Source organism: Vicia villosa, linkage group LG1 (assembly GCF_029867415.1).
Source record: "Vicia villosa cultivar HV-30 ecotype Madison, WI linkage group LG1, Vvil1.0, whole genome shotgun sequence".
NCBI classification, from domain to species: domain Eukaryota; kingdom Viridiplantae; phylum Streptophyta; class Magnoliopsida; order Fabales; family Fabaceae; genus Vicia; species Vicia villosa.
The window spans coordinates 29,061,201-29,133,289 of record NC_081180.1 but is presented as its reverse complement, the minus strand read 5'-3'; the positions used below and the strand labels follow the sequence as shown (position 1 = coordinate 29,133,289).

Sequence of the window (72,089 nt, the reverse complement as noted above, 5' to 3'; positions counted from 1 at the left end):
ATCTAACAGCTTTATAACCTCCTATCAGAATTACTAACAACCAATAACAGAAAACAGATAACTCAAAAAACTGAAAGAGGAGAAGAACTTGACAGTTATAACTAACCTCATTTTTCAGACTCAATCTCCACCCTCAGTTTGGTAACTAACTCCCTCCAATCTAACAGCCAGGAACTCCTTTCTCCAACCGAATTTACCTTCAAATTCATCTATATATCAGCATCGCCACTCATACACCAGGGGTTCACACCATAACAATCTTCACCATCTTCAATCTTTCTCTCCCAATTCAAGAATCAATTCACCGCTCCGACAATCTTCAATACCCCGGAAAATCATCACCAATAATCACCTTCTATTTTCCCTTCTTCAATCCTGAAAAGAAGACGAAACAGAATTATCAGAGGAGGAGAAAATTTCGGTTGTAACAGAAAGAACACTTTCAATATCACCACCGTGGATTCATCAGGCTTCAACGCGTCACCGTCACGATCTCCTTCATCGAAGTAACCTTCAGGTCACGACTCCATCATCATTGATCCACGCATCAAGCTTCAACCGAAAAATCATCAGCTTCGTATCATCGAACCTCCGTCACGCAACCAACGGCATCGATCTCCATCTTCATCCAACGCGTCAAACCTCAACAAACCTGCAATAATCTTTCATCAATGTTCATCACCACACGCATCAACAACAACAAAAACACAGAGAATCGGAGAAGATGAAAGAGATCGAGCGAGAGATTCGTAAGAATTCGCGGTGACATCAGAAAGGGAACGAGAGTGAGACGAAGTAGTGAGAGTGGTGCTGTGGTGGCGCGGTGAACTCTTGATCGGAGGAAGAGGTGTTTTGCTTCCGATTAAGATGACAAATTGAAGGATCTCGCCGGAAAAGGAGGTCCGGCCGCCGCTTGCATTTCGTGAGAGAGGGAAGAGAATAAATTTGTTCAGCTCAAAGGTCATACTCTAACCCTAATTTCCTCTTTCACTTGTTTTTAATTAACGCTAGTATTAGCCAGATTTATCTAGGGATAACTGAGTTTAGTTAGGATTAGTGGATGTATTAATCATGATGATTAGTATTAATTAAAATTCAAAGAATAAATTCTGAGATAATAGATTTGGGTCCATAGTAATGTGGGCTTACGAATTCCGTGCTTATTCACACCCTATCGGGCCCAGCATCACCCCCACCTGTTAGGATCTCAAATCAAAACAATCTCATGGGCCTGCACCCGAATTCAGTATCACACCCCCCCTGACCCGTGGATTTCTTTCACAAAAGAAACTGACAATAAAAACTTTGTTTGGGCCAATGTATCTGGGCCTGTGTATCTGCTGTGTACACCATTATTTTCATACTGAACCCCCCCTGTTTTCATGTTTTTGTAATTAGATTTGATACTCCTTTTAGTATTTTTCTTTCTAGATTTTTTAGATAAAAGGGACACATAAAAATACTAGTTTAGGCTCATTAGAATGTAGGTTCTTTAAGTGCAATTTAGACTTGAATTAGGAATCCCCCATAAAAAGCTTATAAAAAATAGTAGATTTTCTTAGGTTAATTTTTGACATTTGAGTTCCTTCATAAAATCCCATAAAAAATAGTAGTATTTTAGTGTAATTTTGCATTAACACTTGAATCGTTTTTGCACTATTTCCATGTTCGTTTTGTATGATTTTTGTGTGACTTTGTTACTTGACTTTGGCCATATTCTTGGCCTATTTTAGACTCCATTAGAACAATAGGAATTAGAATAACTTAGAATAGAATTTAGGATTAGTTCCCTATTGCATTCTTTTTTTTTCTTTTTCTTTTCAACTTTTAAAACATTAATAAACGGAAGATGCGAATCACATTAAGAAAGTGATAGAGAAATGAGTGGGATTCATTCCCTAATCTATTTCTCAATCACTTAGTGGCATAGAAACGAGTGGGATTCATTCCCTAATCTGTTTCTCGGTCACTACTTAATGGGAGAGAAACGAGTGGGATTCATTCCCTAATCTGTTTCTCAAACATTAATTAATGGGAGAGAAATGAGTGAGATTCATTCTCTAATCTGTTTCTCAAACATTACATAATGGGATGGAAGTGAGTGGGATTCATTCCCTAATCTGCTTCTCGATCATTATACATTTTATGTGATTCGAATCGCAGATTAATTTCCCTTAAAAAATACACAACCAAAAACGCTTTAAAACACCTAACAATGGTTCAGACTAAAGCAAAGTAGAGAAAGTGGTGAGTGGCCCGGTATTGGGTACTGTTCATCACTCATCTACCCTAAAAGACACAAACCAATCTCTTTCTTCTTCTTAAGGGCATCGTTATCTCCGTTCCATTGCATCCTAGGCTGTCCCCTTGTGCAAGAACGTGAGCGTTAACGCCGTCCAACTAAAAAACATAAAAACAAACAGAAAATCGTGAGCCGAGCTACGGTAACTCTGATTCCTGAAAAGGATACGTAGGCAGCGGGGTAGGGCCCGTGCGAGTACAATTCTTTCTTTTCCCTACATTTTGCATTCATTTCGCATTTAGACATAGACATAGTTAGACACCCATTAGATAGAAACAAACATAGGTGGATACCATCGAGTACGATGGGCGCGAGGGGTGCTAATACCTTCCCCTTGCGTAACCGACTCCCGTACCTTGATTCTCTGGTCGCAAGACCTTGTTCTTACCCTTTGTTAGGTTTTCTGATATTCCTTTCCCTTATGGGATAAATATATTGGTGGCGACTCTGTTCATTTTTCGCGAGCGTGCGACAGCTGGCGACTCTGCTGGGGATGTTGCTAGACCTGTTGCTGGTCCATCCTTAGTGAGTCGATCCTAGCCTGCGTTTGTTTGTTTATTTACGGGGTGTTTATTTGTTTTTATGTCTATACCTTGTATATATGTTTGCATGTTTACTTTTCTGCTTGCATATCATGTTTATTTCTGTTTGCACATCATGCATACGGATTATATTCTGTGTTCCTTGGGGTCTTCTGTTCTGTTTTGCAGGTTGGGTGGGATGTTTTATGAGGTAAAAGGCCCAATACCCAGGCCAGAGTGACACATAGGATACCTAGGATAGAGTGGATAGTCATGACGCCAACAGAATGTCAGGTTCTGTTGATTGCGATCATGAGACCCACGACCAGTCGAGGTTCAAATGAGATACCGTTGTTGGCATGTATTTGCGACAATGATGGTGTTTCAGGAGAACTGATAACGCTGGAAGCCGTTGACCTACCTTGACCTAGATTCACCTGTGAGTGGGGTGGGATATACATGACAGGTACCGTTGGTGACTATTCTGTTCTGTTGGTGACTATTGGTTTTCCTGGTATTCAAAGAGGTGTCGGACCTTTGATCCTGTGACATTTGACCTGTATCAGTTATTCAGAGGATTGTACAGTGGTTACTAAGATTATATGGACCGTGGATCCCATGCTTTTGCATTGCATAACATCATTGCTTTGTCCACTCCATTTATGAAAGATCCTAAAGTCTATTTCCAAAACAAAAAGAGAAAAGAAAAGAAAAGAAAAGATATGTAAAAGAAAAGGAAATAGAAAAGCAAAAAAGAAAAGAAAAGATATTCTATACAAAAAAAAAGAAGAAGCTTTAATTCCAAAAAGAAGAATGAAAGTGTGTGAAAAGACTTTAGGATCTCTCATAAATGAAACATGCATTCATACTATCATGCATTTCATGGTTCTTTCAAAGACTTATGGGACCATTTCTATTCAGATTTCAAGATCAACAACAGATTTGACTTCTCACCGCCACAACTCCAAGATCAACTATGGAACAACTCCGTGAGGAAATGGATGAGATGAGGGAACAAATGGGTCATCTTATGTTGGAGATGCAAGACTTGGCCCATAATCAGGATGCACTAAAGGAGGAAAATAGTCAGTTGAAGACTCAATTGAGCTTGGTCATGGAAGTTCTGAAGACGGTATTAAGGAAGGAAGGTGATGTTGTTCCTGTTGCTGCAACAGAAGTTGTTGATCCCTTCTCCCCAATAGGATCTCTTTTCACTCATGGGATGCCTCAGGGAGCTCTCCCTCAATTTCAAATGCCATTGCCTTCACGTCAAAATGTTCATGCCCCTAGAATGAATCAAGGAGACCAAATGTGTGGGAAAAAGCCCAAGATACCTCAGAGGCTTATCAATCCGGTCCCGATGCCTTATGCTCAGTTACTTCCTCGCCTGCTAGAACTTCAGTTGATTGAGCTACGAGAGTCGGCTACGCCTGAAAAGCTTCCCCCCAACTTTGATGCCAACGCTCGATGCGAGTTCCATTCCGGGGCACCTGGCCATGATGTTGAGAATTGTAGGGCGATGAAACACAAAGTCCAAGATCTCATTGACTCCAAAGCAATATCATTCACTCCAAATGGCCTGCGCATAAAACGAAGAGTTCATGCATAAGTGAATGCCCGTATTCCAGAAAGTATCACAAAAAAAAAAAAAGAAGAATAAGCCCAAATGGAGTTAAGGCTCCTCAACATTGGCAATCATCATTTCATTTCCGTATTCTCACTTCAGTATTCCCTATTTTGTTGAAAACTACTTCCTTGTCTGAGTTGGTTGGTATGATAATAATAAAAGCACCACAAATTCTCGAGCAACTTTGTCATAATCTTTTCCAAAAAAAGAAATCAATAATGTTTTGTAGAAGCGTCTCAAGGTTCTTATGCTCAGTTGTATCCGTGGAGGTTGGTGTTTCAGTTGGTGTTTGAGTTCTCTTTGCAACAAATAGCTTCTCTAAGTTTGGTGACTACACAAGGTTCCTCCACTTTTGATAATGAATACTTCTACAACATCTATGCTTGGGGCTCCCGCACGAGGGATAAGCAAGACGCACTCTTATCTTGAACATTGCGCCATTTGCATTGCTCGAATCCCTAAAAGCATTACGAATTCCTATGTGACTTCGTCAGAATCTTCTTCCGTGTGGTAATCAAGAGTGTTCTTCATAATGCTTCTCATCCTCAAGGTTCTACTTCATATCTCAGTTGCCTTTTCTCATGATTTTCTTCTCAGTGGCCCTTGCTTGTTAACAGAGAGGAAAATATAAGAAACAAATTGATGGCCTTATGCCCAGATGCTTCCTCGTTTGTCAGAATTTCAGTGGTTAAGATTCGTGTTTTGGGTCTTCTTCACCACAAGTAGCTCTCTTGAGTTTGATGACCATACCAGATTCTTTCCATTTATGAAGGCGAATACTTCTTCAACATCTATGCTTGGGGCTCCCGCACGAGGGATAAGCAAGACGTACTCTTATCTTGAGCATTGCATCATTCGCATTGCTCGAATCCCTAAAGCAAGGCAAAAGTTTACAACTCATGGGTGACTTGTTGAGTTTTCCTTTTGAAGTAATCTGAAGAGTTTGGAAGGAACTGCAGAAAGTATTTGAGAGCAATAAGTCCAGACGGAGTCAAGTCTCCTCAACAACGGCGGCCATTTAGTTTCTTTATTGCATTCTCATTTGTAACATTTCATTGTTTGCTTAAGCACTGATCGCATGTAAAAACTTGTTAATTTCTGAATGAAAATCATAATACATTGTTTATGTTTGTCTTGAAGCAATCCATTCGTTTTCACTCATAAAAATGTTTTTGGCATTACGATACCAACTTTACTAATTGTTTGCTTAGACAAAAAACTGAGGGAGAATGATGAAAAATAAAATGAAAAATCTCCAATCATGTGTTTTCGAATAAAACCCTACTGAGGATGTACAGGCATTGTTTCAAATCCCCAAACACCGGAGATATAAGGGAGATAGACCCTCGTTAACCCCTTTGAGCCTTGGAGAAGGAGTTTCTTTTCTAATCATAAAAACCCTTATTTTAACCTTGGGGCAGGGTAGTGTTCATTTAACTTGATCGAGTGTTCAGAACTCACCAAAAGGTATGAATCTAAGGATACAACAAGGGTTATCCTTCAAAGGGCTGAGGAATGTCAAAACCGCAATGATTATCCTTATTCCATCAAGAGGTCAAAGATGATAATACCGCAATGGTTACCCCTCATCAATCAAAGAATGAGGCAGTCACAATATTTCAAACAAATCGAGAGCAACGCAAGATCACGCGACTTGTTCAAAAAAGAAGAATTAAAAAAAAAAAAAGAGCCCGCTAAGTCAAAAACTCGAAATAAGTGACTTAGGCAAAAGTTAGGGCATCCCGCTGGACTCCAAAATAAAATTCAAGAGAATTTGTCCAGGAAAAAGTTAGGGAAAGCAGAAGCGAAAAATAAGGATTACAAAATAAAAATCCCTATCAAAAGAACAAAGTCGTGTGATCAGACACCAAAAATGCAAGATGAAGTGACTGCCATGTCCAAAGAACCTCATTGACTCCTCAACCATTTCAAATTCCTTATGAGGGATGAACACTCGTGTCGAGTTAACTGAACATAGGAATGAAGAACATCACGAAGGGGGTGGGTACAAATAATTTTGAGCCTAAAAATCCTTTGTTTTCTAAAAACCGTGAACCCGGCCAAATTACAACCCTTAAAAGTCCTAATTGAAGTAGGGTTTATTTTGAAAGCGCACTCCGACGAGATAGCGTTTAACTGACTCCCAATGAAGCGTAACACATCTCCATGTTGGTATCGTATGCTTGCCTTATCTTCCATATGCAAAAATCGAGGTTGTGTCAACTAGTGATTCAGTCACAAGAGGTCGCAACCTCATTTCATAAAAAGTTTTACAACTTCAAGACTAACATAGGCTTTGCATTGGAATTATCATTCTTAGAATTAACATCCTTTTGCATACAAAATATGTGCTTAACATCAAGGAAATTACCATGAGGAGAATCAGTGAGTAGCTTGATCATGTCAAAGTACAAGAGACTTGAGAACTCCGAGGAGTAAAAGCTAATCATCTCAAATGTTGACCATCAAGGGGCAAGTTATCCAAAGAACTTCGTTGGGCATGAACAGTTGATGTGTTCTTTGATTACTCTGAGGGGAAGAGTTTGAAGACTCCGTTGAGCGTGGTAAAGTTGTTTCCACGTTTGTTTGACTTCAAAACAAAGAAAGCTTGAGGATTCTAGTAAGATGTACCTAATCAGGGGCAATTGAATCGAGGTTTGACCTCTCAAACTCAGCATATCTGGGGGCAATCATGTCAATAAATCTCTTCAAGCTTTGATCAATCTGGGGCAATCACGTCGAGGAATCTCTCAAATTCAACCAATCTGGGGCAGTTACGTCGAGATTTGGCAAATCTCTCCAAGGATCCACTGGGGGCAAATTCCTCCATAAGTCACGAAGCTTGGGGCACAATTCTGAGTTTTATTGTCAATCCCCCAATCATAGGAGTTTATTTCTCCTGGAACCTTGGCCTCTCCCCAAGCATGGAGTTTATTTCTCCCGAGAGTTTGTGCCATTCCTCAAGCATAGGAGTTTATTTCTCCCAGGAGAGGTTCTACTTCGCTACTCAAGGCTCCTTACTTGAATTTCTCATCCCCAACGTGGTGAATCGAGGGAATCTCCTCAAGTTGAAAATCCTCCAAGCAGTGGCACACGGTGAGAAGTCAGAAATTATTCTTCAAGTCAAAGAAGGTGCATCTTACAAATCAAAGTCCAATATCTATTGGCACCTCCACATGGTCCTTAACACTAAGGGGATTTTCCCTGGTGTTTACCTCACTAATGCCTTTATTTGGCACTCTTTGCATATAGAATCCATTGCATATAGCATTTGCATCCTCAAAAGCGTAGCATATCCGTCAAAAGCGGATCATTACGCCATAGAAAAAGTCAAACATGCATACAAAGCATAAGCCAGATAATACGAATCCACACCCAGTCAAGACAATAATACATCCCCACACAAAAGGTTGTCCTTACAAATTCCGATTGATATCTGCTACTACATTTCAAATCTCCTTAAACCATGGTGCCAATACCTGGTATCCTCAATCCCCAAAAGAAGTCTCATATTATCTCCACAGTGTAAATCGGGCACAATGTCTTTCTCCGTCAGAATCGTTGTCTCCGAGGTTATTGCCCGTGTGCTGCGTGCAATTTAGAGTGCGAATGAGGGTGGGCATTCAACCCATCTCATTTTTCAATCGTTTGAATGACCATACTTGGTGTGTGGCAATTCGAACGATTGCCACTCTAGAGGAGTTACACCCCGCCTTTGGCCTGAGGGATTATTGTAATTCTTATGCTTCGCAAGCATCAAAATCTTCGTCTTCTTGTCAAGTCTAGTCGTCACTAGTCTTGTCGTGGTTATTTCCCGTGTGCTACGCGCATATTAGAGTGCGAATGAGGGTGGGCATTCAACCCATCTCATTTTTTTATCGTTTGAGTAACCATACTTGGTGTGTGGCAATTCGAACGATTGCCACTCTTGAGGAGTTACACCCCGCCTTTGGCCTGAGGGATTAATGTAATTCTTATGCCTCGCAAGCATCAACGTCTTCGTGATTATGTCTTTTTGATCGAGTCTAGTCGTCACTAGTCTCCGTGGTCCGTTCCCCCGTATGGGAAAACATTTTAAGCCCAGTTTCCGACCTGGCAAACCCTTTCAAAGCCCAACTCCTACCTGGCAAGCCCTTTTAAAACCAATTTTCAGCCTGGCAAACCATGTCAAAACAAATTCCTCTTTTGTCCCTTGATGTCGAGTCGATGTTGAGTCTTAGATCGCCACGAGATCTTATTCCTCCTAAAGTGTGGGAGATCGCACGAGATCTTCTTTCGATGTTGAGTCATAGATCGCCACGAGATCTTATTCCTCCTAAAGTGTGGGAGATCGCACGAGATCTTCTTTCGATGTTGAGTCATAGATCGCCACGAGATCTTATTCCTCCTAAAGTGTAGTTGATCGCCACGAGATCTTCTCGATGTTGAGTCATAGATCGCCACGAGATCTTATTCCCTTTTCTTCTGTTGACGAGTTGATCGCCACGAGATCTTCTCGATGTTGAGTCATAGATCGCCACGAGATCTTATTCCCTTTTCTTCTGTTGACGAGTTGATCGCCACGAGATCTTCTCGATGTTGAGTCATAGATCGCCACGAGATCTTATTCCCTTTTCTTCTGTTGACGAGTTGATCGCCACGAGATCTTCTCGATGTTGAGTCATAGATCGCCACGAGATCTTATTCCCTTTTCTTCTGTTGACGAGTTGATCGCCACGAGATCTTCTCGATGTTGAGTCGTAGATCGCCACGAGGTCTATTCCTTTCGATCATTGTTTCATACAACCATTCTCTTTGAAAACCCCGTGTCGGCACCGTTACCACGTTACAAGCTATCACCATACAACCATTACTCACTATAAATATTTCCACAAGAAAAAACATTTCTCTTTCCCCAGCAGATATCAAACAAAAATAAGGATATCATTTATACCATCTTCTCTTTAGGACAAATTTCTGGCACTTTGATATTTAATCTTCTTCTACCTTGAATGTTCGAAAGGCTAGCGCCAATCTCACCTTCAGGTTTAAGACGATTAAATAGGGGCAGCTGTCATACCCCAAATTTGTCCTACCCTTTTCTTCTAACTGGCTTAGGCTTATGCATTTCATAATCTCATGTACATACCTCTCATTAGGTCATCTAACATAACTCATGCATCATTAATCAATAAATCGGGCATTGGGATCAAGGATCTTGAAGGGTTAAGGTTTCATTGGTATTTTGAGACTTCTTATCTTCAAGGTGTTTATATCAATCAAGATTGGAGCTGAGGTTTCTAAGGTCTTTTTCAGTTGAAGTTATAAAACTAGGGTTTATTTCCCTATGATTGAGTTTGGTCTTATAATCATTATGGGCTGCTTCTCAACGCTTGAGCTATTAATGACTTGATCACATATTTCACGCTTAGTCCTATTTTGCTACTCATGGAACAAGGCTTTTGAATCAATGTCTCAACATGTGGCGATGATTATGGCGTTAAGTTTTGTGTGGTGCTTGCTTGAGATATAAGTCATCTTGGTTCAACTATTGTTTGCTTGAATTTCTTAATAAAGGGTGTAAAAGAAATATTACAAAAGTGAAGGTTGACTTTTGTTGACCAATTCGCTTCAGCTTCCTCATTGAAATTTGACCATTACTACATCAATATTCAGGAATTCATTCAAATAGATACAAGAAAAGTTACATGTTATTGAATTGAAATTCAAAAGAAAAGAGGGAAACTACCATTCAATTGGTTTGAATCGCTTGAATTACAAAAGAAAGTTGTCATACAAAAGGAGACATTCCATTACAATTTCCAATTATCATTACAATATTCAAAGTTCATCCACAATTTCACAAAAATCAATTCAAAATCATTACACCGAGACATTCATGCCAAAGACTACAAAGAAAGAGGAATTAAATTAATACTACAAGGGCCAAGCTCCATCAAGCTCCATTCACGTTCAACTACTTCCCATAAACCCCTTCAAACTATTCAAGCAGTTTTTGATCTTCCAGATACCATATGTCTCCTTTACTTCAAATGCCATATTAACACCTACAAACCATGTCAAAAACATGTGGTACCTGCAGCAGTATAGTAACGAAACCCAAGCACATATACAAAAAAATGGCAGCTCAGTATAAAGAAAAACAGCCCTCAAAAGGGAGAATTCAGCAATATGGCTCACTCAACCAAACCGAGCTGCAACCTCCAAATTGCATCAGTATTCCGATACAACAGCCCTGCAACCTTCATTCATGAATCAACATCCCTGCATACATAAAAGAAAATACAAAGGGAAACATGCTTCAGGTTCTAATCCTATGCTGCCCAAACTTCCAAATTCTATGGTTGTAGCTTTAAATCTCATCTTCAACCATGTGGTTCCAATGGCTATGACACTCTGCCTTCAAGTCAACATCATCATCCTGCATAACGAAACCTGCAGCAGTAATCGGTTCAGAGCTCTTATGTTAATCAGTTCAACGGTTCTTAGAGTTTTCCAAAACAGTTTGGCAGCAAAAATGGAGAAGAATACAAAGCCTAGAGTAAAGAAAATTCAACTATATGCACATCAAGTTCACACTTCAAAATCAAGCCAAAGCCACTGTTTTTTACTAGTCCTAACATATAACCCTCAACAGAATTCTCAACAAAAAACAGTTACATAACTAACCAATTTCCTAACAGCTAACATATAATAACTACCATTCAGCTTTTACCAACCTAAAACAGAACCAACTCATCAACTGTCCTAAACAGATTTCCTAACAACCTCTCACTTACCATTTATGACAGAATTTTCAAATCAAAACTAACTTCCAACTGCTTCTAACAACCTTAACCGATTACTAACTGTACCTAACCGAGTCAGTTACGAACAACTAACATCTAACAGCTTTATAACCTCCTATCAGAATTACTAACAACCAATAACAGAAAACAGATAACTCAAAAAACTGAAAGAGGAGAAGAACTTGACAGTTATAACTAACCTCATTTTTCAGACTCAATCTCCACCCTCAGTTTGGTAACTAACTCCCTCCAATCTAACAGCCAGGAACTCCTTTCTCCAACCGAATTTACCTTCAAATTCATCTATATATCAGCATCGCCACTCATACACCAGGGGTTCACACCATAACAATCTTCACCATCTTCAATCTTTCTCTCCCAATTCAAGAATCAATTCACCGCTCCGACAATCTTCAATACCCCGGAAAATCATCACCAATAATCACCTTCTATTTTCCCTTCTTCAATCCTGAAAAGAAGACGAAACAGAATTATCAGAGGAGGAGAAAATTTCGGTTGTAACAGAAAGAACACTTTCAATATCACCACCGTGGATTCATCAGGCTTCAACGCGTCACCGTCACGATCTCCTTCATCGAAGTAACCTTCAGGTCACGACTCCATCATCATTGATCCACGCATCAAGCTTCAACCGAAAAATCATCAGCTTCGTATCATCGAACCTCCGTCACGCAACCAACGGCATCGATCTCCATCTTCATCCAACGCGTCAAACCTCAACAAACCTGCAATAATCTTTCATCAATGTTCATCACCACACGCATCAACAACAACAAAAACACAGAGAATCGGAGAAGATGAAAGAGATCGAGCGAGAGATTCGTAAGAATTCGCGGTGACATCAGAAAGGGAACGAGAGTGAGACGAAGTAGTGAGAGTGGTGCTGTGGTGGCGCGGTGAACTCTTGATCGGAGGAAGAGGTGTTTTGCTTCCGATTAAGATGACAAATTGAAGGATCTCGCCGGAAAAGGAGGTCCGGCCGCCGCTTGCATTTCGTGAGAGAGGGAAGAGAATAAATTTGTTCAGCTCAAAGGTCATACTCTAACCCTAATTTCCTCTTTCACTTGTTTTTAATTAACGCTAGTATTAGCCAGATTTATCTAGGGATAACTGAGTTTAGTTAGGATTAGTGGATGTATTAATCATGATGATTAGTATTAATTAAAATTCAAAGAATAAATTCTGAGATAATAGATTTGGGTCCATAGTAATGTGGGCTTACGAATTCCGTGCTTATTCACACCCTATCGGGCCCAGCATCACCCCCACCTGTTAGGATCTCAAATCAAAACAATCTCATGGGCCTGCACCCGAATTCAGTATCACACCCCCCTGACCCGTGGATTTCTTTCACAAAAGAAACTGACAATAAAAACTTTGTTTGGGCCAATGTATCTGGGCCTGTGTATCTGCTGTGTACACCATTATTTTCATACTGAACCCCCCCTGTTTTCATGTTTTTGTAATTAGATTTGATACTCCTTTTAGTATTTTTCTTTCTAGATTTTTTAGATAAAAGGGACACATAAAAATACTAGTTTAGGCTCATTAGAATGTAGGTTCTTTAAGTGCAATTTAGACTTGAATTAGGAATCCCCCATAAAAAGCTTATAAAAAATAGTAGATTTTCTTAGGTTAATTTTTGACATTTGAGTTCCTTCATAAAATCCCATAAAAAATAGTAGTATTTTAGTGTAATTTTGCATTAACACTTGAATCGTTTTTGCACTATTTCCATGTTCGTTTTGTATGATTTTTGTGTGACTTTGTTACTTGACTTTGGCCATATTCTTGGCCTATTTTAGACTCCATTAGAACAATAGGAATTAGAATAACTTAGAATAGAATTTAGGATTAGTTCCCTATTGCATTCTTTTTTTTTCTTTTTCTTTTCAACTTTTAAAACATTAATAAACGGAAGATGCGAATCACATTAAGAAAGTGATAGAGAAATGAGTGGGATTCATTCCCTAATCTATTTCTCAATCACTTAGTGGCATAGAAACGAGTGGGATTCATTCCCTAATCTGTTTCTCGGTCACTACTTAATGGGAGAGAAACGAGTGGGATTCATTCCCTAATCTGTTTCTCAAACATTAATTAATGGGAGAGAAATGAGTGAGATTCATTCTCTAATCTGTTTCTCAAACATTACATAATGGGATGGAAGTGAGTGGGATTCATTCCCTAATCTGCTTCTCGATCATTATACATTTTATGTGATTCGAATCGCAGATTAATTTCCCTTAAAAAATACACAACCAAAAACGCTTTAAAACACCTAACAATGGTTCAGACTAAAGCAAAGTAGAGAAAGTGGTGAGTGGCCCGGTATTGGGTACTGTTCATCACTCATCTACCCTAAAAGACACAAACCAATCTCTTTCTTCTTCTTAAGGGCATCGTTATCTCCGTTCCATTGCATCCTAGGCTGTCCCCTTGTGCAAGAACGTGAGCGTTAACGCCGTCCAACTAAAAAACATAAAAACAAACAGAAAATCGTGAGCCGAGCTACGGTAACTCTGATTCCTGAAAAGGATACGTAGGCAGCGGGGTAGGGCCCGTGCGAGTACAATTCTTTCTTTTCCCTACATTTTGCATTCATTTCGCATTTAGACATAGACATAGTTAGACACCCATTAGATAGAAACAAACATAGGTGGATACCATCGAGTACGATGGGCGCGAGGGGTGCTAATACCTTCCCCTTGCGTAACCGACTCCCGTACCTTGATTCTCTGGTCGCAAGACCTTGTTCTTACCCTTTGTTAGGTTTTCTGATATTCCTTTCCCTTATGGGATAAATATATTGGTGGCGACTCTGTTCATTTTTCGCGAGCGTGCGACAAAGTTCAGAAAATACCTCTTCAGAATCTGATTCTGATGTAGATTCTGATTCGTCATATTCTGTCGCCATCAGCGCACAGTTGGCCTGCTCATCTTCTGAATCATCTTCTGACTCATCCCAGGTTGCCATAAGACCTTTCTTCTTATGAAACTTTTCCTTGGGACTTTCCTTCTGAAGATTTGGACATTCATTCTTGTAGTGTCCAGGCTCATTGCATTCATAGCACATGACCTTCTTCTTGTCAAATCTTCTATCATCAGAAGATTCTCCACGTTCAAATTTCTTTGAACTTCTGAAGCCTCTGAACTTCCTTTGCTTGGTCTTCCAGAGTTGATTTAGCCTTCTGGAGATTAGGGACAGTTCATCTTCTTCTTCAGATTCTGATTCTTCAGGATCTTCTTCTCTAGCCTGAAAAGCGTTAGTGCATTTCTTGATATTTGATTTTAATGCAATAGACTTACCTTTCTTTTGAGGCTCATTTGTGTCCAACTCTATTTCATGACTCCTCAAGGCACTGATAAGCTCTTCCAGAGAAACTTCATTCAGATTCTTTGCAATCTTGAATGCAGTCACCATAGGACCCCATCTTCTGGGTAAGCTTCTGATGATCTTCTTTACGTGATCAGCCTTGGTGTATCCCTTGTCAAGAACTCTCAATCCAGCAGTAAGAGTTTGAAATCTTGAAAACATCTTTTCAATGTCTTCATCATCCTCCATCTTGAAGGCTTCATACTTCTGGATTAAAGCTAGAGCTTTAGTTTCCTTGACTTGAGCATTTTCTTCATGAGTCATTTTCAAGGACTCATATATGTCATAGGTCGTTTCCCTGTTAGATATCTTCTCATACTCAGCATGAGAGATAGCATTCAGCAAAACAGTTCTGCATTTATGATGATTCCTGAAAAGCTTCTTCTGATCATCATTCATTTCTTGCCTTGACAGCTTTACGCCACTGGCATTTACTGGATGTTTGTAACCATCCATCAGAAGATCCCATAGATCACCATCTAGACCCAGAAAGTAACTTTCCAGTTTATCTTTCCAGTATTCAAAGTTTTCACCATCAAATACCGGCGGTCTAGTATAACCATTGTTACCGTTGTATTGCTCAGCAGAGCCAGATGTAGATGCAGGTGTAGGTGTAGACTTTTCACTTTCATCAACCATCTTTTACTGAAGCGTTTTTCTCTTCCTGAATCTTTTCTAAACACGGTTAAGTGCTTGCACCTTAGAACCGGCGCTCTGATACCAATTGAAGGATAGAAAAACACTTAGAAAGGGGGGGTTTGAATAAGTGTAGCTTTAAAAACTTGACAGATAAAAATAAATTGCACAGTTATTTTTATCCTGGTTCGTTGTTAACTAAACTACTCCAGTCCACCCCCGCAGAGATGATTTACCTCAACTGAGGATTTAATCCACTAATCGCACGGATTACAATGGTTTTCCACTTAGTCCGCAACTAAGTCTTCCAGAGTCTTCTGATCACACACTGATCACTCCAGGAACAACTGCTTAGATACCCTCTAAGACTTTTCTAGAGTCTACTGATCAACACGATCACTCTAGTTACAACTTGCTTAGTTCACTCCTAAGACTTCCTAGAGTATTCTGATCAACACGATCACTCTAGTTCCTTACAACTTAATGTAATCAATTCTAAGAGTTTACAAATGCTTCTTAAAAGCGATAATCACAACTGTGATATTTCTCTTAATCGTTTAAGCTTAATCTCACTAAAATATTACAACAGCAATGTAGTGAGCTTTGATGAAGATGAAGATTCTGAGTTTTTATTTGAACAGCGTTTCAGCAAGTGTTTTTGAATAATCTTGTTCAGAAAATTGTTAACCTTGCTTCTCATCAGAACTTCATATTTATAGGCGTTGGAGAAGATGACCGTTGAATGCATTTAATGCTTTGCGTGTTCCGTACAGCATCGCATTTAATGTTATACGCTTTTGTCAACTACCTCGAGCCTTGTTCACGCTGTGTCTACTGACGTAGCCTTTAATAGCCTTTTAACGTTCCTTTTGTCAGTCAGCGTAGCTTGCCACTTGTACTTCCTTCTGATCTGATGTTTGTGAATACAACGTTTGAATATCATCAGAGTCAAACAGCTTGGTGCATAGCATCTTCTGATCTTCTGACCTTGAAGTGCTTCTGAGCGTGATACCATCTTCTGAGCTTCAGTGCTTCTGATCTCTTGTTCTTCTGATGCTTCCATAGACCCATGTTCTGATTCTGCTTCGACCATCTTCTGATGTCTTGCCAGACCATGTTCTGATGTTGCATGCTGAACCCTTTGAGACAAAGCTTCTGAGCGCTGAATTATGCGTACTCTTTATATATATTTCCTGAAAGGGAAATTGCATTGGATTAGAGTACCATATTATCTTAAGCAAAATTCATATTATTGTTATCATCAAAACTAAGATAATTGATCAGAACAAATCTTGTTCTAACAGCATTAACCAACTTCATTATTGTATTAACCAAATTTTTACACTGCATTAACCAAATTTGAATAATGTTATTCTCACACTCATGAACAGTACTTTACAGTAGTCACCAAATTTGGTTAATGCAATGTAAATTGTTGGTTAATGAAGTTATAAAGTTGGTTAATGACACAAATTTAAAAAAATAAAGAATTATTTATTATTATAATAATATTTTACTGGTCATAAAATATATATTTTTATTTAAAAAACACTATTCACTGTATAAATACGGTGAATAGTGTTGGGTGTAAATATTTGGTGTAAAAAGTGGTGTATGAATAGCACTACTCTTATACTAGAGTCACCCTCGCACCTACTATCGAGAGCTAATATTTTGTCTCTTCAATACATGAGGTATACAATGTTGATAACGTAAAATTAAAATAAACTTAATTCGTAATATAATACTCCCTCCGTCTCATAATAAGTGTCTTATTTGAGCTTTGCGCGGTTCTTAAGAAAATGATTAGATGTGTTGATTTTAATAAAAAAGTTAATATCATTTACTAAAGTACCCTTATTTATTATAGGTAGTGGAGTTGTTGAAAAACGTGAAAGTTAATATATAGGGGTATAGTAGTGGAAAAAAATAATAAATGTTGCATTGGTATTCTAAAGAGACATTTATTTTGAGACAAAGAAAAAGTGCAAATGAGACACTTATTATGAGACGGAGGGAGTACTTTACAATTTCTGAAATACAAGATCTGAAAAAGCAAAGTAGTTTTTAAGATCAAATAGGACTCTTCATCTCCAACTTAAATTAAAAGATCTGAAAAGTAATTTTATCAATTTAATATTAGAGGTGGCAAAATAGATCCGATCTATCAAACATGTACGTTTTATTCACATTTTTTTTTTTACAAAATTAATCAATATTTTATATTTGTATCCTCTAATATAACTCTCCAACTCGTTCTGTTTTGTGCAGACTTTTACCTACACAAATATTAACAAATTTTTTTATAATTTTTAAATTAAAAATGTAGAGTACCCACAAATTCGCTGTGCCTGCCTAATTTTTTCACAAGAGTAGTTAAGATTTTAGACCCATAAATTCAATAATATTCATTCATGTACGATGAGAAGATGAGGTCACATGTTGAGGCTGCGGGGTCAACAATTAAAGCGGTGAATGATGAACACGCATTGTCAATTGCGTGACTCGTAAATCGTGTCAAGAAAATAAATCTAAAAAAGTTATGAATGTGATTCTTTTTGGATGAACACACTTCATCTCGCCCACAGTTTTCGCAAACAGCCCACAGATTAAAACTCAGAGAGTTGAATTCTTAAGTTCTTTTTGTTAATCAGCTCTTAATATTGTGGACTCAAGCACCTTGATTTGACCCTTTGTTAATCATTTCAAGTATTTGTCACTTACCAAATAGTAAGAAATTGTGGAGTAGAATGCCAGTGAATAATTTATTAAACTAATCAACAACAGTAGTTACCAATTAGAATAAGTCTACTGTTAATTCGCGTTAGATTTGATAAGGTTCAATATCTGGAAGAGGGTTTAACTCATTTAATGTTAGAGCTATTTTTCTGAATCGGACTATAAAAAAAATCTTAACCCTTTTATGATGAATTTCACTTTTTTTTTTTTTTTAACAATACTCTTATTAAAGGAAAGAACAACGTAGTATTTACTAAATCAACTCATATAGGTCAACAATAATAATAATAATAATAATAATAATAATAATAATAATAATAAATAAAGAAAAATAAGTTTATTAAAATAATATTCCCTCCGTTCCTTTATAATTGTCATTTTTATGAAAAAAAATTGTTTCTTTTTAAGTATTATATTTCAAAGTTCAAGAAAGTATTTTTGTTGTTTTGTCAAAATTATTCCTAATCATTATGATAGAGATAGAAAAAGTTAAATACTCCCTTCATTCCTTTTTAATTGTCACATTTAGATTTTTTACATATCAAGAAAACCAATAATTTAAACTATAATTTTTTTTTGTCTATAATATCCTTAACTTTTAATCTTTTTAATATATTTTTTTTCTCATAATAATTAGTTATGGGCAATTTTGACAAAACTATAATGATTAGTACATTGAAATTTGAAAGTGACAATTAAATTGAAACAATTTTTTTTCCACAAAAGTGACATTTATAAAGGAACTGATAGAGTAAAGTATTAAAAAGTTTAGGGTATTATTAAAAAAATAATAATCATAACTTAAAAATTAACAATAATCATTAGTTGTCTTGGTATATGAAAAAACTTAAAAAATAACAATTATAAAAGAACGGAAGAAATAAAGGAATATTCATTAAGACTTCACAATTTTATTCATCATTTCAATCTATAAGTGCAACTTTCATATTCCTATTATTATTCTCCTTTACTAGAGTTAAACCTGTCAAGTAATTAAATATAATATCTGAACTAAAATAGTATTATAATATATTGAATATAATAAAAAGGTAACTAAATTATATGTAAAAGGCTATTTCAATTTATTTATTTTTGCCACATAATTAAAATTTGTTTTACAACTCTTATATATAATATAGACTTAATGCATCTTTTGGTATTTTAATTTAATTTAAATTTTTATGATCTTTTATTTTATAAATATTATGTTTTTATTTTCTTTAAATTATTTAATTAGTCAATTTAATCAATTATGTTAATTTCTAACTTTATATATTTTATGTGAGATAATTTGAATATCTACCAAAGACACTCAACATTTATTGTAGATACTCAACAATTGTATCTTTTACCAAAGACATCTAAAATAAACTAAACTAATTAATAAAATAGTTTTAGAAAAACTAACAGATAATATTTATTAAATAAAAAATTAAAGTGAAAATTTAAATTAAATTAAGAGACTGTGTTACTTATTAAGCTTATAATATACAAAATTAAAATTTAATATCAATTTTTTATGTTTTATCTTAAAACAAAAATTGATTGATAAATTTGTGAAGATTGTTAAAAGTGTAATAGTGAAATTAAGGGATGGGTATTTTTAATAAAATAATTATAACATATAACTGAATAGTTGATTAAATTACGAAGATTATTAAAAGTGTATTAGTAAAATAGAGAAATACATATTTTTAATAAAATAATTATATCACATATTTATATATTTATTGTTATTACAGATACAAGATAAAACATATATTAAATTAAAAGCAACCAACAAAGTACTATTTATATAATATAAAAAATTATATATTTTATCGAATATTAAAAAAGAATTGGTCATTTTGAGATGAATGAAATAAATTAATGTAATTTTATAATTAAAGTTGTTAAGTTTTTTTAAAAAAATTGACGACAAAATTGAGATCGTTTTAGGCGGTTATATTTATTTTATTTTATTTATTATTTAATTTAATAAAAACTAATTATTTCCCACTAACATATTTTATTTATGGAAGCTCTTTATTTATATATTTCTCATAAATTTTTTAAAAACTATCTTTTACTAACTTTTTATATTAATTATTTTTAGTAATTTAATCAAAACTTATTTTTTTTAATTATAAATTTTTAAAAACTATCTTGTACTAACTTCTTATATTAATTATTTTTAATTATTTAATCAAAATTTACTTTTTAAGTAACTTTTATATCAATTTTACTTTGTAATTAGTTAGTAAAAATGATAACATTGTATATATCACTTTCTATTTTATTGTAAATTTATTTAATAATATTATATATATCTCTCTCTTCAACTTCCTCCAGTCCACACTTTCTTTATATTTAATTAAAAATTAATTTAATAATCATATTATATACTCCACCCTTTCTCCAACTTTCCTCATCACATACCAAGTCTTACATATAAATATTTATCATATCACGTTTTCTCTCCCTTCTCTATCAATTCATTTTTATTTTTTTCTAATTCTTATTTTCTTTTTTCATCATTTTCTCTTTCATTTCATTCGTTTTTCATTTATTACATTGTATTGTAGCTTTCAATGAGTGGTCTTATTTTCTTCAAGTAGCTTCTTCACAAATAATAACCCAAAGCACTTGAATTTTTTACGTCTTCTTCTTCATAAGCTTCTAAAAGCTTGATTGATCTTGACACAACAAAAAGAAGAACTTCCTCATCTTGATTTTTCTTAGAGTATTCTGGACAGCAGCCCTAACTCTATTTAATTCAATGATCACTTCAAAGCACAACATTCATGTTGTGAATTTTGTAGTTGAAGCTTTCATGATCATCTTCATTATCAACCACATGATTAAATAATCATTTGATCATCAGTTGTTCTTATTGTTGTTATACTGGTTAATGGTAATGTTATGTTCACAATTTTTATTTGAACATCGAACCCCAACAACTACATTAAGTGTATGATCTTCTCCTTATATTTCCTAAAGAAAATAGAGCCGTTGAAGACTAGTTGACTATTATAAAAAAGACTCGTTACACAAGGATTTGGAATAGTACTGCCACGTCTTTCCTTTTCCATAATTGTGGAGAGGTGATGGGATAAGGCTTTTACATACAGTGTACTTATGATTGCTAAGAGTAACATTTGTTTTCTCAACTACAGAGGCTCCTGATGGTAGATGTTTGAAGCATGAGTAGAGTCGTGATACTTGAATCTATAGATAGTCAAGTCTCAAGTTTTTCAGAACTTGTTCGCTTAGAACCTTGTCTTCAAAACTTCAGCACTTATCTTTGAAACTTTAATCTTTAGATCTTCAAGTCTTCAGAACTACGTCTTCAGAGTCTTCAGCAATTGGTCTTCAGAACCTTTCTTTTTCAGAGACATAAATATTTAGAACTTCAATCTTCAAAACTGCGTCTTCAGAGTCTTTGGCACTTGGTTCTTCAAAAGATTATTTGTTCAGAATCTTTGTTGGCTTCAGAATTAGAATCACTCTTAAGACAAAATCCATAGAAACATTGCAACAACAATATCTGACGTCCTTGGATCTTTCCAATTGTGATCAGATACAAAAGCATACTTGCTTCTTCAATATGCTTGCGACTTGTGTTACACATAGTAACTCGCATAAGATATTCATCGCACATCTTGATAATCTTTGTTTGATCTGATAACTTCAATAGTCATGGTCTTACACAGAAACAAACAGAACATAAAATAGTTATTTCACAAATACTCCCATTGTTATCATCAAAACTCAGAGATATATTGCAGAACCAAATGTTGTTCTAACATCATTCTCTCTATTTTTTCACCGAATATTTCCCCATACCCTTTTTTTAGAATATTTTCATATTTTAAAATATCTTATCCATGTATTAATATGTTAAATTTTTAGTTATCATAAATTTTTTTAATGTGTATATTGTTATTTTTCTGCTATATATATTTTAATTTTTTTAACAAGTAAACTATACCAAATTTTTTGGAAGAGTGTGATTCATTATTATATATATTATTATGACTTTATATTTATCAATCTAACTTATGTGTATCGCACGGGTCTAACTACTAGTTGATATAAAAGTCTCAAAAACAATTTTTAGTTTCAACTATTTATGAATTTTAGGGCGACTCTTATAAATACAAAATTTTGCATTTAATATATTTAAGCTATATAATTTACTTATATACATTTATATTTTTCGGCCTCCCCTTTCATTAGAGATGACAATGGACAGGGTTTGGGTAGGATACTATAGTATCCGTCCCCATACCCGCGATTTAAAAAATCCCCGTATCCGAGTCCATACCCGCGTCGACACCAATGTTCATACCCGTACCCGTACCTTATGGGTACTTCAATACCTGTTTCCATGCCCGTTTACCCGCGTTTTTAGTAAAAGTAAATTGATTAGTTATAAAATATCATATAATTTTAAGTTTTTTATTAATATTAAAAGAAATATGGATGTTATTGTTGAGTTAAGAAATAAATAAATATTTTTATTAAAATATAAAAAATGTGTAATAGTTTAATAGCAGTATATTTTTTAAAATTGTTAAAGTATTTTTTATATAATAATATAAATGACATTATATAAATATGTAGTGCTCGTATGGACAGGCTCACTAGTAAGATACTCGTGCTCGCACCCATACCTGCTTATTTAATGGATAATTATCTGTGCCCGTACTCGTACCCATTTTGCGGGTTTTTATCCTACTCTTGTGTGTATTTTTTGGGGATACCCATAGAGTATGAGCCAAATTATCATCCTACCTTTCATAAATTCCCAAATTCATCTATCAATTTCACAATATTAATATTTAATAATAATAATAATAATAATAATAATAATAATAATAATATATACAAATATATATATATATATATATATATATATATAAAATGTTGGAGGAAAAAATATAATGGAGATATTTTAAATATATTATAATCAATTTTATAATTACTAATATAGTTGAACGAAAAAAAATAAATTTATATGTTTCAATAATAATTTAATAGGTTTTTTAAATTAAGAAACTACAGATGTATGAAGTACATCTTAATGTATATCATGATAAATTTATTTTAAAATAAAACTATCATTAAAGTATGAATAAAAATAACAAAAAATAAAATTGTATAAAATTAAAAAATAAAAAAATAAATTATTATTAAAATTTCAAAAACGTTAATATTAATTATATTTTATACAATTACATATAACTATCACAATGTATATCATGTTATATATTTATATGACATATCTAACATACAATAAATTCTTTATTTATTTATATTTTTTGTAAGAAAAAATTATATTAATTATTTAATCGTGTCAATAATAAATTTTTATAAAGAATTTAACAATTATTTTATTATTTTATTTTGTATTTGTATATTAAATTGAAAATTTATTTTAAATTAATTTAAAAAACATGTAATTTTGTCAAAGGTAATTTTATAATCTGAATATGATATATATTCTTTGTAAGTGTAGTATATAGAACAATAAAGTAAAACGATATCATATTTTTTTATATATGTATCAATTACATTAACTATAAGATGTGTCTATCATTCCACTATCATATCATATTTTTATATCATTCCTTATAATTGTGTTTATCCTATTTCGCACCCTAAACGGATCATAAACATAAATTTGGAATATAATGAATTAAGTGTAATACAAATAATTTAGGGTGACAAACGAAGATGCTTACTCCGTTTAGGTTTGTTCCGCAAAAGTTTGCAAAATAAAGTAGAGACGAACGGTCTTTGTTAAGGTCGTGGACCTAAAATCTTGTCATTTCCCGTAAAAAAATGAGTGGAGGGCGGAACAGACCAACGTGTATTACACATTTTAAGCCTGAAATTTATAAATTTTTATGTTAATGTGCGTGCACACAAAATCCCGCATAAAAATGGAATGGTGCGAGCATATTAGAGAGTGTGCGTCTAAAATCTTGATCCATCCCACACAAAATGCAGGCAAAACGGACATATCCGATGGACCCAGTCCGTTTGGTCACCCTTGTTATAAAAAAATTAATGGCTAACTTATATTTTTGGTCCCCCTATTATGTTCAATTCACGAAATTGGTCCCTCTATTTTATTCTTAAATAGTTTTGGTCCCTCTTATATATTTGTTAATTTAATAAAGATAATAAAACATGAAATGACATGTAAATATAATTGGCCAACTAACATTATCCACGTCATTCAACAAGTCTCAACTAATAAAAAAAATTACACATCAGCACCCTTTTAACAAAAAATACATGAGAGAGACCAAAATTATTTAAAAATAAAATAGAGGGACTGATTTCCTGAATTGAACATAATAGGGGAATCAAAACTGTAATTTAGCCAAAATTAATTTAAATCAAATGGAACGAGGTTATAATCGTAAACAAATCACTTTCTTTATTGTATTACAAGCAAGCACTCTCAAATTGTCTTAGAGTTTGTACGCAGCAATATCCAGGATAATTCAACCTATACACGAGTTTGCACAAGATCGATGAAAACTCGAATGTAGGGAAGATGAAATCCAGAATTTTATATGAAGAGGATATGTTTTTCTAATGTGTTTTTCTGAAATTGGAATATTCAATTTATAGGCCAAACTGGTGTTGTTTCATAAGGTTGCGACCCTTGATGAAACACACACTTTCAACAATACTTTTAAATGTTGCACTATTTAGTCTACATTAGTACTTTTCAAACGTTGCACTGTTCTACCTACAACAACAATTTTCAAAGGTTGTACTGTTTTGTATTTTACAACATTTCACGAAGTGTTACCTATTTCAAATTCAAATACAAACTGCCTAATGCAACACTTCACGAAGTGTTGTCTATTTTCAAATTCAAAATACAATTATTTTTTAATTAAAAAATAACCTCACTATCAAATTCAAAATACAACTATTTTTAAATCAATCACAATCGGGTGAAGAGAATTTTAAGACCGAAGGTAGTAAACTCGAACCAGAGCAAGAGTACACAAACCATCGTCAACCCGAACAACCCAAAATTCTTTAATGCAGTGGAGACAAACAACATCTAAAAACCTGCAAACCTCAACAAATATGGAACCAAATAGAGATTCAAGAATCAGGCAAGCTAACACGCATGCATTAGAAAAGATGGGACTTAGTTGTAGCAAAAACTGACGCCATACTGCAAGTTTATGAGACCTTCCAAAAAAAAGAGATAATCGCATCTGAGTTGCATCACACAACCACTGTCAAAGAACTCTTCCTCCACCCACAAACCAAAATCCAATTAGTGTTCAACCCGGAAAAGAAAATAGATGAAATGAAAAAATCATCACAACTCAGAATCTGAAGAAACCAGTCTGGAGCTAGGGGTGTACATGGGTCGGTTTGGGTTGAGTTTAGTCAAAACCATAACCCAACCCGTACATGGTACACTAGTTTGGTGAGGTAAAATAACCACTCACAATATCATTGGGTTGGTTTGGGTAAAACCACAAATTTGTGGGTTGGATTGGATTGGATAGTGGGTTACATAATATTTTTCTTCCTTATATAATTATTAATGATATATCACATTTTTTCTTAGTAAATAGTTTAACATATTATTGCTATTTTTTTTAAACATCAAATGTCTAAATGTACAATGAAATTTATCATAAACATATATTTGTAAAAACTAAAGTTACATTACAGTAAAACCTAAAATTGTATAAAATACTTGCAACTTACTAGAATTAGCATCAAAATAATCAAAGCGTGACATCCTAAATAAATTAAAATCATTACTTACTAAATAAAAGATGTTCAAAAGACTAAAATTGAAGCAAGCAAAATTAAAGACATCAAAGTCATCACTTGTCAAATTACAAAAAAAGAGAAAAAATATAGACATTCAATAACCCATGGGTTTTGGGGGTTGAGTGTGGATTTACCCGTAATCCAATTATTTTGAATGAATTTTCATTTTTAAAAATTGTATTCACCTAATAACCCACCCAACCCATTGGGTTTACCCAACCCATAACACCCCTATCTGGAGCGAACATCAACCTACGAATAATATGTCGCCGAAGAAACGTTTGAGACGGTGTGGAGGAAGGACTGCCACGTGGTTAAAATGGTAATGTAGTGGAGAGATCTCATCGCACCACCAAATAACTTAGTTATATGATGCATCAGAAAATTTAAAATTTTGAGAGAGAAAGAGTTGTGGGTAGGGGTGGAAATAGGCTGGGCCGAGCTAAGCTTTGCCAAGCCTAAGTCTGGCCTGTCAAAAATACTGAAGCCTAAGTCTGGCCTGTAGCCTGTTGTAGGCTTATTTTGTAGGCCTGAGTCTGGCCTTTTCGAAGGCCTGGTTAGCCTGTTAGCCTATATAAAAGCCTATTTATTTTAGACATATATAAATAAACAATTAAAATAATGTTTAAATAGACTAAATTATTTTAACTTATCTATTTGCATAAGTTCTAGGAGGCTATTTGTTTAAAAGAACTTATGAAAACAATGTTCATATGGTGTTTTCATCTTATTTTCATAAGTTTTTCAAGATAACCAAGTTTTATTTATGTATTTAATTCAAAGTACATAACATAATATAATGATCATAAAAAAGTATTCATATTTATGTAAATAGATCAGCCTGATAGGCTTAAAAGGCTTTTATTAGGGTCTGAGACCCAACCTTTTTAACTAAATAGGCTTATAAAGAAGCCTAGGTCTTTTTTATTTAAAAATAATGTATGACCTGACCTGAATCTATATGGACTAACCTGTAGGCCTCTGTTATCGACTTGACCTATTTCCACTCCTAGTAGTGGACAATGAAGAATTTTCTTATTCGATGATAGAGATGAGAGCGTTTATGAAGGATGGAGCCAAGAGATTTTAATTACCCAAGTTAAAGTGATGATAGGTACCAAAGATCTTAATTGATTCCTTTTTAAAAATAATTAGATCAAATCTATTTTGTAAGAATTCATGTAGTATCTCTTATATATCATGAGTAAGAAATATTTAGTTGGTTACAACTCCAAAAAAATAATTATTTAACCACACATATAAAATTATATATTATATAATTATTGTAAAAATATATATTATTTTTTACAAAACAACGATAATTTTTTTTATTTGGAGTTTCTTTCGAATAGTATTTCTACATGATGGGTTAGTTGCCTAAATTATTGTGATAATGATGGTAAATTATATATGGGAGACATCCATTTCATCCACGTCGGAAATAAGGAAAACAAAACTCTGAAAAATAGAATTTGGATGTATCTCTTGTGTGGACATATATAGAATGTGCGAGAGAAGTCGCAATACTTTTCATGATTTTCCTTTTTATACACTTTTTAAAAATAAAATCATATGTAGTGTAATTAATATGTATGTTTTATGTTTAAATATTATAATTTAATTGAAATACACTGACAGTCAGTGGCGGAGCTAGGAATTTTAGATAGCCTGGGCAAAAGATTTACCCCACTAATTATTCATCTGTTTTAATTTGTACACCCTATTTTTTATTAATTTGCCCATAATTTTGTCTAAAAAACGACTATTAAGTTAGAGGAGTACAAAGAAAATAGGGGTTGAGCCCGAGATTGAGCCCGGGCGCGTGCCCGGGCTAGCTGGGCTCTAGAACCGCCCCTGCTGACAGTGTAAAGATTTTTTACACTGCCAGTGAATTACAACCATTGATAAGTATAAAAGGTTTGACTTTTATTTTAACTTCTTTTAAAGTAATGTAATTGGATGTTCACGATTTAATGATGGTGTAAAATTTTTTTACACTGACAGTGTATATCAATTAAACTCTAAATATTATTACGTTGTTTCTATATTTATAGTATTTTAATATAAAATTATTTTATATGCAAACTTTAACTCAATTGGTAAAATTAATACGGTAAGGTTGAGTTATTATTAAAGTTAGGATTTTAGGGTTAGACTGAAAATTTTTAATAGTTATTATTATGTATGTAAAAATATATAATTATTATTAAATTTTTATATTAATTTATATTTTTTCCAAAGCTATTTTTATTAAATGGTAAATTTTTAGGTATCCATGATAAGTAGTTTGATACTAATATCTTTAGTGGAAATTAACTACAAATTTTAATTTATTAAAATAAAATAATTTAAAATGTGACATAACAAAGAATAACATTATTTGATTGGATGGAAGTACCGATACCCTATTGAATTCAAGAGTACTAGAGTGTTCACCATATTAAATATACTATTACAAAACACATACTTTTATGTTGCATTTATGCCTTGAACAAGTGAATACAAATACAAAAGGGTAAATTGAGTTTGTTTATAAATTGTGATTAATGTTTTAAATTTTTTTAATTGATTTATGTTAGTTCAATCAGTAAACAAAGGTAAAGCAGCGAAAAGATAGACGATAAGGAATTGGAGAAGACGGGAAATTAAATGACATATAAACAAATAAGGATAGAGAGATTGCGTCAGGAGTTATATAAGTTCAGCATAACAACTTGGCCTATTCCTATCCCAGTGAATTTCTTCTTGAGAATTCCACTAATAAAATGTCTTGAGCATTTAAGAATATTTCCACAAACATTTTTTAGTAGATGAGATATTTTATACAAGATGATGCCCTAAATCAAATGGAGATTTTAACGCGTAAGCTCACGAACAAAGCAAAAATATTGACAGACAAATCGCAAAAATCAAATAGAAATTTTACCAAGATAATCTCAAGAAACAAAGTGATTTTACTAAAGGATAATATCAAGAACCAAAAAATGATATCAAACAAGGGAATCACACTCTTGATAAAGAAAACTTAAGAACGAACACCAGTACAATCAAACTCTCACAAGTCACTAAGGCAACTTTAGTGAAATAATAGACAAAGAGTATAAGGTTAGAAATAATATATTCAAGATGAATTATGATGTATTTTGAAATGAGGAGAAGTCCTCTATTTGTAAGGTATAAGTTTAATCGATTAGATAGGCCAAATATGTAAGGTTTTTAAATTTGCTGTCACTAATTGATTATATGCTTATTTAAACGATTATGAGGTGTTTTAAAAAAGTTAACCGATTAACCCTAAATTAATTTATTATCTTGTGCAAAAATCACTTCTAAAGATTTTGCTAATCTAGTACCCAATTAGGTATGTGCATGAAACATTTTTAGGTGATTTTATAAAGTGATAAAGGCTTAAAAAACATTTGAGTGTATGTAAGATATTTTCCTTAGTAGCTTAGGAGATACTCTTATACTTTTACAATCAATTAATCACTTAAACACATAATCATACAAGCTTACACATTTCCTCTCTTTCACAACCTTGAAGCTTCAAGATCCCTTACTTGATTCATCATTTTATTTGGGACTTGACTTTTTCTACCTGTTGAGGCTTAACATAACATCTTTGATAGACACCATCATCAAAGGTTGTTTGATTAGAGATCCTTATAGATTCCACCAAACGCCTCTTGACATTAGGTGTTGTCATCATAACCACCAATATCACATGCCATCAAAATCATCTACAGATAATTGTATCTGCAGGCATATAGTTCCACAAGATGTTTCTTCAAATTTCATTCTTTTGTTGTTAGTGGTTGTGATTGTATCTTTAGAATTTTGAATGTGATCCTGATAATGTTAGGTTGAATTTTCCTTGGTATTTATGCTTTGAGTAGGCTTTCGATTCAAGGATAATATGGGTAGTCTATCCATCATAGCCTACAGGATGAGAGCTATATTGATCGAATCCTATGATTTTTTTGGGTTACTGATGAAATTCTTTTCTCTATTTTGAAATTGATGTCGTCCATATTGATTCGACTTTAACCAAGAGCCTAGGGTATTTTAGGTTAGTAAATTTTTCTGTACTTTCCTTGTTGTACGTTCAAAATGTAGATTGATACCTTAATTAATTCAAAACATAGGGAGTATTTCATATAAAAAATTCATTTAGTTTACCATATTATCAACAATACATGTATACTTACTTGGATTGATATGCTTAGAATATATGTTAGAGTTTATTTAGGTCCCATAAATTTAAAAATATTCATATTATTCTCTTAACTCTTCAAAACATATCATGTTAGTCATTTTTTGTCTTATTAACGACGAAAAACTAAAAAATTAATCTCTAAATTCATCGCTGATTAGACAAAGGATTAACATAATATATTTTAAATAATTAAGGGACAAATACTTTATTTTTTAAATTAAAAAATCAAAATAAACTCTAAAATTAATATACGAGACCAAAATAAATATTAAACCTTAGAAATACCAAGATTCACCTTTGATTTTACAACACCAATTTTTTCATAATAATTGAAATAGTCAAATTCAATTATTCCCCTAAATAGTAAAATCAGTTTTGAACAGGCTTATGTCATATAGGAACTTTTACATTAGAAAGGGAGACTCCAAAATTGCAACTAATTTGGAACTTGAGAGAAGGGTAGGTTTTGAATAGGGATTGGCCTTCTGAGTCATAACCATCACCCATGAACTTTTTAAAATTCAAGAATTTCCTTTTTGCATTCATTTTTATTGTATGTTTAGATGAATCATTTTAACGATGAAAAGTAATGTTTTAAAATAATTTAAAATAAATTGGATAAAATTTATTGTTCGGATAAAAAAATAAGAAGAATTGTTTAAATGATGTAAAATTGGATATTGTTATTGTTTCAAAATCAAAGAATTTAAATTTCTCTTATACTCCATGTAAAATTGGATATTGTTATTATTTCAAAATTTGTAAATTGATCCTCATATTTTTAAAATTTTACAATTTGATCTATAAAATTTATAAAAAAATACAAATTGGTCCTTAATAATTTTAAGTTTTGATTGGTTGTCTATTTGAGCGATCGCCTTGTATTTGTTTATTTTTTAATTAATCAATCAAAGATTGAATTGTTCAAAAAAAACTTTTAAGTTTTACAAATTAGTCACTTTAAATTTGTTTAAATTGCAATTTTGTTCTTATATTTCAACATTTTAATTTGGCCCCAAAAGTTTAAAATTTATAAAATTGACCTAAAAAATTTAACAATGAATAATGTTGACACTTCATCCAAACTAAAGAATTAAAAAATAAATGAATTTCAATTGAATCATTTAAATTGTTTGAAAATTTAAATTTCTTTAAAATTTCCAATTATCTCCTTTGTTTGGAAAAGACATTTTAATGAGAAAATGTAATATTTTGAAGGAATTTAAAAGGATTTCTACAAAAATCATTATTTGAATAAAAAATATGAAGAATTGTTAAAATAGAAATCTATGAAGTATCTTGCGGAAGTTAAATTTAATTATTTTGAAATGACATCTAAAATTAAGTAATTTCAAGTTTCTCTCATACTCCATTGATTTTAAATATCAAATTGGTTAATATTATTATTTTAAATTTTGCAAATTGATTTCTATATTTTTCAAAATTTTAAAATTGACCCCTAAAATTTCCAAAAAAATGCAAATTGGGCTATAATAATTTTCAAATTGGTTCCTTTAAATATTAAAAATTGCAAATTGATTCCTATTTAAAAACTTAAATTTTGGCCAAAAACTTTAAATTTTATTAAAATGACTCCAAAAATCTAACAATGGTTTATCTTAACGCTCTATCGAAATAAAAAAAAAATTTAAAAATGAATGAATTTCAATTGAATCATTTGAATTACTTAAGATTTTAAATTCTTTAAAATTCTCAATTGTCTCATCCAAAGACACTTCTAAAGCGTATTTGAATGAGTCATTTTAATGAGGGAATGTAATGTTTTAAGAGATATAAAATAATTTAGATAAAATTTATTGTTTGGATAAAAATATGATTGTTAAAAAAGGGAAATCTATAAAGTATTTTGACCAAGTTAAATTTTAAGATTTTGAAATAATACATAATATCAAAGAATTTCAACTTTCTCTCATATTTGGTCTCCATATTTATAACTTGGTCCAAGAATTTCAACTTTCTCTCATATTTGCAATGGTCTCCATATTTGAACGGCGATTATGATGGGAAGAGCGCACAACAATTTGATGGCGCATGAGTTTGCTGAGAGGGTATAATAGAAAGCACATCTCACCAAGATTTGCCATTCAAATGGATATCCAGAAAGTGTACGCCACGGCAGAATGGGCGGCGCTGGAGGCAATTATGTGTGTATTGAATTTCCCTATGAAGTTCATCAAATGGATAATGGTTTGTCTCACTACAGTTTCATATTGTTATTTTATTAATGGCCAGGTTATGGAGCTGGAAAAAGCGAAGCGTGGAATACGCCAAGGTGACCCGATATCTCTGATGTTGTTTGTACTTGTGATGAAGTACTTACATAGATGCCTGAACAGCCTGGACAACATTGTAAACTTCAACTTCCATCCCCATTGTGAAAAGAAACAAATTGTTAATATAAGCTTTGCATATGACCTCATATTATTTTCTCGTGGTGATGAATTGTCTGTGAAAATCTTAATGCAGGTGTTACGAAAGTTCTCTAGTGCAACCGGTCTTAATGCTCACCCGACTAAATGCAAGGTCTATTTTGGAGGGACCAAGCCTACTGTCAAACAAAGGATTCTTGCTGCTACTGGTTTCTTGAAAGGTGAATTACCGTTTAGGTACCTTGGTGTGCCTTTATCAAGTCAAAAATTGATGGTCCAACAATGTCGGTCGCTCGTGGAACGTGTGGTGGTAAAGATTAAACATTGGACAACGCAGTTGTTGAGTTATGCATGGCACTGTCAACTGATATGAAGTGTGTTTTTTGTGGTTAGGGGGTTTTGGATTCAAGTTTTTCCGCTGCCACAGAAGGTAATCAAACAAATTGAATCAATTTGTAGGAGTTTCTTGTGGAGTATATCAGATATAGTTAGTAAAAAAGCACATGTTGATAGGGAAAATGTGTGTGCACCAAAGAATGTTGGTGGCTTGAACATGGTTGCACTTCAAATTTGGAACAAGGCCCCGATTGCGAAACAGTTGTGGAATATCCAAGACAAGGAAAACAAGTTATGGGTCTGATGGATGGACACCTATTACTTCAAAGGTGAAGGTATCATGCCGTGGGAAGTGAAAGATAGTAGTTCTTGGATCTTGAAGAAAATTATGAAAATAAGAAACCAAGTTGCAACTACTAGATATTGGAAAGATGCAATTAAGGATGGAAAGTACAAGACCAGGGATATGTATAAGGCACTTATGGGAGATAAATAGAAAGTGGAGTGGAGAAAAATTATGTTTACAAACTATGCAAGCCCAAAAGTATAATTCACGTTGTGGATGACTCTTAAGGAAATAATGCCAACAAAAGATCGCTTGACTCGGTTTGGTATAAGCACGGATGGAAAATTTAATTTTTATGATGAATATTTGGAACACATTTTCTTCGAATGTCAAGTCTCACAAAACATTTGAAGAGAGGTTCTTGATTGGTGCAAGATTTATAGAACACCAATGGGTTGGAAGGAAGAGAAGAAGTGGATCATTAGGGATACAAGGAACAAGAGTAGGCGGAGTAAAGTTTTGAAAATAGCCGTGGCCGAGACAATCTATGATATATGGAAAAGTCGTAATGGGATCATTTTTTCTCAAAAGACGTTGGATCCTACTTTTAAAGATGTGATTATAAACAATCTAATAGGTAGAAGTAGCTTACATAAGAAGTTAAAAGCTTATGTTATAGCAAATTATACTTACTGTGATAGTTTGGATAGTGAAAAGTAATGCTTTTCTCATAAAAAAATTACAAATTGATTATTTTAAATTTTAAATTTTGCAAATTAATCCTTATTTTTAAGTTTTAATATTTATCCATAAAATTTTAAAATTTATAAAAATGACCCCAAAATTTTAACATTGATTTATCTTAATACTATATTTAAATAGAAAAAATTAAAAATGAATAAATTTCTATTAAATCATTTAAATTGCTTGAAATTTTAAATTCCATAAAAAAATTTAATTACCTATTTCAAACACATTCTTATTGTTTTCAAATTTATTCAAACAATTTTTCCAAAAGCTTTATTCAATTTATGTTACCAAGATTCCTACCAAATTATACCAAATAGTTAAAATACATGTTTATGTGAAAAATTGCAAATTGTGAATGTTAGTTTTGCTGATAGTCTCATGTTGTTTGCTAGAGGTGATGACATGTTTGTAAACATTTGGATGCAGGTTTTCCGAAATTTCTCGAGTGCAATTGGGTTGAAAGCTCATCTGGCAAAGTGCAAGGTGTATTTTAGGGGAACCAAAAGAGAAGTGAAGCAGGATATTCTTTAAACTACAGGATTTTCAGAAGGAGAGATCCCTTTCAAGTATCTTGGAGTGCATTATCGAGTAGAAAAGTGACTATCCATCAAGGTTGTTGAGTTAGGTCGGGCGGTGCCAACTGATTTGGAGTGTGCTTTTCGTGGTCACATCATATTGAATGCAAGTCTTCCCTCTTCCACAAAAGGTAATAAAGCAAATTTAATATGTTTATAGGAGTTCCTTGTAGAGAGCATTGAAGGAAATGGGTAAAAAGCTCCAATCGCTTTAGAGAATGTTTGTGTACCCAAGAGTGTTGGTGGTTTGAACATGATTGACATTGCTTTACAAATATGGAACAAGGCTACAATTGTTAAATTGTTGTGGAATATCCAAGCCAAGGCAGATAAACTATGAGTCTGGTTGATGGACACATATTATTTCAAAGGGGATGATGTAATGAATTGGCAAGTGAAAGATAACAATTATTGGATATTGAAGAAAATCATGAAGATAAGGGACCAAATGAAAACCAATAGATATTAGAATGAGGCAATACAAGATGGAAAATATAAGATGGGGAAAAATGTATAATGACCTCTTTGGGATAGAGAAAGAGTGAATTGGAGAAAGATCATGATTACAAATTATGCTAAACCAAAATCCCAATTCACTTTGTGGATGACTTTAAAGGATAGGCTACCAACGAAGGAACGTTTGACTAGCTTTGACACAGCCACATATGGAAATTATAGCTTTTGTGATAAGGGTAAATCCTTGGAACAACTTTTCATTGAATGTCAAGTAACTTAAAACATATGGAAGGATGTGCTTGGTCGGCTCAAGATTCAGAGAACACCCTTAGAATGGAAGGAGGAGAAAAAGTGGATCATTAAAGAGACTAAGAAAAAAGAAAAAAAGGTTGGGATATACAAATTTTGAAGATAGCCTTGGCCTAGACTATATATATATATATATATATATATATATATATATATATATATGATGAAGTGCGGAGAACAATATAGTAATAGTTAGATGTAGCTTGCACACTTAGCTCCCATGTAATAGCTAATAGTATACATAGTGAGATAGACGTATAGAAATCTGAATCTAAGAGTCGGTAGTACTACTTGATTTTTATTTTTTTTGGTTTATCAGTACCGGTTTAGTCCGGTTCGGAGGTCAGTTTTGGTATCAAGTGGTTCTAGTCCACTCCTGATCGCAATTGTGGGGATCGAACCGTGATTCTCCCTACCAAATCTAGTGCCAATCACCACTAGACCGACTAACGATTGGTTCTCCCTACTTGATTTTTGGATAATAAGAAAAATAATGCTTTGACTTAAAAAATAAATTAAAAGACATGTTTTTAAGGATCCAATTTAATGGGTTTTGATGACAAAATCTTGCCAATAAGATTTAAGCCATTATCTAAATCACGGCTTTGTGTATTTAGTAGTAGTAATCATAATTATGAAAATTCTCTATTATTGCGTGATTAGCTAGAACAAGAAAATGCTTTTGAAGATGTCATTTTCGGTGCGAAGACCTTTAAGTAGTTTACCAACAAAAGATGATTTCAAGATAATCTTACCAACCATAAATTTCAAACTATAATTCTTATTCAAGTGTTGAGGAAGTGAGGTTGATGAAACTTTTATATATATATATATATATATATATATATATATATATATATATATATATATATATATATATATATATATATATATATATATATATATATATATATATATAATTCTTATTCAAGTGTTGAGGAAGTGAGGTTGATGAAACTTTTATATATATATATATATATATATATATATATATATATATATATATATATATATATATATATATATATATATATATATATATATATATATATATATATAAGGATAGTTATATTTACTCCAAGAGTAAGTTATTATAACTTACTCCACATTTTGACCATTTATTCTTTTCAATCTAATGGTTAAAAATAATAAGTCATTAAATGTGGAAAGAGAAAACTATTCCTTATTATTTTTAACTATTAGATTGAAAAGAATTAATGGTTAAGATGTGGAGTAAGTTATTATAACTTACTCTTGGAGTCAATATAACCCTCATATATATATATATATATATATATATATATATATATATATATATATATATATATATATATATATATATATATATATATATATATATATATATATATATATATATATATATATAATTAATTAACTTTGAATTAAATATGTAACCCGTCACAAGTTTTTGAAAACTATATGTAAATTTTTTTTCGGTTTAATCATGGTAAAATAAAAGAGTTTTATTTAATTATGATTTTTTTGTGAAAAATATTTATAAATTTTTTTAATTACAATTTAATTGAGTTATTTGACCACCAAAAAGGCCATAAACATAACAATATATTATATTAATGTAAATATATAAGTGAGTTATTTGCAAAAACAACATTGGCAATTCTGGATGATTCTACACATAGAAGATCAATACGCCATTAAATTTTAGTCTCAGAAATAGAATGAAGCTACTCGGACTCATTGTCTTCATTTGTCTGGTTCCGGTGACAAAAATCATGTGGTGGATCCCACGTGTCATGTTTTTAAATTTATTATTATAATTAGTTTTACACTGTCAACCAATTACAACCATGTATTCAATTCCATCACACTTTTATTTTTTAAAAATTTTAATGACATGGCAAATTGTTTGTTTTCTATTGGATGACAGTGTAAAACTGATTTACACTGGCAGTGCATATCCATTAAACCCATAAAATAGATACCTGGTTGGATCTCAAAACTTTCACAATTAACTTGTGGCTAGATATCATAAAATAATTATAATAGTTAAATTGTGGTTGAATATGATCTTCATTTATTTTTTTATATTCTTTTTTAATAAGCAATTTTTTTATAATTAAACGGATCTCTAAAAAAATTAAGACGACTCTAAGAAATTATATTTAAATAAGTTATTTAATTGATTAAAATTATATAAAAAAAACTCTTACTAAATTTATATGAAGCTAATAGTTTGGTGATATCTATTAAAATTTCAGTCAGTTAAAAAATGGGCCTTATTAAAAGTATGTTAAAGATGATGTTAGTAACACTTATCTTTGATTTTATTTATTATTGTTATTATTATTCCTTTTAAGTATTACTTTATAGAGATTCTTTTTATTGTGTTTTTTAAATTTAAATTTAAATTATTTATAGTTATTTATTAATAAAAAAAATAGATCGAATAAAAGTATTCTGATAAAAAGATTTATAAAAAGTTCTCGAACAACTTCTGTCTGTAAGCCTCTTTTAGACAACTAATCTTTTGTTGGCATCCTATTTAGTATATATCGCCATCCAAACAACGAAATATTCGAAGGGACTTTTATCTCCCACGTGTGATTTAAAGCTGCCACTATCGAGCTGGACAGAAACGTATCAGGCAGATTCAAGATAAGATACGAGTAGCAAGAATGAACCTAGAAAATTCCGTCTGCCAAACATAACTGTCACCAACAGCCCTTTCTAGCGTTTTGTCCTGCAGCAAAACAACAAATTCGTCCCAGATATGTATCTCAATATCCTCTTTGTTTTCCACCAAGCTTTCAAAGTTCCAATACCAGTTCGGACTGTCTCAGACGCCCGCTTCCGCGACTGTACAGAACCTCCAAACAACATTAGTGTAAATCTCAGGAAAAGCGAATTTGAGGGGTTGGTTGCCGATCCAGTTAACGTGCCTGAATGTTGTCCGCGATCCATTGTTCACACTGCATAAAACAGCCACAGAAAACTGATTCCGAGGTATGACATTCAGACCATCAGAAATTATCAAATCCTGCCACCATATCGAGTCTTTGTTCTTCAACACACTTTTGTCCCCCACTAACACTTTATTTTCGATGTTACCGTACCGACTTCTTAGAATTTTTTACCACATCGAATCTTTCTCCTTCAAAATCCTTCACTCCACTTATTTAATAAAGCTCTATTCAACAACTCAATATCTTTTATACCTAACCCACCTAACTCGCGAGGTTTACACACCGCTTTCCAAGTTATTTATTATATGAAAAAAATTTGCTTACATGTAATTATTTCTAGAATATAAATTTATTATAAATATTAATATAATAAGGTAGAATCATTACAATCTCAATCTTTTGGCTCTTAGTATAAACAATGGCTAATTAGCACAAATTTTATATGGATCAAATATAATGATAAAATTAAATATGTTTTTTTAAATTAATATTTCATATGCAAAATAAATCACAATATCTATTTATTTATATAAAATATAAATTAAAATAGCACAACAAATAAATAAATATATGAGATCTATTTTAAAAAGTTGAGTATTTATATATCTTAAATATAGTCAAATTCTATTTTCGAAGCGGTACAAGATTTGAAGAGAAAGGTGGAATAAATTTAAGATTGCTCCAAGATTACAATAAAATTATAAATATTGAAGCTATCAATCTCTTTCTTGTGTTGTGGTGACTTGAATCAATATTTTCCTCTCCAAGATAGTGATCTTGTGTGGAGTACCGTCTTATCCATTATGAGTGAATTCAAAATTATTGTGGATCTTCTCTTTGTGGTACAGTCTTTATCTTCTCTTAGTGGTGTTGTCTTTATCCTGGGTTTCTACGATCTCTAGAATCTTTCCTCCTGCTTTAATACTTGGTCTCTCTTTTCTATTCGTCCAACCTGCTGCTAGCTTAGATTTTCTCTAGCTATTAGAATCCAAAGGATTCTCAATAAATGGAAGAGACCTAGATTTCATTTGGGGATGGTTTGTGCAAATCAATCATCCTAATTGCAAATTCCTACAATTTTTCTAGAAGGCAAAAATAGCAAAACCCAAAATCAAAATGCTAATCAAGATATAGAAAAGGACCCTAGGATAACATTATTTTTCTTTATAGGAAGGATAAAATATAGAAGAAAAATTTTGATAAACACAAAAAGGTGTGGGTATTAGGGCAAAACCCACTCAAAAATATCGAAACCTAAAAAAAAGGAAAACTAAGCCTATTTTTTATATAGTCGTTCCTAATGTCAATCAATAAAGAATAAAAAAAGAGAAGGCAGTAGATGTGCGACCTATATTAGCAAAAAAGTCGGCAAAACTATTTCTTTCCCTGAAAGTATGCGATATGATAAAGGACATGTCCATGATAACCTTAACACAAGAAAACCATCTACCTCTAAATTGGCAAGGAACAGAGCTTAAGCAATGGGAAGAGAAAGCTTTTACAACTGTAATAGAATCAGATTCCATCCAAAGGAATTTCCAACCTCTGTCTCGAGCTATCTTAATGCCCCGAAGAACACCATAAAATTCAGCTAATAAAGAATTGTTGCAAGAAACCAGTTCAGCAAAAACAAGGATAAACAAACTTGAATTTGCTCTGAAAATGTCCCCATAACCTACTGAACTCGAGCTAGAAGAGAAAGCATTGTCAACATTACACTTAATCCAATTTTAAGGAGGAGGATTCCAAATAATTTCTTTGATCAAAGGAGCTTTAACCAGACAGATAGGAATTTTGAGCGTTTGGAGAAGCGTAAAATCAAACCAACCATGCTTGTATGTCAGCTTAGACTTCGAAGTTGTTAACTGAATCTGCGCCAAAATCTTATTACTAATGTACTCAAATTGTGAAAGTTGATTCTTGAACCTAGCGGAACTCCTAGAAGCCCAAATGGCATTGATCAGAAAGATGCATGAAGCTTGAATCACAAAGACACCTTGCGGAGAACTGGCCTTGGAATACGAATTCAAAAAGGAACTGGCAACTTTGTGTATGTCAATTTGAAGAAGGTTTTCCAACCAGTCCCATAATTTGACAACAAAAGGACAAAGGAAAAATAAATGGTCAATGGATTCCTTATCAGATTTACAAAGGGAGCACATAGATACCATTTGAATGCCTCGAAGTTGTAATTGATCATCAGTAGGAAGTTTATCTTGAAACATCCTCCAAGACAGTAACGAACAAGAAGGAGGAATACATATATGCCAAATGTAATCCGCCCACGGGAAGACAGAAGAGGCATGATGCTTGTATTAGTAAGCAAGCTTTAAAGACAGAGTTCCATTACTAGCATTTTTCCAAGATACTTCGTCAAGGCATTTGGTAGTTGGAACATAATCTTTCGTTCTCATCTCAAGAAAAGGGAAAAGATCCCTCCAATAAACCAGGAAAGTCCAACAATTTTCAACCCAAAACCCAGAGAATTTGCAATTTAAATCAATACCCAAGAGATGATGCTTTAGAGAGTTGAGCTCAATAATCAACGGGTCACCGCACCAAGCGTCCTTCCAAAAATTGATCATATGAACATCCCCTAAATACCAACAAGAAAAGGCCATCATAGAGTAAAAATTATCTTTAATCCCATTCTAAATTGTTGAGGTAATGTGATGGGTAATTATGCTGCAAGGTCTAAGGACCTTTTGACGAGGGATTACTGCCCAATCTTCCTTAGAGTTAAGAAAGTCCCAACATAATTTCAAATTGGAGGCCTCATTGAGACAAGTGAGAGATCTAATGCCTAAACCACCCAAAGCTTTTGGTTGACAAACCTTTTTCCACAAAACCGTTACCATTTTCCTTTGATTAGAATTGCCACTCCAAATGAAGTTTCTACAGGCTCTTTCAATTTACTTCAGAAGAGAGATAGGCCAAGAATACACACCAATAGAGTGAGTGATCATAGAGTGGATAATAGATTCAACCAACATAGCTTTTCCCATAATAGATAACAAAGATCCTTTCCAAGCAGCAAAACTTAGAAACCATTTTGTCAGCAAACGGCTGAAGATGATTGATTTGTAGGATAACATTAATTCAAGAAGCAATAAGGGACAATAAAAATGCAGTTATGAGAAAGTTTCTATTTGAAAAGCCCATCCACAAGATATCTTTAAACTTTAGGTTAGCAGGCATATGACGACCCCAACTCGAATAAAGATTCTAGGCTTTATCAAATCTCCATGAATAATCCTTTAATTATAAAAAGTTTTCTAAAAGAAAATCCTTGGATATTTCTAAATTATTGGCTTGCAGTTAAACCATGGAATCCCAATTGCCTTTTCCAAGAATAGTTTCATACTTTTAAAAACAATAAAAGCACCAAGAAAAGTTACAAGTCAAAACAAAATATATATATATATATATATATATATATATATATATATATATATATATATATATATATATATATGTGTGTGCACGTTGCAGAATAAAAACACCAAGACAACATAAATGTAGGACTCGAACATGCCAACTTAAAAAGAAAAGCTAGCCATTCAGAGGGACAACCTGTCCACTTTCAATTACCTGGTTAAGAAGAATCTGGTATGGAGAGATGGGATCAATGAGATATAAATATTCTACTTGCTGAAGCGCGTTCTCAAAGCGTCCACAGCCACAAAGAAACCATCTTGCAGTGACTTGGCCAACTCCTTACAAAGAGAAAGGTCCTCCTCACGCATATTATCGAGGCCAACCTCAGTTTTTTTCGATTATCTAGAGATTCTTCCCAGGTCTTATCCTACTCCTCGTTCCTTTTTTCGAGCAACCTTTAAGGATTGATTTGTAAGAACAAAATTTGGTTCTACATCTGGCTTTTAGTTTTAATGATAACAATACGTGATATCTTAGAGAAAAATTTTGTATCACAAGGAGTGTACTATGGTACAATATTATCTACCACTCGCTACTGACTGTTATGAAGATTAAAGATAAGAAATGTGCAATTCCATCTTCATCCTTCAACAGATCTTTTGATGCCTATATAATAAAGACTTGGAAGATTGCAAGAACCACGAACAAACGAACTACTGGACGAAATTTTGAATACGCTGGAACTTTGTTCATTTGAAAAGTTTTAACAGCAAGGAACTTTTGTTCATTAACTTACTAAAACATTGTTGTGTTATCTTTGTATTTCATTTGAGTAATAAGCTTTTAAGAAGCATATTGTAAACATACACTCTTTGTATTTCAACTTGTAAGTTGATTGTGTTCCTTGAGAAACTAGGGTACAGTTAGAATTTTTCAAGAAGACATTGATGAGTAGTCTTTGTGGTTTGTAATCAGTTTGATTATAGTGAATTAAGTCCTTGTTGATAAGAAAAAATCACCTTGACAGGTGGAATGAAGTAACTTCGTTAACAGTGAACCAGGATAAAAATATCTTATTCTTTATTTTTATTCCCAGTTCTTCCTTTGTTAGTTTTGGTTAAGAAAAAACTAAAAATCTTGAAACCCAATTTAAACCCCCCATTTCTCGTGTTTTCTTTACCTTCACGATTTTCCTCTTCCAAAGTTTTATTCTTCTCGAATACTCCCTAGACAAATTGATTCACCTTTTTAATTAGAGATTCAAGATACCAAAAGGTTTCAAAGTAGTTTCTATGGCGAGAAATAAGTTGGAAGCACCCTGGACCTCTACCAAGCATATATTTCTAATAGTAAGGTCACCAACCCATTTCTTCCGCCTCTTCCTCTCTTGACAAATACGATTAGGCAAGAGAACTTCTTTTCGGCCAGAAGTGCAAAAAGCCAAAATAGATGGTGCTCGACGAGCATGATAACCCAACTCGGCGAACTCCTTTTGACGAGCTTCGTTAGAAAGTCTTCAGAAGTAGGAGTAATACTTATTAGATATTGAAGACCAAAATTTACCACATGTCCTCAGACCTCAAGGAGTTAGCCATACATGGTTTATATCTATCAATGTGGAGGATTTATCACCTTTAGATCAAGACCATCAGAGGCGCTTACAAAGAGTATCATTATCCTGAACCTCTTCTAACTCAGGGATGGGGGATAACCTTTCCCCCATTTCTTGGCGAGGAAATGGAAAAGTTTTTTATGATAAGGAGAAAATATGGTTGAATCATTAGCACGGGGACAAATAGTTTGCATGACATGTCCGACAGTCGAATAAGAAAAGGTCCCGACAGGTATGCCTGAAGCAAAACCCCCCTGAGATGAGGGCGTGTTCAGAATTCAAACCGAAATACAATGACCCAAATTTACTTCCTTAACCTCCGTATGACATTTTCAATCTTCATGGCCTTTACACAAAAACAAAAAATAAATTAGAAGAAGATCAAAAGAAAAAAGGAAACAAATTCTAAAGTCACCCTCCAAAGATTTTCTTCCTTTCCTCTTTGGATTTGGAATCCACAAGCCAGCGGGTTTGGATGCACCTTTTTATCTAGGTCTTGAAGGACATATCAGAAGAAACCATTTTGCATATGTAGACAAGTTCCCGGAAGAAGGTTACCAACTAAACTTTCAAATATAATTTTTCTTTAGACAAATCTTTCTCCCAGTAACGGTATATTCCGACTCTAGTTAAAAAATGACTCTAATTCCAATATTTACGAACAATATATAGCATATAGAAGGGGCGCAGAGATCCAAACAACAAGTTTTTGCATAGGTATCCCTATAAAGAGGAACTACTAGGAAGAAGCGATTCATAAAATGTTTCACACTGTCAGATGAAGTCTCAAATTATATGATACTCTGACTCAAAGAAATCAAGCCATAACCATTTGTAGAGTTTGGCACCAATTTGTACTTTGAAAATATGGAAGAATAATGTCACATTTAGTTTACTACCTTTATATTCATACCAATGCTGAAAAACTTTGACGAATGCCCAACTCATAGGATGGAATTGTGAGGGGGCAATGAGTAAATGATTTAGAACACTAAATTCGAAATCGCTTAAGGGAAGACGATAACCAATGAAAGATAACGAACACTTATGGAATGGGATCACACACCCACCATACTGACCACTGACCCTTTGATCTTCATTTGAAGGGAGTGCACCTCAATATTCTGATTGACCCACGTGAATCATCACCTAAGCAAAAGCACCACCACGAGAGAAAACCGAAACAACTTTCGATATCTCTGAATTTACCAAAATTCCCAAAATGTCTTGACTAGCCTTCTTGGTTTAGACAAATGTAATATCCATGATTAAATATGTTGAGAACTGAATGTAGCTACGGCAGGTGAAGAAAACAAGCTCAAAGAGCCCATTGTTCCAAAAACCCTAAAACGGGTTAAACAAAGAAAATGATAGAAAGCTCGGACTTTAGAACCCAAGAGCTCAAAAAGAGACCAAAAAGTTAAAGATGAAACCAATGGGCAAAATTTCCCAGACACAAATCAACGTTCTTCCTAGAACGTATTTAAAAAGGAAGGTAGAAGAGTGAATAACTTTCTTATACAAAGTCAATAATAGTCCCTAAGAGACGACAACGACTCTTCAAAAACTATATATACCCCCCTTAGAGAGCTGAAGACCGTACAATCACTCCGCTCCATCAACGATTGAGAACCACCTAAAACGCTTTGAAAGATACTAGAGTGCCCTTAATATAGGTTAAACATGGTTGCTAACGAGAGTACGGGTACGTGTCGACCATCCTCAATGCCTCGCAGCGCCACGTAAGAGTGTTGTTCGAATTTGCTGCTTATTAAGAATGATGACGTTCCATTAGAGATCTCCACACCATGACCTCACGGCGACGTGAACTTACCCATTACAAAACCCTTACTTTACATAATAGAAAACAAGGGCTTGGGGGCTACTGTTCTGCGTGGACCAAAATACCCAACACAAGCATAAAGGCCCAACACTGGGAGGATACAAAATAAGGATAAATGGATTATGTGTCTCGTACTACTCAGATTATTTCACTCGCAAAACCCATTCTCATTGACTAGATCCATTTGACGGCCATACACATTTCACACTCACTGTCACATTTTAGTTGCTAAGTAGTTCTCCTATTTAAAGGGGTTAGCGCGCCATTTTCGAAGTACAAGTTCTATTTTTCAATTGCCGTTACATTTCTCACTCTCTTACTGACTTGAACGTTGGAGTGCTAACTTTGCATATTAGCCTATCTCCACCACATGAGCACCTTAGACCCAGGACCGGCCCAAGGGCCAAGCAACCTAGAATATGGCTTTAGATCTCAAAATTTTGGGCTTCAAAAAGGCCTCAAATTTTTTTTATTTAACTACAAAAATATATAATGATACATTAGTTACATTTATTATCATAGTTGAGTTGTTAAAATATAGGCCTGTTTTTCTTTTGGTCTTGAGTTCAACTCTTAGAAAACACAAAATTATTATTTTAAAATACATTTTAAAGGCCTTATTTAAAAATGTATTTTAAGTCTCTAAACGGGTTGGGCCGATCTTGCTTAGACTATCACAACACCGTATCAGTTCAACCTCTCAGATCATCGTTTCGTTTCACACGCACGCACGCGCGCCTGCCTGGGCGTACACACACACACACACACACACACACACACACACACACACACATATATATATATATATATATATATATATATATATATATATATATATATATATATATATTAGGGATTGCAACGGGTCAGGTCGGATGCGAGTTTCACACTATCCGAAATTGGCACCCGAACCCAAACTCAAATACTGTTCGGGTGGCAAAATAACTCCCACGCTCACACCCATTGGGTTTCAGGTTTATTAACCCAAACCCGTAAAAAAATACACAAAATACATTTTTCCTACAATTTTTCTACAACTTTCCAATATATATATATATATATATATATATATATATATATATGTAAGCGGGTGTGATTTTGGGTTTCGAGTGCGGGTTTCACACTATTCAAATCCGCACCCGAAATATCGGGTGGCACCCGAACCCGAACCCAAACCCAATCAACTCGGGTTTTTATCCGTTGACTCGGATTCGGGTGCGGATGAGCCCCGCGGGTTTGGATCTGCTTGCCATCCCTAATATATATTATCGGTTGGGAGATATCTTTAAACCATCAAATAGCAGAAGATTTATCTTTATAAATATAACATTCGGTATGCATTTTCATTTTTCATATATTAAGAATATTTTATTTATTCTATTCTGCATTTAAATTATGATTGATGTTTATATAAAGGTTGTCTTATATAATTACTTGTTATAATTAATGCCAACACTAAAGGTGTAATCAGATTGGTTTGAACTGATTTTTGGTCAAAAAAGGTCCGAACGGATGATATTTTCATCGGCTTGGTTTTCAATATTTTTCAAAAATAAAATCGAACCAAACTAACCGGTTTAGTTCGGTTTGGTTTGGTTTGGATGATCGGTTTCTAGTGTTTATATTTTAAAACATTATATTCATTAGTATAATCTCCAGTATCGTGTTTTTTTATTATTTTATGCTGTTATTTTTTAAAGTAATATATTTCACGCTCTATTTTTTCAAACAAATTAGAAGTTGCTCTTAATCCATACAAAAGAGTGACATTATTTCCATTGCATCATGGAATAAGTTCACTATTAAATATAAAAGTTAACATTGGACGTCAAAATATTTGAAAAAGATTTCAAAGCTTAAAAAAATATAATACAACAAAACACAGATCAATTAACATATTTCACACTTCAAACACGCATAAAAACTATTTTGTAACAAGATTAGAAGGAATTTTGTTGAAGAAGAAACAAAAATGGTAAACAAAAATTTTAACGAAGAGAACTTGAACACGAAGAAGACGATCATAACATATTAAAATGATGGTAGTGAGAGGAACAATAGTTGCGGGCAGCTAGAGCAGCAGTTAAGTGAAAACATGTTTTTTGTGACGTATGGTTTCTAATTTCTATGTTTTAGAGTTTGGTTCTAGCTATGTGTTCTGCTGAAAGGAAGTGTAGACAAAGATGGATAATGGTTGGACCGATCATATCAATTTTTTATTAATTTGGTTCGATTTAGAACCAAATCAATACTAATCGATTTTATTTAGTTTGAATTATCAATTTAATTGAAAAATTTTTTATCCGCTGCCAACACGTTACAATAACTTTTTCAAATATGAAAGAAAGTTGAATCCATAAAACTTAAGTATTTGATTCAATTTTTGACTAAATTCATTAAACTTTTATTAATTTAATTATATTTAATCTAAAGTAAAAAGCACTGATTTAATTACAATTTTAGTCTTCTATTTTATTTTTTTTATTTTATTTTTATCTCTCTATTTTAAAAATTATTATTTTAATTCTTTTTTTAGTTTTTTTTTGCAATTTTCGTCCTCATATTTTATTTTTTTCCTGCAAAATTAGTCTTTATTTTATCTCTTTTCTAATAGAAAATTCAAAAGAAGACTAAAATCGTAGTTTTAAAAATGAAAAACTAAAATAAAAAAAGGGACAAAATAAAGAGACCAAAGTTGCAATTAAGTCAAAAATATTACATTAAAGTCATAAATATTTTTTAATAAAAAATATTATACTTCATCCGTCTCATAATAAGTGTTTCATTTACAGTTTTTTAATATCTCAAAATAAATGTCTCTTTATAATATCAATATACGTTTTCCAGATACATTAATTCTTCAATGAATCTAAAAAGTAGATTTCTTCTTATATTAAGGAACAGAGGTAATAATTTTTATCTTTAAAATTAGTGTATCTAATCATTTTCTAAGAACTGCACATAACTTAAATAAGACGTTTATTATGAGACTAATATTACTTGTCATAAGTTTCAATAATTATGATGATGAAATGATGACTCACCTACCATCTTCGTCCCACTATATAACAAAACAAAACTCACTCTTCCTTTCATAGTATTCACTAATTTCATTCTTTGTTCTTTTCATAACAAAAGAAAAAGAGCTACTCTATCTATCAGACTAGTTAATTATGTTGGGTGTATTCAGCAGCTCCGTCGTGTCCCCACCGGACGAGCTCGTTGCAGCCGGTAGCCGAACACCGTCGCCGAAAACAACATCGTCGGCTCTGCTCAAGCGTTTCACCGAGAGCAACGCGTCAACAGTGTCGGTGGAAGTCGGAGATCAAGTTCGGTTTGCATATACTCACCAGAACGAGTCGTCGTTGCAACCAAGGTAATTAAACACGATCACATGCATCTAAAACGACGTCGTTATGTTCAATGGTTTTTGATCACTGTTTTTTTTTATTTTTTAAAAAGAAATAATTTCAATCCATCACCAAAATTTATGGATTTTCATTTTCATACCAAAGTCAGATCCTGTTATGTGTGGCCAATTTTACATGGGAAAAGATAAGATTCCAATACAAGCTAGTAGCTTTAATGGTTTCAGCTTCGGTTTTTATTTATTTACTGAATATAATTATGTAAATAGACCACTTTTTATTTTTATTTTTATTATGTACTTTTGTTAAAATATATTATTTTGATTTTAGTATTTACCATCCGATCCATTGAACCGTTTAATCTAGATTTGAAGGTTAATTATGCTATTAAGTAGTTTTAATTCCTCCCAATCTTAATTACAGGATCAAACCTGGTCATCCTTACCAAATCTAGTACCAATCACTCAGTACTAGATTAATTAAATTATAATATTTCGTTTTAAATTTTATTTGTTTATTATTTAGAAAATTGGTTTTATATTAAAATTAATTATGTAATATATAAAGTATTTGATTTTAATTTATATGTTCAAAATCTATTTTAACATAATAAAATTTATAAAAAAAATAAAAAACAGATAGAAAACAAACTACACTCCTGCTCCTTTTTAGATGATAAAAATAAGTTGCGCAGCTTATCTGGATGAATTTCAATATTACACCAAATTATATGTAAATTAATTTTGTAAAAATTAAGATAAAATTTATATAAATTAAAGCAATATTTAAATCAAACCAACCATTAGGTAACTTAATAGGAAACCTATTAGAAACAAAAAATAACAATAAATCAAACCATCAACTTTAATTAGAAGATAAGAGAATCTAATCTGTGATCCCGGATAGGCTGATTTGAGTGGTTGGGTAGGTAAACTTCTAGTTTCATTTCTAAACTTTAATTAACTTTTACTTATATTTTAAAAATGAAATAGGTTAACTAGTGTTCTACAACATAAATTAAAAAAATCAAATATATTTTTATATTTTGTTTTAAAAATTTGATATTGTCATTTTTAAAATAAAAAAATAATTAAACTTTATTTTTGTATTTAGGAAACTTTTAAAAATAATCAATAACAAATTGATTTAAACTAGTGTAAGCTTCACAAATAATTTTTGCTTCAATCAATGCTCTAAGTGTTGATTTATCATTGTGCAAAGTTATTAAGTTTACCTCTCTATATGTAAGTTTTTATCTAAATTGTAAATATTGAATGAAAAATGGCAGAATGTTTGGTGTAAAGGATGAAATATTCTGCATATTTGAGGGAGCTCTTGATAACCTGGGTAGCCTAAGACAACAATATGGACTGGCCAAGTCTGCTAATGAAGTAGTTTTGGTGATTGAAGCTTACAAAGCTTTACGCGACAGAGCGCCTTATCCTCCCAATCATGTTGTTGGCCATCTCAGTGGCGACTTTGCTTTCATACTTTTTGACAAATCCACTTCCACCCTCTTTGTTGCATCTGTAAGTAGTACTAATCCTAACCATAACCATGATCCTCAACCATGGTTTCCTCATTTTGCTATTAATGTATTGTATTGTTTTTGATAGGATCAATTTGGTAAGGTGCCACTTTTTTGGGGCATAACTGCTGATGGATATGTAGTGTTTGCTGATGATGCTGAATTGCTTAAAGGTGCTTGTGGCAAATCACTTGCTTCTTTCCCTCAAGGTATGTTGACATCTTCTATCGTCTGCTTAGGACTAAACTCGAGTCAGTTTGAAACCTGACTCGAGTTTGACACAAACATTATGTTTGAGTTTAAATTCGACTTGATTTAACGTCTCACTAATTGCGTTGTAATTGAATAGGATGTTTCTACTCGACGGCTGTTGGAGGATTGATGTGCTATGAGAATCCTAAAAATAAGATTACTGCTGTGCCGGCCAAAGAAGAAGAAATCTGGGGTGCAACCTTCAAAGTAACAAAATGAAAACCAATTAATTTCTGGTTAATGTTGATCTCTATTAGTAATGAACTTAACTTATAATTGTTATGTTACTTAATATCAGGTGGAAGGTGCAACAGTTGTAGCAGCCAGAGAGTGATTTGAGTTGAGTTGAGAATGAGATCACAATGAGGGGCAATGTAATTAAATTGCTTGATGAGTGAAGCAAAGTTGTAGAAGTGTAACAGTGTTCATTTAATGTATAATTTAATGTTTCAATCATTGTATAGATTAGCCTTTTCAATCTAATAATAAAAATAATAATAATTCTGGTTGTGGTTCTATACTATCTTTATTTTCTGTTCAATTTCATCAACAAAAACATATACAAGCAACACAGAATCAAAAACTTTGTATACATTTTCTTTTTCTGTTGTTATAGAATGTTTATAGGCTTAAAGACTTTTTCATGCTAACTCTTGCCTACCAAGTTGTTGGGGAGTCCAGAGAGCGTTGATAATGTGACCAAACTAAACATTTAAGATTCAAGAGACCTCAACACTGTATATTAATCGAAAATCTTAAGAGAATTGAGGTATTAGTCACCTATCTTATATTCTCAACATTTCCTCTATTTTTAGTCGATAGAAAATTCCAACCCAAGCTAACCCAAGTTAAAATCAATTTGACAAGAAACTTATAACTTCTACCATATTCTCTACATCTAATGTTACGTGTATGTTTAAGATAGATATTGAGATTTTTTTCTCTTCAACTTTAGCAAAAATATTATTTATTTATTATTGCTGATATCAATATATAATTCCATATAGAAAGTGTGTTTGGTATTGTTGGGTCTATTGGCATTAGGCAACACGTATACATAAAATTTGTCACACTCATCACAAAGTTAAGGAGAGTCTTGAGACAGTGGAACTCATCCTTAAACAGTACAATGTTTCCCACCATTTTTGCTTTCTTCTCTGTCTTCCTATCTCTGACTTCTCACTCTTTTGCTGCCGACACCACTTCTTGGGTGAAAGCTGGTTATTACTATTCCGGCAATGAAATTTCAGCTTCAGAAATTAAATCAACACTTTTCACTCACATCTTATGTGCTTTTGCTTTTATAAACTCCACAAACTATAACATCTTTATAAACTCTTCTGAACAACACAAGTTCTCTACCTTCACCAACACAGTAAAGCTCCAAAACCCATCTCTTATAACTCTTCTATCAATCTATGGTGGAAGAGAAAGCCCTTCAGTTTTCGACTCAATGATAAACCAGTCTTCTTACAGAAAATCTTTCATTGATTCTTCCATCAAAACAGCAAGAAAATATGAGTTTCAAGGCATAGATCTTAGTGGAGTCTCACCAAAGCAAGGACAAGAGCTTACAAATTTAGCAACCCTTTTGAAAGAGTGGCGAATCGCGGTAACTTCTGAGGCAAGAAACACTAAAAAGACAGAATTAGTGTTGGTGATGGCAGGTTATTATCTCAAAGCTTCAGATTCATTTAGTTATCCATTTGAATCAATGCAGAAGAATCTGGATTGGGTTCATTTTGTTGCTTATGATTACTATCTTCCTAAAAAGGATAGTGTCACAGGTTTTCATGCAGCTTTATATGGTTCATCTGGTTGGGAAAACACTGATTCTGGTATCAAAGAGTGGAGAAAGAGAGGATTTTCTTCTAACAAGCTTGTAATTGGTTTACCTTATCATGGATATGCATGGACACTTGTGAAAAAAGATGAAGATGGTGTTGGAAAACCAGCTTCTGGTCCTGCTATTACTATGGATGGTTCTATGGCTTATAAGTTGATAAAAAGTTACATTAGAAGCTTTGGAGAAGGAGTAGTTTCAAGTTATAATGATACTTTTGTGGTGAATTATTTCACTGTTGCTTCAACTACTTGGGTTAATTTTGATGATGTTGAAGTTATTAAAGAAAAAGTATCTTATGCAAAGAAAAATGGATTACTTGGTTACAATGTTTTCCAAGTTGGGAATGATGACAACTGGGTCCTTTCAAAGGCAGGTAAATTTGACTTGAAATTTCGACACAATCTATTTGAATTGACTTATTTGAGCTTATCTAGTGGTATAAGTACTTTTGAGACTTTCAGAGAATTTATGGAAACAATTATTTAACTTATTTCTTCAGCTCAAGAAGTAGATGAAGATCATCATAACAGAAGCTTGCTGATAATTGTTCTGCTTACAACTTTGACTGCTGCACTTCTCTTGGGAACAGTATTTTGCTACTACTACCAAGGTAAGGATATAACTAACTTTCAAGCTACGAAGCATGGACACCGACACTGATATAGACACACCATTTTTCTGTAGCGTTTCAACCATAAAGTGATAAAATGGAATAATAAATAAATTATCTTTTTGTTTGTCTCTTATATTTCGGCAGGAACAGTGACGATTCTTACAAGAATGATATACAAACTGAGGATATGTTTTTCAGAAGCTGAAGAAGATCTTAATGGAAATGCTTCTGATTTGATAGTATTTGGATATCTCACAATTAAAGTAGCAACAGATAACTTCTCAAAAGAAAATAAGCTTGGACAAGGTGGATTTGGTGCAGTGTATAAGGTAGCATTTGAAAATACATCTGTTTGTGAAATGTTTCATCCAAATAGAAACTGTGAATACTTATGATTTGATTTTGTCAGGGAAAATTACGAAAGGGACAAGAAATAGCTGTCAAAAGACTCTCAGAAAACTCGAATCAAGGACTTGAAGAGTTCAAAAATGAGATCACACTCACAGCAAGATTACAGCATGTGAATTTAGTTAGACTTTTGGGTTATTGCACAAAAAGGAATGAGAAGCTTCTCATCTATGAATACCTCCCAAATAAAAGCTTAGATCATTTTCTCTTTGGTCTGTTACATCAAGTCCATATACTCTATAGCAATAATTCTAACTGCTTTGTTTAGCTATAATACATATTTAGGGGCTAATAGTTCAGAATTGAACTTAATGCAGATCCAAGGAAATCGGTTCTTCTAGATTGGAGGAAGCGTGTGAATATCATTGAAGGAATTACTCAAGGCCTTCTTTATCTCCAAGAGTACTCAAATTTTACTATAATCCACCGAGATCTTAAAGCTAGTAATGTTTTGTTAGACCATGAGATGAATCCCAAGATATCAGATTTTGGTATGGCTAGAATTTTCGGGAAGTATGAACATGAAGCAAACACAAGTAGGATTGTTGGAACATAGTAAGTAAATCATAATCAATAATATGTTACCGGTGTTTGTTTTCTCGATATCTCTAATAATTCGTATTGGCTTTTGCAGTGGGTATGTACCTCCTGAGTATGTGAGAAAAGGCATATACTCACCCAAATACGATGCTTATAGTTTTGGAGTTCTTCTCTTGCAAATCATCAGTGGAAAGAGGACTTCACAATATTACGGACCACATGAAAATATGAACCTTTTGGAATATGTAAGTTATCTATCTGATTAAGAAAAGTATTTCTTCTAATGACAAGCGACAAAATTTTCTATTATCCGTCATTATTTTACCACATTCGTGCAAGATTGCACGAAATATTCCGAATTTCCTTGATGTTGAAACATTAAAGCAAGTTGGTGTTTCATTTTGTAGGCATATGAGCTATGGATGGAAGGAAGAGGTGTGGAGTTTTTGGACCCTTCATTGGATGATTCAACATCTCATTGTAAAATCATGAGATGCATGCAGGTAGCTCTTTTGTGTGTTCAAGAGAACTCAGCAGATAGACCTTCCATGCTAGAAGTTGATACACTGCTCAAGAGTGAAAGTACACCTGTTGGTACTCCTAACATGCCCGCCTTTTCGATGAAAAAATCCAAAGATGACAAGGGAGATACATCTAACTCGGGGTTGAAATTTTCTTCAATCAATGATGTTACAATTTCTCAGATGTTACCAAGATAATGGTGTGGAGCATAACATTCTAGTGTTTTGTGTGTTATTGTCTTCTTAGAACTCAATCAAGTGTAGACATCTACTCTTTGAGTATAAGCTAAAGAACAATACAAGGAAATGGTTCTTGTCATTTGTAAATTAAGAGGCTCTGGTCCATAAAATAGGCTTAAGAGAGTTGAAGTTTTGAATGTATTGGGGTTAGTTGCAGCTGTAATGCCAGTTATTTATATAAGCTTTCCTTTGTGAAGTATATAATTTTTTTGGTATAAGTGTTAAAAGTGACCCCTGGTTGTACATGTCTTTGTTACACTCAACAAACTTGCAAATAGAAGGAATTTCAAAACATCCTAGTTAGATTAAATTTTGTTTTGCAAAATGGGTGTTGGTTGTTGGAACAACGTCAAGGTTATTGAAACATCATACGAAAATTATGAAAAGCAATTGACTGTTATAATTGTGGACCAAGATCGTGAACTAGTAGACAATAAGTAGACAATAAACAACCGTCAAATTTGTCCCTCCTTTCATCATTTTATTAGGAAGAATTTTCAAACATTGATGGCTTATAGATAGATTAAAAATTGATGGCATATCTTGCCACACATGTCAATCGGTGAAATCAATTAGCCAACGAGTTGCACTTTCATTTACTGACTCTATTATATTGTGCTCACAATGTTGCTTTTACGTTAGAAACTCTTAGAAGGTACACTATTTATCTTGCTACCATCTCAGAAATTGTAACATCGTTGATTGAAGAAAATTTCAACCTTGACGTAGATGAATCTCCCTTGTCATCTTCGTGTTTTTTCATCGAAAAAGCGGGAATGTTGGGAGTACCAATATGTGTAACTTCATTCTTGAGCAATGTATCAACTTCTAACATGGAAGGTCTATCTGCTGAATTCTCTTGAACACACAAAAGACCCACCTGCATGCATCTCATGATTTTACAATGAGATGTTGAATCATCCAATGAAGGGTCCAAAAAATCCACACCCCTTCCATCCATCCATAGCTCATATGCCTAAAAAAATGAAATAGCAATTTTCTTTTATGTTACAATATCAAGAAAATTACTAAAGATCTTGTTCAAGATTTCACGAATGTGGTAAAATAATGTTATATAACATAAGTGTGAAATTTTGTCACATATTATTAGAAAAATAAATTTTTATTATTTCACATAGATAACTTACATATTCTAAAAGGTTCATATTTTCATCTAAGCTGTAATAATGTGAAGATCTCTTCCCACTTATGATTTGCAAAAGAAGGACTCCAAAACTATAAACATCATACTTGGGTGAGTATATGCCTTTTCTGACATACTCGGGTGGTACACACCCACTACAAAAGCCAATAGAGTAATTAGAGACATCGAGGGAACAAACATTGGTAACACATTATTGATTATGATTTACTTACTATGTTCCCACAATCCTACTTGTATTTGCTTCAAGTTCATTCTTTTCAAAAATTCTAGCAAGTCCAAAATCAGATATCTTAGGATTCATCTGATGGTCTAACAAAACATTACTAGCTTTAAGATCTCGGTGGATTATAGTAAAATTTGAGTACTCTTGGAGATACAGAAGGCCTTGAGTAATCCCTTCAATGATATTCACGCGTTTCTTCCAATCTAGAAGACTTGATTTCCTTGGATCTGCATTAAGTTCAATTATGAAGTATTAGTAACAAAAAACTGTATTATAGAGGAACAAAGCAGATAACATGATTTGTTTAGGCTTGATGTTTACAGACCAAAGAGAAAATGATCTAAGCTTTTATTTGGGAGGTATTCGTAGACAAGAAGCTTCTCATTCCTTTTTGTGCAGTAACCAAAAAGTCTGACTAAATTTACATGTTGTAGTCTTGCGGTGAGCGTAATCTCATTTTTGAACTCTTCAAGTCCTTGATTTGAGGTTTTTGAGAGTCTTTTGACAGCTATTTCCTGTCCTTTGCGTAATTTTCCCTGACAAAATCAAATCATAACATTATTATCAGAGAATTACTCAACTCTTATACTCTCAATTTATGTAGACATAAAAAAAACAACATAAAATATTTTGGTATTTATGATCCATAAATATTTTCTGCCTTTTCTTGCGCAGAGGTTTAAGTAGTTCTTAATATTAAAATTTGCTGGATGTAATATAGTGCATGAATCATCTAGAAAAATTTAAAGCTTAACATTAAAAACTATGGATGCATATCACCAAATCCATGCAAGCTTTACTAAACTAAAATTTACATTTCACATCTTCTATTACCTTGTACACTGTACCAAATCCACCTTCTCCAAGCTTATTTTCTTTTGAGAAGTTATTTGTTGCTACTTTAATTGTGAGATAACGAAATACTATTAAGTCATAAGAATCTTCATCAACATCTTCTTCAGACGAGGATAAATATATCTTCAACTTGTATATCATTTTTGTAATAATGGTTATGGTTCCTGTCAAAACATTGTAAAATATATAAAAACATATGAAAATAAAAATTATACTAATATCTTTATTACTATTATTTAATTATTATATTATTATTGTAATTATTATTCAATTTTATCACTCTAGGGTGAAAGTTAACTATATCCTTACTTTGGTAGTAGTGGTAGTAGTAGTAACAAAATATTGTTCCCAAGAGAAGAGCAGCAGCCATAATTATAAGCAGAACAATTATCAGTAATTTTTTGATATGATTATCTTCATCTACTTCTTGAGCTGAAGAAATAGATATAAATGTTAATCCATAGTTAAAAAACCAGTATATTGATAAAAATATGTGTCCACTCTAATCAACTATTCTTTAGTTCGAAGTTGTGTTTCAAGAGCATGTTGTTTAATTTACAGTACTAAAATAACATCTAAAATTTTACTAGCAAACAAGAGTAAACAAGGGTTTTTATAATTTTTGAATCAGTCGTATTTTTTTTTGGATAAAAAACTTAATCAAGTGTTTATATCAAATGAAAGTCTAATTTTCTTTAAAGTGTGGAAGTGTATCACAAAAATTCAGGTCATCAATGTTGGGTAACTTGTAATTTAAGTTATTTGAAAATCAAGAAAAATAGAAGATAATAAAGAGCAATTGAGAAAAAGAAATGTTGTTAAGAATGAATTACACATATTACAATGGTAGAGATCTATTTAACACGATTAGGATGGATTAAAACAAACTATACCAACTAACTCTCAAACTATGACAGTTTACTTGTGTTGCAAGTCACACTTGTTACACTTTCAAAACTATTACTAAAAGCTAAATTATACTCTAACACCCTTCCTAATTCAGATTTTCCAAACTCTCATTTCCATTAACCTTTTAAGCCCTTCAAATCTTGCATACTTCAAGGATTTTGTCAATGCTCAATGCTCAACCTCTCTTTACCAACTTGATCCTAAGGAAATGTTACCTCCTTTATATGTGCTTGCTCTTACCATGGCTTATAGGATGATTTCCCAAATAAATTGTTGATTGATAGTCCACTGGAGACGTGATTTACAAAAATGCTCACCTTTAACTCTTAAAGTAACATGTTTAACCAAAGTGCTTGGCATACAACATAAGAGGCTGCAACATACTCTACTTCATATGAATACAAAGTCCCAATCATTGGTTCCTTGAACTCTATGATATTGGTGTTGATACAAGCATGAACATGTATTTTGTTTTGCTTTCCGTCATCTTGATAACCACTCCAATCTAAATCAAAGTAACTGTGCACCTTAGCTTCCATTTTGCATTTTATTGGTTTTACATAAGTACTCAATGGTCACTTGAACCTCTAATGTACTTTAGGAGCCTTTATGATACAAGTAGATGACATCAGCTTGGTTTATCCATAAATCTAATCAGCAATCTCACTCTATGACAAATATCATGCCTCATATTGGAAAGATACCTCAATGATCCAATGATCTGCTTGTATAATGTACTATCCATCAAATCATATTCTGACTCCTACTTCAATTTGAAGTTGGTCTCTAGAAGTGTGTTTGTAGGATTGAAATTTCTCATCTCGAACCTCCTATTCAGGGTGTCTTATGTATATTTTTCTGGTGCAAGAAAACTTTATGCATTATTTTAACAATTTCCATTCCTAAGAAGAAGTCCAAATTTCCTAAGCCTGGCATCTCAAACTCATTCTCTGTGTTTGCCTTGAAAATTTCTAAATCATCTTTATTAGAAACTTTGACCAATAAATCATCCACATATAGTCATATGATGAGTTGGTCTTGTTCACTTAAACCTTTCACATATACTCTATGTTCTAATGTATACTTGTTAAAACTTAGCTTGATCAAGAAACTATCAATCATCTTGTTTCATGCTCTAGGTGCTTACTTCAATACATACAAAGTTTTTATTAACTTGTAAACCATCTTCTCTTTCCCTTTAACCTCAAAACCATGTATTTCCTTTACATAAACTTCTTTTTCTTGGGGTCCATTGAGAAAGGCTGACTTTACATCAAGCATGCGCATCTTCCAACCTCAATATGTTGCAATGGCTACAACCAGCCTTATGGTTTCAAGCATTGTAATTAGGGCATAAACTTCATTGAAATCAATGCTAGACATTTGAAGAAAGCCTTTTGCCTCCAATATTTCCTTATGCTTGGAAATGTCACCATTTGGCTTCAACTTTAGGTTATAAACCCACCTGACATTTATTGCCTTCTATCTTGAATAATGAACCAATTCCCTATTCTTGTTCTTTTCAACGACCTTGATCTCTTCATCCATTGTATTTTCCCAATTCTCACATTTCATGGCTTGAAATGATCTATTGGATCAAATTCAACCATCACAACTTCTTCAATTAGGCCTCAAATTTCTCTTATGGTTTGATTTAGGAACTTTTTATAATTATTTAGTTTGAATAATTGTGTTACGGATATTGTTAATCTTCTCACCTCTCGAGATTGTGCAGGTTCAGTCTCAATTTATATTACTTGTTGATCATCTTGAAGAGTGTTTTTAATGTGACTTGAAGTTTCACCCCTACATTGAGTTAGCCCAATTCCATCATGTACTTTCATCGAATTCCACATCTCTACCAATCATCACCTTGTTCTCAATTGATGAGAACAACTTGTATGCGTTTGTAGAAGGGTAGCCAACAAAAATTACGACTTAAACTCTATTATCAAGCTTCCTTCTGAGTTGCTCAAGTACATTATAACACAATGAGCCAAAAATATTTAATTTTACAACACTTGGTTTTAAGTCATACAAGCTTCATGGGTATTCTTGTTGTATAACTTCTTCATTAGACATCTATTGATGATGTAGACATCAATTGAGGTATCCTCGCCTTAAAAATGGTTTGGCATTTTCCTTGCCATGATCATGCTTCTTGCCATGGTCAAAATACCTCTATTTTTATCTCTATAATGTCATTATGATGGTTTGTGTAAAGTGTTATCATTTCATGCTCAATATTTTCCTTTTTAAAAAACTGAGCTAATTAAGCTGAGGTGTACTCTCCACCGTCACCACCATCAATTCTTAACCTTTGGATTGCATACTAAGCTTGTTTCTCAACTTGCAACTTGAATCTTTTAAAATTGGTGAACAAATCAACTTTTTTTCCAACAGATAAGTCCATATATACCTAGTGAATTCATCCATGGAGGTAAGAAGTAGCAATTACCTCTTAGTGAGGTCATTTCAAAGGACCACGCACATCTGAGTGCACAATTTCCAATTTCTGGTGTGACTTCATTAGCAAGTCATGTTTGAAAGACCTTCTTGATTGCTTAGAAATGTAACATTTGTCACATTGTGGGAAGGCCATACACCATTTTATTCATGTGCATCAGATTGGGACTCCTAAAATTGAGATGGCCAAATCTCAGATGCCAAGTCCAATTTTGGCCTCCAAATCTATTTTATGCAAGACATTAATGATCTAAAATATTGATCATAATCTTGAATGTCATGTTGGTTGATAAGGGTTCCTTAAAGATTAACTTGATACTTCCATTAAAAACCTTGAGCTCTTTATCTTCTATCCTCAATGTGCAGTCTTTGTCAAGCAATTGACCCGAGTTGATCATGTTGCTTACCATAGAAGTCACATATAATGTATTCTTGTATATGCTTCTTCTTCACAAGAATGATCTTTGTTCCTTTTGATGTGGCCATGTTATTGTCTACAAGCCTAATGGAGCTCTTCACTAATTCATCAAGTTTGATAAATAGTTCTTATTTCTAATCATATGACTGCTTCACCTAGTGTTAAGGTACCAAACTATTGAGAAAAGTGGAAAGAATTAGTGATCCTATTGAGAAATATGGTTATCTTCACCCATTATAAATATGGTTATCTTCACTTTTGCGTAGTATGAAAAAAGTGGAAAGAATTAGTGATCCTATTGAGAAAAACTTAGAGAGACACGAGTATAAAAGTTTAGGATTGTATTCTTGGAATTCGGAAGACCTTTGGTGGTATCTAAAGAAATGTTAAAACAATGTTAAAAACTTTGGGTTGTTTGATTCATGTATTGAGAATTTGAGAGATCAATAAACACTTGAGTAGAAAATAATAATTGTTTTTGAAAATTTAGAACATTATTATTTTTTTTGTAAGTCATTTGTGAGATTCCAGGTCCATGATGAGTCAATAAGGTTGTTGACTGAAGTCATGCATGTTCTTGATTTGAAGAGAAGTTTGATTTCTTTTGGTGAATTCAACAAAGAAAGGATATGTTTTACAAGGAGAGAAAAGTATCCTAAGAGTCATGAAGGGATCAAAGGAAGTCTTGAGAGGCATGAAGAAATAAGGCTTGTATACCCTTGAGGCTGAAGTTGTAATTGGTTCGACAAATGTTGCATCCACAAAACCTTTGTCGAAGATATAAATTTGAGACATGAGATTGGGCCATGTTAGTGAAAGGGGTCTGGTCGAATTGGGAAAATAAAATCTTCTTGGTGGAAACAAAGTCGAAAAGCTGAAGCTTTGTGAACCATGTATACTTGGAAAATATTACATAATGAAGTTCAACAAAGGCAAACAAAGAACACATGGATCCCTTGATCACATCCATGCTGATCTTTAGGGGTCTGCAAGGTGTCCATCACATTCAAGAGCAAGGTATTTTCTATCCATAGTAGATGATTATTCTAGAAAATTATGGGTATTCATCCAGAAGACTAAGGACGAAAATTTTGAGAATTTCAAAAGTTGGAAGACTCTATTCGAAAATCAAACTAACAGAAAGGTCAAGAGGTTGAGAACCGATAATGGCCTTGAATTTTGCAATGAGGCGTTTGACGATTTTTGTGCAGCCTCTGGTATTGCAAGGCACAAAACTACTATAGGTACTCCAGAATAAAATGGTTTGGCTGAAAGGTTTAATCGAATTATTTTAGAGAGAGTTAGATGCATGTTGACTTGTGCTGGGTTAAAGAAGGTGTTTTAGGCTAAGGCTATTTCGACAGCAACATATCTGATAAACAAATGTCCTTCGATTACGTTAGATATGAAGACACTTGAAGAAGTTTGGTCGGGACATCCACCGGATCTCGAAAAACTGAGAGTATTTGTCTGCGTAGCCTATGCTCACATTAGGCAAGACAAGGTCGAACCTAGAGCTCTGAAATGCATGTTCATGAGATACCCTGAAGGATTTAAAGCTTGTAGTCTATGGTGCCTATAGCCATGTCACAAGATGAGTATCACCAGTCAAGATGTAGTTTTCAATGAAGCTGAAATGGCTTTTAAGAAAACTGATGATGGTCGAAGTGCAGAAATATCAGACAAAGAGCTGGAACAGGCAGAGATTTCTGTTGAGGTGGAGCATGTTGATGTTGAATTGCATATCCCTGATGAAGTCGAAGAAGAAGCAGAAGATGTTGAGGAAGTTGAGAAACTGTCGATGACTACCTATTGTTAAGAGATAGGTCGAGAAGAGTCATCAAGCCACCTCAGAGACTTAGGTATGCATATCTTATAGCTTATGCCTTAATCTCTACAAGTGAGGTTCTAGACGAAGAACCTATAGACTATAAGGAAGTTATGAGGAGTCAAAATAAGACTGAATGGCTGAAGTCCATGAATGATGAGATGAAATTTCTTCATGATAATCACACTTGGGAACTGATTAAGATGCCTGTTGGGGCAAGGTTAGTCCGCTGTAAATGGATTTTCAAAGTTAAGGAATGGATCGAAGGAGTGGCATCGAAAAAAATACATGACAAGGTTGTTTGCAAGGGTTTCACTCCGAAAGAAGGTGTCGACTTTAATGGTGTGTTTTCTCCTGTTGTGAAGCATAAGTTCATTCGAATGTTGCTTTCCATGGTGGCACAGTTCGATCTTGAACTAGAACAGATGTGAAGAATGCATTCTTGTATGGTGATCTAGATGAAACAATCCTGATGAGGCAACCTAAAGGGTATGTCGAAAAGGGGAAGGAAGATTATCTATGCAAGCTAAACAAATCTTTATATGGACTAAAAAAATCTCCTCGACAGTGGAATAGGAGATTCGACAAGTTCATGACACACATAAGTTTCGTTATAAGCTAGTTTGACCACTGTGTGTACTTCCAATTTCGACCTGGTAATTCATTTGTCATTTTGTTGCTTTATGTGGATGATATTCTAATAGCAAGCAATAATGTCAAAGATGTAATGAGGGTAAAGGCTTAACTCAATAAGGAGTTTGATATGAAGGATCTAGGAGCTGCATCCAGGATTCTTGGGATTGACATTCGAATAGATAAAAAGCAGTCGAAATTATGCTTATCTCAAGAGGCATACCTACGAAAAATTCTCAAAAAGTTTGGTATGTTAAATTCAAAGCATGTGTCCCAGTACTGATGTCGAAAGAGCTTATATGAATAGCATTTTGTATGCTAATATAGTAGGTTCTTTGATGTATGTTATGGTCTGCGCTAGACCCGATATAGCATATGCAGTAAGTCTTATAAGCAGGTACATGATGAATCCTGGAAAGGCTCACTAGAAAGAATTGACGTGGATTCTAATGTACATAAATGGGTTTGTGAACAAATTCTTAATTTACGATGGAGCCTTGGGTGAAGATAGTAAAGAAGTAATCGAAGGATATGTTGACTCTGATTATGCAAGTTGTATAGATTCCAGAAAATCTATTTCTGGATATATTTTCACTATGTTTGGCACAACAATTAGTTGGAAAGCAACACTTCAGAAGGTTGTTGATTTATCAATCACTGAGGCGGAGTATATTGCACTAACTAAGCTGTGAAAGAAGCATTATGGCTTGAAGGTTTTGCGAATGAGCTGAAACTTCAAGGTCGAGGTATCAATGCTAAATGTGATACTCAAAGTGCTAATCACCTTTCGAATACTCACGGTATCATGAGCGAACTAAGCACATCGATGTGAGATTGCATTTCATCAGAGGAGTAATCAAGCGTGGAGAAGTCCAAGTGCTGAAGGTTTCGACAGATCACAACGTTGCTATTATGATCACGAAGACATTGCCAAGTTACAAGTTTTCCCACTGTATATAGTTGATAAAGATGCATGAAGAAAGCTAGTTTGTTCTTTGATGTTATAGAGTTTGATCCAAGGTGGAGATTTGTGAGAATTGGGTCAAACTCTAGTGGGTCGAAGAGTAGCTTTCTATTTCGACAGAGAATGTGTCAAAGACTTACATATTGTAGTCGAAGTGTGTTCTAGTATGTGGGTGTTGAAATGTTAGGGTTGTTAGTATTTCAAATTGGGTGTGTTTGTAATGTCCAATTGTTTAAGTTAGCTTGTACCTTAAGTTGGCTTGTAATGGGTATTTGTGAAAAAGCCCATTAGTTTAGTATGTTAGATTTATTATAAATAGCATACTAGTCTCTCATCATTGCATACGGCAAACCCTAATTTAGGGTGAGAGAGTTATTTGTTATTCTTGTAACATTTGTAATCTTATTTAAAGAGAAAGTAAAGAATAACAGTTATAACCAATTTTTTTTGTTCTTCTTGTTTTTTTATTGTGTTCCCTATTATACTTTGTTTTTTCATCGTTTTCACAACATCATTTATAACTAGTAACAAACTCGTGCATACGAACGGGTTCTGTTCGGTTACGCGCATTTGGATACATCAATTATTTTAAATAAAATGTTAAAAAAGAAAAAAAAATATTTAAATAAATAATTGATTATTTCGTATATAAAAAAATATAGATCAATAATAGATTTTTTCCCGTATAGCATTTTTGAATAAAAAATATTTGATGATAAATATCATTTCTCGTATATAAAAATATTTAAATCAATAATAGATTTTTTTTCTCAAATATTTATATCAATAGTACTCCATCCATTCCTATTTATAAGCAAATTTTAACTTTTTACTTTCATTAAATACAAGATGTATCTAGTCTTTATATCATCCAAATACAATATTTATTGATTGAACCTAAAAACTCAAAATTTGCTTATAAACAGGAATGTATGGAGTAGATTTTTTCCCGTATACCATTTTTGAATAAAAATATTTGGATCACAAATAACATTTTTTGTATATAAAAATGTTTAGATCAATAATAGATTATTTTGCTGTATACAGACTTCATTTTTGTTTAAATATCATTTACAAAAATATTTGGATCAATAGTATATTACGTATATAAAAATATTTAGATCAATAGTAGATTTTTTCCCGTATACCATTTTTGACGAAGGCTTATGCCTTGTGCCTCTGAATTGGGCAATTGGTGACGGGGGCTGAAGCTCCGATTGGTACCACATGCATATACATGAGTCATGTCCCATGTGTCTTATGTGATTCATAGTTGTGACGTTTTGTGACTATATAGTGATTGCATTTTTGTGACTTATTAAATGATGGAATTATGTGAAGATGTGAATTTGTGATTTAATGAATAGAGTGATGATATTAATACTTGTGAATGCGATTAACCGAATATGCCTAATTTCTGATATATAATAAATATGCATATGTGTTGACTTGTTGATGATGCTTATATGATGACCTGTCGAATATGTTTATATGTTGATATCATGACTATTCATTGATTATGTTCTTTGTGATGTTTATGTTGATGTTGTGTGAGGCGGTGATTCATTTATATTCTTTATTTAATATATGATTTATCATGATCCTATTTATATAGTCTGATATCTCACCCTTGCTGCTGATGTTTCCCCTACCATGGGAAATGGGCAGGTACTCAAGTATAGCTGTGGAAACTTGTCGCTTCATCGAGTCCTGTTGGTGTGTCGCTCTGATACGTAGCACTCTGGGGGTTGTTTACATTGTTGTTCTATATTGTTAATGTTTTAGTTGTTGTTATTATAACCGTTGAATCTAAGTTGAATAATATGAAGTACTTGTTATACTTCCAAGTTGTTTGAGTTGAATAAAGCTGATAGTTGACTGTTATTCGAATGCTATGTATCATAGTTAAATGACATACAAGTTGAAGTTTTAAATTGATATGTGATACTCCAATATGTTGTTTGAAATTTTAAATACTCTGATATTTTCCGCATTATAATTTTCGGGTAGAATTTGGGGTGTTATATTAATCAATTGAATGAATAGATTTAAACTTGACAAATGAGAGTGAGAGATATGAGAGATTTGTTTTATGAAAAATTAAAAGTAATTAAACAAAACATTGATTTAATACCAATGAATTCTTTTATTTCTTAATAACCTAACTATATTTAAAAAACATTCTATAATTAAATTTATTAAATCTAATCAATTATTATAAATTATAATTTTGTTATTAAATCAATTATATTTTGTGTAATTATAGTATGTTTTATTTTGTAATGCTTATTAATAATTAAGACATATAATATTAATTTTTATATTATATGGTTTTTATTCAAATAAACTTATAAATAGGAAAAATGCAATGTTTGGCAATCATATTTTTTCGATTTTATAGTATAATTAAATATTATTTGTTAGATTAAAATATGTTATCTTTTAATAATGATATACGGTTTTCACGATAAAATTATTATATTTTAAAATTGAGTTATTATTTAAATTGGAGTTTTATAAAAAATTAATTTAATTTTTAATTATTATCATTATATATTATTATCAAACATACTAAATTTTATATAAATTTAAAATAAATTTTAAAATTATTATTATTAGTTATATTTTTTTAAAGATTTACTATATTTTTATGTAAAATTATTCAATGAAATATCAAATAATTTAAATAATTTAAAATTTTATAAATTTTATAAAGTTAAACGTCTATTTTGTAGAGAAAATATTCATTTAAAACTGAAATTTGAAGATACTATGAAGTGTATATATTAATTTAGAATTGAAATTTGATGGGAAGTTGTTGTAGGTTTGTAAAAATGGTAAATATGATATAATAAGAAGCATTTAAAACTGATATTTGACAGAAAAGCTATAATAAATTTTAGGTTTGGAAAAAATGACCAATATCTTAAAAAGTAATGTTATTTGAATTGAACTGGAAAATGATTTTATTCAAATATGTAGTTTTACAATCAACTCATATGGATTCACGGGTAGATGTAAATGTGTATGTGAGATAACAGTTAGTAGAGTGTTAATTTTAATGTCTATCTTTTAAATATTTCTCTTTCTGTTGTTTTAAATATTATTATAAGTACGAATCAATGCTTAAAAATTGATACATATTATTAGCCTATATTTGTAACTATGTAAATGTTAACCAATTGAAGAATGAATTCAAACTTTATAAATAATAATTTGTATGTATGTGATGTGAAATTTAAAAATGGTATACGGAAAAAAATCTACTATTAATCTAAATAAAAAAATAAAAAATTGTGTACTCTTTTTTTCCTTACTCATATGAAATTTTTTAGCATTCTGCTTAGCGTATATTAATTTTGTTTGAAACTATTTATTTTGATTATTGATCTTTGTTCCACACAATAAAGTTTTTGGCATGGTTAATATATTATTATGTTTCACACTAAAAGATCAAATAAAGTCAATCTCTTTACATATAAAATTTAGTCCATTTTCATAAGCTATCTTAACGAGTTTATACAAATAAGTTGAAACCAACTTCAACATTATTGACTTAGTCCAAATTTATTCAAGTGGTTATTTATTATTAGAGAGAGTTACATTTTCTTTCTTTTGATTTTGGATTTACTCTATTGTACTGAGTGTGAGACACTGCACTAAATAGTCACATGAAATATTAAAATAATACTATAAACATAATAACAAATAGTAACTTTTAAATAAACTTTGACCAAGTAATGACCTTTGACTGAGTCAAAAACAAGTAAGGAGCTCAAAAAAGGGTAGAAAAAATTTACCTGCTGCCATTGAAAGGACCCAGTTGTCATCATTCCCAACTTGGAACACATTGTAACCAAGTAATCCATTTTTCTTTGCATAAGATACTTTTTCTTTAATAGCTTCTACATCATCAAAATTAACCCAAGCACTGGAAGCAACAGTGAAATAATTCACTATAACAGTATCATTATAGCTTGAAACTACTCCATCTCCAAAGCTTTTAATGTAACTTTTTATCCACTTATAAGCCATAGAACCATCCCTAGTAATGGCTGGACCAGAAGCTGGTTTTCCAACACCACCTTCACCTTGTTTCACAAGTGTCCATGCATATCCATGATAAGGTAAACCAATTACTAGTTTGTTAGAAGAAAATCCTCTCTTTCTCCACTCTTTGATACCAGAATCAGTGTTTTCCCAACCAGATGAACCATATAATGCTGCATGAAAACCTGTGACACTGTCCTTTTCAGGAAGATAGTAATCATATGCAACAAAATGAACCCAATCCAAATTCTTCTGCATTGATTCAAAAGGGTAACTAAATGAATCTGAAGCTTTGAGATAATAACCTGCCATCACCAACACTAATTCCATCTTTTTAGTGTTTCTTGCCTCAGAAGTTATCGCGATTCGCCACTCTTTCAAAAGGGTTGCGAAATTCGCAAGCTCTTTACCTTGCTTCGGTGAGACTCCAGAAAGGTCTATGCCTTGAAACTCATATTTTCTTGCAGTTTTGATGGAAGAATCAATGAAAGATTTTCTGTAAGAAGATAGGTTTACCATTGAGTTGAAAGTTGTAGAATTTTCTGGGTCACCATAGATTGATAGAAGAGTTATAAGAGATGGGTTTTGGAGCTTTACTGTGTTGGTGAAGGTGGAGAACTTGTGTTGTTCAGAAGAGTTTATAAAGATGTTATAGTTTGTGGAGTTTATAAAGGCAAAAGCACATAAGAGGTGAGTGAAAAGTGTTGATTTAATTTCTGAAGCTGAAATTTCACTGCCGGAATAGTAATAACCAGCTTTCACCCAAGAAGTGGTGTCTGCTGCAAAAGAGTGAGAAGTCAGAGAGAGGAAGAAGAGAAGGACAAGAAGGAAGAAAGAAAAATGTTTAGAAAACATTGTATTTCTTAAAATGACTTCTGTGTCTCAAGCCAATACGCTTGTTAAGGTTGTGATTTTTATTGGTTTTTAAGCGAGTCACTTGTTTTCTATTAACAGGTGCGTCATGCCTTTTCTTCTCAGTCTTTGCCAAAGTTCTTCTTCTTCTATGTAACTTCTCGTGTTGAAATATTTATAAAATATTATTTAATTATTAAATTAGCTTAATATCTTTTTCATCACATATCTTTAGGCAAGAGTTCATATTGGTCTCTTAAGACTATTTACAATGGAGGTGTTGAATTTTTTTTCAATAGTTGAATTGGTACAATGGTGTGTTGAATCATATGTTGAAAGTGATGTGGATTATTTAGTGTTGAAAACATTCAACATGATGAATGAGAAATTAGTGGGGGCCACATAATATTTTTGGCAAATTATTATTGGTTGTTGTGAGTGTTTATATTTTTATTTCATGATAATTATTTAATGTAGTAAATAAATTTTTTATTTATTTTTATTTTCACCAAAATTCATCATTTTTTTTTGTCTATATTGATTTGGACACACCAAAAAATTCCACTTTTTTCATAATTTTTCATAATTTCAATTGATAATAATATTAATATATAATTAATAATATTAAAATTCATCATTTTTCATAATTTCAATTGATAATAATATTAATATACAATTAATTTTAATATATAATCATAAAACAAAAATATAAAAGAAAATAAGAATATGAAATAAAAGTAGTGGGGTAGGGTGTTGAATTTTATTAAACAAAACTATTGTAGTGAGTTAAAGTTGAATGTGTGTTGAATTATTAGGTGGAAGAGAGAGAAGATGATGTGAAGTATAAAAAGTGAAAAAATAGGGTGTTGAATTTGGAAACCATTGTAAATAGTCTAACTAACTGGGGACAACTTCTCTACCCATCACAAAAAGTTGGGTAGTGTACATTCTGCCAATCACATGATGCCATATAATCTTAACACATTTAATTATTTATTAAATATTATAATTGTTTGTTATTTTCAAAGCATTTTACATAGGAGGTAACATTATCCAACTTTTTGAGTTGGGTAGATAAGAATTCACCTAACTAAAAAATATCTCTTTTAATAGAGTCACGTTTGTCCTTACGTCATAGGAGCTAGTCAAAGTCTAGAAGATGTCAGATGTTGCTTAGGTAAATTAGTATTTGTTGAAGTGGAAAAATATTGTGATCTCATCATTCAATCTCGTTTCATTACTTATATTTTCTCTGATTGAAATGTAGGAAGAACATAGGAGAGTTGTTGCAAATACAAATGAATGCGAACGAAGGAACGAAGGCTGCAAATAAAGGAAGGAATCCAGAAGCTAGAGCAAACGAAATGAAATGAAACAAGTGTTTTCTGAAACGAAAGAAGGAAGACAAGTCTACTAAAAAGTCTAATGTTTCGCCTCTTTCTAAGTTAGGGATTACTGAGTTTTCATTTTTTTCCCTTTCTAATTTAGGGTTTATTGGGTTTAATGTATAATATTTGTTTTTGGACACTGTCTTTGTATTAGGGTTTTCTCATAGTTTTAGGAATTTGTGTTGGTTCTAATTCTAATTTTAAATTTTAATTTGTGTTGTATCAATGTGATTGTAAGATTTTCTGTTGGTTTTAGGAATTTGTGTTAGTCCTAGTTCTAAATGTGAATTTGTGTTGTACGAATGTGATTGTATGAATTTATGTTGCACTACTACAAAATGCACATACAACAACTTCAAAGTCACCACGGTTCTTCCCAAACCCGTGGTGAAACTTCTAAGTTCATGCGCTAACATTTTTTTTAATTAAAAATTCTATGGGTATAATTACGGCTACTTTCATAACCGTGGTGATATAATCAAGCTTTTCTGGGTTCGAACTTCAGCTTCTTCAAATAGTTTATATCTTTTACGTTAATGTGCGCATTTTCATTTTTATTTATATTTCAATAAAAAATAATAGGGATATCTCTACGGTTCTTTTGTAAAACCGTTGTTACACACTGACGCTTCTTTATATATATTAAACACTAAGTATCCATTTTCCACTGATAAAAGAAACAACCCTAACACCAACATGGTAGTCATCGTGGGGAAGAAGACAATAACAACTACACAGCGTTCTACTTTAAGGTACGTCAAATATTTTCGACATTGTTGTTGCTCAGTTTCGTTTCAATGTTGCATTTGAAGACAAACTCGTCCAAAGGTGTTTCTATGTTGCATTGTTCAGTTCAGTTTTATTTCATTATTGTCGTGCCTACTCTCATCAATTAATTGATTCATCATCTCTCAGAACTCTTCAGCGCTTAAAAAAATGCAAATGAAAAAACAAAGAAATTTATCCTCTCATCCCTTAAACCTGATCTCGCACGAATCAACATAAACATGTTATTGCAAACAGAAATTGAAAACCCTTATCCCCCTTAGATCCCTATACCCCGAGATTTCATTATTCGTAGATGGATTAAAGGTTACAAGTAATATGCGGAATCGAAAGGGGAAGGGAGATTAAGTAGCAAAAACAAAGAAAATCAACTAATGGATTCACGAATAAAGGACTTCAGCATCAACCTTTTCCAGATAACTCTCTTGATTTAATTTATTGTTGTTCTTCTTCTGCATTCGAATAAGGAAACAAATGAATTGTTGTAGCTCTAACAAAAGAATCAGAGAGGGTTCATGAGTTGAACCTCTCTCGATCTTGATTGAGCGTAAGAAAAACTATAAACAGAGAAATTGTGTGCACTGATTATTCTTCCCTTTTTATAAATGAGTGAATGTGTTATTATATGGGAAAGAGAATTGAATCAAAATATTGTGAAGCTATTTCCTGAAACATGTGAATAAGGAAGAAGGAAAAATGTGTGTTGATGAGGTGGATTTGAAGGGAGGAAGTCGTGACTCACATACCAAAAAACTAGTGTTTTTCCCACTTGATTTGTTATTATAACTGTGTGGTTATGATTTTCACTGAAGTTATTTAATTTTTACTGTAAAAAAACTCTCTACTAATGCTGTTAATATTTTTTTGGTTTTTCTGATGATTATTTTCTGATGCAAATATTACATATGCAATTTAGTTGGTAAAAAATACTGATGTAAATTGGGTGTTAGATTGTTACTGATAAAAATTGATGAATTGATGGAACTTATTGTTAGAGAAAAATGTTAGTAACATATGGTTAACAGGATTAATAGTGGAATGAAAATTAAAAATGGATAAAATTGGCTCGAATTCGATATTTGAGGTCAATGGTTTTTTTGGATTTTGATTTTAATGGAAATTGATTTATGGATAATTGGATTAAAAACACTTTTATGAATAAAATGAACTAATGAGGTTAATGTGGATTTTTAAGTTTTTTTTTTTATAAAAAAAGAGAATTGGATTTTTGAAAGTGGACAAACGAATTTGGATATTGGTCTTTGGTTAATTGGTTCATGAAATGGAGTTGGTCTTTAAAATATGGATATGGATGGAAACTAGA

At 32.7% G+C, this 72,089-nt stretch overlaps 5 protein-coding genes across 6 annotated transcripts; 3 read left to right on the top strand and 2 right to left on the bottom strand.

Moving 5' to 3' along the window:
• Window positions 1-32,053: 32,053 nt before the first annotated feature.
• Window positions 32,054-33,062, top strand: LOC131601792 (uncharacterized). Its single transcript, XM_058873714.1, has 4 exons — window positions 32,054-32,101; window positions 32,286-32,402; window positions 32,520-32,659; window positions 32,816-33,062. The coding sequence occupies exons 1-4, from the start codon at window positions 32,054-32,056 to the stop codon at window positions 33,060-33,062; spliced, it is 552 nt and encodes a 183-aa protein (XP_058729697.1).
• Window positions 33,063-48,001: 14,939 nt separating this feature from the next.
• LOC131632746 (stem-specific protein TSJT1-like) lies at window positions 48,002-50,576 on the top strand. The gene is made up of 5 exons (XM_058903479.1): window positions 48,002-48,288; window positions 49,569-49,809; window positions 49,897-50,017; window positions 50,158-50,267; window positions 50,359-50,576. The coding sequence occupies exons 1-5, from the start codon at window positions 48,086-48,088 to the stop codon at window positions 50,392-50,394; spliced, it is 711 nt and encodes a 236-aa protein (XP_058759462.1). The 5' UTR covers window positions 48,002-48,085; the 3' UTR covers window positions 50,395-50,576.
• Window positions 50,577-51,071: 495 nt separating this feature from the next.
• On the top strand, window positions 51,072-54,432 carry LOC131632733 (cysteine-rich receptor-like protein kinase 10). Of its 2 annotated transcripts, XM_058903471.1 has the most exons (8): window positions 51,072-51,727; window positions 51,848-52,279; window positions 52,406-52,516; window positions 52,664-52,848; window positions 52,929-53,139; window positions 53,245-53,482; window positions 53,562-53,712; window positions 53,875-54,432. In XM_058903471.1, the coding sequence occupies exons 1-8, from the start codon at window positions 51,190-51,192 to the stop codon at window positions 54,184-54,186; spliced, it is 2,178 nt and encodes a 725-aa protein (XP_058759454.1). In that variant the 5' UTR covers window positions 51,072-51,189; the 3' UTR covers window positions 54,187-54,432. The 2 variants fall into 2 exon arrangements, with proteins under 2 accessions (XP_058759454.1, XP_058759447.1); XM_058903464.1 differs by having other exon boundaries at window positions 51,073-52,279.
• Window positions 54,433-55,330: 898 nt separating this feature from the next.
• On the bottom strand, window positions 55,331-56,612 carry LOC131601719 (cysteine-rich receptor-like protein kinase 25). The gene is made up of 3 exons (XM_058873625.1): window positions 56,451-56,612; window positions 55,942-56,152; window positions 55,331-55,843 (listed from the first exon to the last, which is right to left on the bottom strand). Exons 1-3 carry the CDS (start codon window positions 56,610-56,612, stop codon window positions 55,605-55,607), a joined length of 612 nt encoding a protein of 203 aa, XP_058729608.1. The 3' UTR covers window positions 55,331-55,604.
• A 14-nt stretch (window positions 56,613-56,626) lies between these two features.
• Window positions 56,627-68,639, bottom strand: LOC131601646 (class V chitinase-like). The gene is made up of 3 exons (XM_058873528.1): window positions 67,490-68,639; window positions 56,752-56,903; window positions 56,627-56,635 (listed from the first exon to the last, which is right to left on the bottom strand). Exons 1-3 carry the CDS (start codon window positions 68,592-68,594, stop codon window positions 56,627-56,629), a joined length of 1,266 nt encoding a protein of 421 aa, XP_058729511.1. The 5' UTR covers window positions 68,595-68,639.
• Window positions 68,640-72,089: the final 3,450 nt, after the last annotated feature.

Coding starts and splice junctions, on each gene's coding strand:
- LOC131601646 (XM_058873528.1), bottom strand. CDS start 68,594: ATGTTTTCTAAACATTTTTCTTTCTTCCTTCTTGTCCTTCTCTTCTTC. Junction 56,904..67,489: donor GGTCCTTTCAATGGCAGCAG/GTAAATTTTTTC, acceptor CTATTTCTTCAG/CTCAAGAAGTAGATGAAGAT.
- LOC131632733 (XM_058903464.1), top strand. CDS start 51,190: ATGTTTCCCACCATTTTTGCTTTCTTCTCTGTCTTCCTATCTCTGACT. Junction 53,140..53,244: donor CTTAGATCATTTTCTCTTTG/GTCTGTTACATC, acceptor AACTTAATGCAG/ATCCAAGGAAATCGGTTCTT. Junction 53,483..53,561: donor AGTAGGATTGTTGGAACATA/GTAAGTAAATCA, acceptor TGGCTTTTGCAG/TGGGTATGTACCTCCTGAGT.
- LOC131632746 (XM_058903479.1), top strand. CDS start 48,086: ATGTTGGGTGTATTCAGCAGCTCCGTCGTGTCCCCACCGGACGAGCTC. Junction 48,289..49,568: donor GAGTCGTCGTTGCAACCAAG/GTAATTAAACAC, acceptor GAAAAATGGCAG/AATGTTTGGTGTAAAGGATG. Junction 50,018..50,157: donor ACTTGCTTCTTTCCCTCAAG/GTATGTTGACAT, acceptor GTAATTGAATAG/GATGTTTCTACTCGACGGCT.
- LOC131601792 (XM_058873714.1), top strand. CDS start 32,054: ATGGGAAGAGCGCACAACAATTTGATGGCGCATGAGTTTGCTGAGAGG. Junction 32,403..32,519: donor TGAACAGCCTGGACAACATT/GTAAACTTCAAC, acceptor ATCTTAATGCAG/GTGTTACGAAAGTTCTCTAG. Junction 32,660..32,815: donor AAAGGTGAATTACCGTTTAG/GTACCTTGGTGT, acceptor TTTTGTGGTTAG/GGGGTTTTGGATTCAAGTTT.
- LOC131601719 (XM_058873625.1), bottom strand. CDS start 56,612: ATGATATACAAGTTGAAGATATATTTATCCTCGTCTGAAGAAGATGTT. Junction 56,153..56,450: donor GATTTGGTACAGTGTACAAG/GTAATAGAAGAT, acceptor TGATTTTGTCAG/GGAAAATTACGCAAAGGACA. Junction 55,844..55,941: donor CTTAGATCATTTTCTCTTTG/GTCTGTAAACAT, acceptor AACTTAATGCAG/ATCCAAGGAAATCAAGTCTT.